Below are 62,538 nucleotides of genomic sequence, written 5' to 3'. Positions count from 1 at the left end.
TACAAGAATTCTGTGATAGAGGAGAGGCTAGGAGTGTGCCTGGTCCCTAAATCACCCAGTAAACTTTGTGACCAATTGAATGTTTTTGCCTGCTTTGTTGAATATCTTAAGCATAACATGGGCCTTTGAAAAGTCTTATCTGGAACATAGTCATAAAATGGCTTCCGTTGTTCCATTTGAGGACAAAGGTAATTGTTCATCTGTCACAACAGAAAATAATTGGGTTAAGTTTATCTTGCATAATATGGCCTTCTACTTTAAAATGTAATAGCAATAATAATTTTAGAATAAGAAAACAAGCAGAACAGTGAATGTTGCAGATGCCAAACAAGGAGCCTAAGTTATATCATGTTGGTGAGCAATGAAATAGGGAAACCATTGTCAAAGTGAGTGTCTTAATCTCAGAAAATAGTAGAAGTAAACAAACATTTATGGATATTTCTTGAAGACTTTTTAAATATCTCAATGCTTGGAGACATAATCCCAAGTCTCCTGAAATCTTATTTAATACTGATTTATTATACTTTTTTGCACATGAGAGTGGGTAACATACACAAGAAATCCTGCATAATTTTGAAAATGAACAGTTAGAGCAGTGATGGCAAATCTTTTTAGGCTGCCATGCCAAAAGCGGGGGAGCACAGGGGGGTTGTGTGCTGGCATACCACACCCATAATGCTATGGGCATGACCCCCTCCCAGTGCATGTGCATGCACGCGATCAACGACCTTCCCCACTTTTGCTGGTGTTTTTTCGCCTTCTCCAGGCTCCATAGACTTTCTAGGAGCCTGGGGAGGGCGAAAACAGCCTCCCTGCCCCCTCCCCCAATGCCCCCTAGAGGCCTCAGGAGTTTTCCTGAAGCCTCCAGAGGGTGAAAAACGGACCTACGGGGAACCCGGAAGTTCGAGAATGGTGACTTTCAGTTTGTCCAGAAGCCTGATTTTCAACCTATGGAGGCTTCAGGAGGCTTCCCTGAAGGCTCTGGAGGGCGAAAAACAGACCTATGGACAAACCGGAAGTCACCATTCCTGAACTTCTGGGTTCCCTGTAGGGTCAATTTTTTTTTTAACCTCCGGAGCCTACAGGGGCCTTCAGGAGGCTTCCCTGAAGACTCCAAAGGGTGAAAAATGGCCCTACAGCCAAACTGGAAATCTCTTCCAGTTTGTCCATATGGCCATTTTTCGCCCTCCGGAGCCTTCAGGGAAACCTCCTAAAGGCTCTGGAGGGCAAAAAACTGCCTCAAAAGAAAGCCAAAGTCAGCTGGCCAGCACGCGCATACGCACTGGCCAGCTGACAGGGAAACACCTCGGGTGCCCTGACAAATGGCTCCACATGCCATCTATGGCACACGTGCCATAGGTTCGTGATCACGGAGTTAGAGTAACTGCTGCATATGTGCCTTTTCCACGGTGGTGGGATTCAAATTTTTTTACTACCAGTTCTGTGGCCATGGCTTGGTGGGCGTGGCATGGGGAGCGTGGCTTGGTGGGCATGGCAGGGGAAGGATACTGCAAAATCCCCATTTCCTCCTGATCAGCTGGCACTCAGGAAACAGAGAATAGATGAGGGTGGGGCCAATCAGAGGTGGTATTTACCAGTTCTCCAAACTACTCAAAATTTCCACTACCGCAGTGGTGGGTTGCTCCCAGTTCGGCCTGGATCGGTCAAATCAGTAGTAGCAGTGGCAGGAGGCTCTGCCCACCTGCCCGGATACTTCTGAGCATGTGCAGAAGTTTCTGCACATGTGCAGAAGCATTGTGTGCCTGAAACATAGTAAAAAAATTAGCAACCTACCTCTGCAGTGCCGGTTCTCCAGAACTGGTCAGAACCTGCTAAATACCACCTCTGCTTTTCCAAATAATGAGATTGAAAAAAGGGTAGATAATAGCTCCGTAAAAATATTTGTTTTGCTTTCAATACATTATTTTGTTTCAACAATTAATCTTATTTCTAGTTGGATAGATCATATTGCATTAATATATAGTAATGCATGTGAAGATAGTTTTATTAAAGCCAATGGCCCATTCATTATTACAATACCCTTTTTATTTAGGTGCACTGCAACAAATTTAACAATCAACTTGCTTGTTAGACTGAGAAAAATACTGATATTAAAACATATTTGATGCCTCATTTAGCACAAGTAATAATACTTTGTGTCTAATGACCAACTTACAGTAGATTTTATTTCCATACTATCAATGAAAATGAAAGTACCATAATAATGACTATATTTGATCATTATTTAAATTATGGTTGTCAGGAAAAATATAATAAAAAGCCTAGTCTTTGTTCAAAACCTTTAGAGAGTTGACAGTTGTGATAACAAAGACACAATGATTTCAAAGGAACATAAAGAAATGAGAACACAGCATTGTGTTTAGACAAGTGTTTTTCAAACTTGACAACCACAAGTTGTGTAGATTTCAGCTTCCAGAATTCCCCAGCCATCAATTCTAAGAGTTGAAGTCTATACAACTTAAAATTACCACATGTAAAAAAAAAACCCACTGGTTTAGACAATACGTGCTAAAAACAATATGGAATCAAATATATTTACTGGAATAAAATCTACAAGAAATTGAACTTTACCAAACAAAAATTCTTTGTAAAAGGCAATGTCAGAAGAATTGCTGGCTTATCCACTGCGCAAGGAAAAAGACCAAAGAACAATTATTTTTATATAGAAATTCTTTATTGGACTCCCAAAGAATTTGTCTTGGTGCATATGCTCTCAGTGTACATAAAAGATACATTCATTAAGAATAATAAGGTACAACACTTAATGATAATCATAGGATGCAAATAAGCAATCAAATCATATTAGGAAACAATCAGTATAAATCGTAAGGATACAGGCAACAAAGTTACACTCATATAGTCATAAGTGGGAGGAGATGGGTGATAGGAATGATGAGAAGATTAGTAGTAGTGCAGACTTAGTAAGTAGTTTGATAGTATTGAGGGAATTATTTGTTTAGCACAGTGATGGCTTTTGGGGAGAAACTATTCTTGAGTCTAGTTCTTCTGGTGTGCAATGCTCTTTAGCATCATTTTGAGGGTAGGAGTTGAAACAGTTTATGAGATGGAACCAAACATCTTTCCACAATGAAATCAGTATAACCATTTGCCAGTTATTGTTCCAAATTACATAGTCAATAGAATACAGAAAAGACTGAAAAAGTTTGAGTAAAATCTTATTCACAAAATTTACAGGATGACAAAAGAAGTAGTTTATCAACACATAACTGAAGAGGAAATGGAAGATTCAAGATAAAAAGGATTCAATATAAAAAAACTGAAACTGATTGAAGCTGTAACTCTCACACATGTAATATACTACTCTATAAGACTTTCCAGGAAATTCTGGCTAAACTTTTATCTCAAGTAATGAATGAGATTCAGGAAGATGAAGAAGCTCCTATGTCAGGGAAAAGCAGTTTTGTTTCTTTGATTTGCTGTTTAAAGAAAGAAAAAAAATCAACTTTCTCTGATTCACATAGTCCTATTTCTTTCTTTGAACACAGGAAACTGTTTATAGTAGTACTTGCTAAAGGAATAAATGTTTTTTTTTTAAAAAACTAGAATGATGCATCCTGATTAGTCTTCATTTATCCTGAAGAGATGAGAAACAATATTATACATATTTGGCATGTTATTGACAAGATCAGTTTAAAACATTAAAAGGGACTGTAATTGTACTTGATGAAGAAAAACCATTGATAATATGAACTGCTTCTTTATCTATATTTCTAAGAATTCTGCTCATAGAAAAACCCATCCACACTCCCTGCGTAGCCTCCTCACTTATCTTGTTCATATGTTCTTCAGGTCCCAAAGTCATATAATGAGAATAGATGGATCTAGAAAAGTCCGAACATTTCAGTGTTCTAAAATGCATTAAAATTGTACTGCAGGATGTTCAAAATGTCAGGTTTCTTCCTTCTTCCTTCACCACAGTTGAGAACTTGCAGGGATGGTCAGAACAAACAACCACTCTGCTTGAATACTTGGATTGTTACTATATTTGGGGCTCATTGCAGTCTGAGAGTCATCTAAAATGTGCTGAAATGGTACAGTTAGTCCCTGTTGAATAACCACTCATTCAATGACTCTTTGGAGTTACAGTGGTGTTCTCTCTGGTAACGCTATGCTGCTAACTAGGGCATACAAAACCTTTGCTAGATCTATCCTTGAATACTGCTCACGTGCCTGGAACCCACACTGCATTTCAGACATTAAAACATTAGAGAGGGTCCAGAGGTATTTTACAAGAAGAGAACTCTGCTCATAATAAAATTCCATATACCACCAGGCTTGAAATTTTAGGCTTGGAGAACCTTGAAATACGCCGTCTACATTCCAACCTGAGCTTAGTGCACAAGATAATCTGCCATAATGTCCTACCAGTTAATGGCTACTTTTACTTCAACTGCAATAACACAAGGGCTATCAACAGATACAAACTAAATATAGTCTGTTTTAATCTTGATTGCAGGAAAAACGATTTCATCAATAGAGTAGTAAATGTGTGGAATACCCTACCTGATCCTGTTGTTAGTTCCTCTAACCCCCCATACCTTCTGCCTTAAGCTGTCTACCGTGGACCTTACATATTTCTTAAGAGGTCCCTAAGGGGGCATGCATAAGCACACTAGCATGTCTATACCATCCTTGTCCTACTCTCCCATTCATATGTACTCTTTTTATGTGTTTATGGCTATGCTTTACTTATTTATATCCATTTATTTGTGCCATTTTTTCATGTGTTTTCATAGTTGTTTCCTTGTACTTGTTGACAAATAAACAAACAATGGCATTGCACAAGGGGGTTTCATATCGAGTAGAACTCCTGTATTTTTACCAAGATAACCACCTGGATGAAAAATACAAAATAATTGCCAAGTGATGGGCCCCAGGCTGCTCAATATGCTGGTAAGGGAGAACAGATAATGTTTCAGAGCACTAAGGGTGTTTATGGCGTGGTTAGATTAAAGTCTTTGTGATGTCTAGTTGCTGATGTTGCCATAAGGAAAATCTGAAGCTGAATGTACAGAATTACCGTGGTAACACAGAACCTAATAAGTATGAACATAGGAAAGCTCAACACAGTGTAATATAAAAAAGAAATGATTAGGATATTTCATTCAGAAGATCACAGTGTTTATTACTCAGGATATAGGACCACAGTGGCTTATGAGGTTAGAACCCTGGGCTGAAAATTGGCAGGCTCATGTTTGAGAGCCATTGCTGCCATGGGGCAGGGTGCACACCCATCACACACTACAGCTTCTGCCAACACAGCGGTTCGAAAACAGGCAACTGTGAGTTGATAAATGAGTACCACTTCAGTGGGCAACTTCAATCCTGGAATTATTAGTATTACTCTGGATATGAAAAACAAAGAAGTAACGGTATTGCTTTCAGAATTAGAAGAGGTATAATAAGAACAATACTTGGCTACAATGCATTCAATACAGTGGTGAAATTCAATTTTTTTTACTACCGGTTCTGTGGGCATGGCTTGGTGGGCATGGCAGGGAAAGGATACTGTGAAATCTTCATTCCCACCCCACTCCAGGGGAAGGATACTGCAAAATCTTCATTCCCTCCCGACTCCTGGAGGAAGGATATTGCAAAATCTCCATTCCCACCCCACTATGGGGCCAGCCAGAGGTGGTATTTGCTGGTTCTCTGAACTACTCAAAATTTCCGCTACCGGTTCTCCAGAACCTGTCAGAACCTGCTGAATTTCACCCCTGATTCAATAACTGAATATTATCAATTAGAGTTAATAGACAACCCTTTAAAATAACCATCATTCAAGTTTATCCTCCAACTATAAACTCTAATGTTAGAAGAGATTTATGAGCATTATGACCAAATTCATAAAAATGCTCTCAAGATGGTCTGCTTGTGATTGGAGACTGGTATGCCAAAGCTGGAAATATGAAAGAGGAAAACGTAATTGGATTGTATGAAACAGAAGACCAGCAAAACAATTACTGCTATTCGCATTATTTTTGCAAGCTAACATTGGTTTCAGACAACCAAAACAATGCTTCTGTATGTGGACATTTCCAGATGGAGTATAAATCAAATTAACTATATTATTTCTAAAAGGAGGAGTTCAATTATAACATCAAAGGTACCAGCTGCTGGTATGGATCTTCTCATATGCAAACTCCAAGCTAGATTAAAGCAAAAGAAAACCATTCCCCCCAGTCTTGAGCAAATACACACCATTTTCAAGAAGAACATTGGGAATTGATTTGAAATCCTGACACTCATTGACACAGATTTAGAGGAATTATGGAGCAGACTTAAATATATTGTGAAGGATGAATGTAAAAAGAGACTGCCCAAAAAGAGAGAGAGAGAGAGAGAAAGCCCAGAAGAAAGGAAACTGAATGTCAGAACAAACCATTCAAATCGCCAAGGAGAAAAAAAGAATCCATGGCCAAGAAAAACAAAAATCTCAGGAAGGAACTGAACAAAGAGTTTTGGAGAGCTGTTAGAAAAGACAAGAAGCAGTATTACAACAACATCTGTAAAAACATTGAAGATAAAAATAGACATAGAAGAACAAGGGACGTGTTTCAAAAGTTCTCTGAACTGTGAAGCGGCTCCAACCTTGAATTGATATGCTAAAGGAGGCCAACAGACAAATAGTAACCAATTCAAAAGAGATCAAGCAAAGATAGAAGAATACTGAAACACTGTACAGTAAATATCCAAGATACCTTAGAGCAGGGATGGCGAACCTATGGCACGCGTGCCACAGGGGGCATGCGGAGCCATTTGTCAGGGCACGCAAGGCGTTGCCCTGTCATCTGGACAGCGTGCATTTGGAAGTTTGGGAATGGACTTCCAGTTTGCTCATAGGGCAGGTTTTAGCCTTCCAGAGCCTTCAGTGGCCTTCCAGGGGCTTCCCTGAAGGCTCTGGAGGGCAAAAACCGAGCCTACAAGCAAACAAACTTCCGGTTTGTTCATAGGGCTGTTTTTAGTCCTCCAGAGCCTTCAGGGACCTTCGGGAGGCTTATAAAGCCTCTGGAGCCTGGGGAGGGTGAAAAAAAGCATGCAAAAAAGAGGGGGACCGCTGGTCATGCACGCATGCACACTGGGGGTCGTGCATTGCATGATGGGTGTGCCATCACTGCCTTAGAGGATATTCCCTTCTTATAAAAATCTCTAGTACTAGAAGATAAAGTTCTAACAGTTTTCACTAGAGGCTCAAGTGATTAGATTCAAATTATCATACTTCATAGACATTATGCAAAAACATAGCTTTCTCTTAAGGCTCTATTGCTCAGTAAGGTGGAAGAAAAGAGAAGAAGAGGATGACCAGCAGTAAAATAAATTGACTTAGTTACAGTGGCAACAAGTGCACCATTGGAAAAACCTGAAAGAGCAAGGGTAGATGGTCACCGAGAAAATTTACATGGTTGCTAAAAGTTGACATTGCCATAGTGACACATAATCAATCAATCAATCAATCAATCAATCAATCAATCAATCATTTTCTTTGAAAGGTCCACAGATAGGATGCAGTACATTCATTTGCAGGAAGAAATTTCTGATGGACCGGAACTACTACTTTTAGGACAGGGCATGTAATTTATAAGGGATTCGGTGGCTCAGTGGCTAAGACGCTGAGCTTGTCGATCAGAAAGGTCGGCAGTTCGAATCCATAGAGCCATGTAACGGAGTGAGTTCCCGTTACTTGTCCCAGCTTCTGCCAACCTAGCAGTTCAAAAGCATGTAAAAATGCAAGTAGAAAAAATAGGGATCACCTTTGGTGGGAAGATAACAGTGTTCTGTGCTCCTTTGGCATTTAGTCATGCCGGTCACATGATCACAGAGGTCTTCTGACAGCGCTGGCTCTTCGGCTTTGAAATGGAGATGAGCACCAGCCCTAGAGTTGGGAACGACGAGCACATATGTGGGAGGAGAACCTTTACCTATGTAATTTATGACTGGTTGAGTCTGCTGAAAATTGTTCTTCATCAGGAGACTCACAGCTCCCCAATTCTGTGGCATGAGATGGCTGATTCTGGATTAATGGAGGCAGTTCTCAGGAATACAGACAAGGTTAGAAAAACATTAACTGTGAGCTTATGAACTTTAATTACATAAGTTTTCCAGTATGGGAAAAAAAAAACAGAAATTGCTATATTACCCATGAACTTTAAAAAGGGGAGGGGATCAATGCAGAGGTCATAAGTAAGTTGTCATATTTATTAAAGGATTGGAGTTGTCTGCTTTTGTATCTTCTTTGTACCGTGTTATCTGGTTTCCCTCTTAACATGTCCTAACAACTTCAGTAAAGAAACTTGTAGTTTCTTCTACAAGAGGGTACTGAGTTAAAAGTTCTAAATCCATACCAGTAAGTTTTGAATGAGATGATATTTACATCCCTCAATGTTTTATGCAGTTTTGTTGCCTTCTATAATTCATGTTTTTGCTGCCATGAAATTTCAACGGACAATTACATGTATCCCTAATAAAGAGAAATAGAACATTAAGCATGACAACCCTTGATAAATTGTCAAGTGCCTGTGCCTCACATTCTCAAACAAACATGGTATTTTTAAAATTAGCTTGAAACTGAATTTATAAGCTACCCAATGAAAATCAGATTGCAAGTCAGATGATCTGATTTTGTTTATTAAGCCATGCATTCAGCCATGAAGTCTCCCAAGTGTGAAGAAGGTTACATACCAAAGGAAGACTGGGCCCCAGAGTTTCAAAAAAGTGTTGATGAGTTGCTGTTGTTTTTCAAGCGGTGGTGTCATATTTTGATTTCATCATACAAAAAACACTGGTCATTCCATATTTCAGTAACGTGGTAAGCCTTAGCACTGATAAATAAACTTGCATAATAATGGATAAGGTAAAGGTAAAGATAAAGATTCCCCTTGCACATGTGTGCTAGTTGTTCCCAACTCTAGGGGGACGGTGTTCATCTCCGTTTCAAAGCCAAAGAGCCAGCGCTGTCTGAAGGCTTCTCCATGGTCATGTGGCCGGCATGATTAAATGCCGAAGATGCATGGAACACTGTTACCTTCCCACCAAAGGGTGTCCCTATTTTTCTACTTGCATTTTTACATGCTTTCAAACTGCTAGGTTGGCAGAAGCTGGGACAAGTAATGAGAGCTCACTCCATTATGCGGCACTAGGGATTTGAACCTCCGAACTGCTGACCTTTTTGTTTGACAAGCTCAGTGTCTTAGTCAGTGAGCCACCACATACCCATAATGGATAAGAGGATGGTATAAATATGCTAGAAAGCACTTTTCTATACTTGATTGCGTTTTGCTAAAACAGCTACAGCTACTTGACAAAAAGAGAAAACACTTAGATGGTCAATAGTGTCCTAACACAGTGATGAAACAATGGAGATTGGTTAATTTAGCTTGTGAGCGTTTGATTCCCAAAAGTGGTAGGTCCAAGTACAACTCAAAATCTCGTCACGGCAATTCATATTAGAGAAAGTTTTCAATCCCACCTCTTTGCAGTTGATTCTTCTGTAATTTCCTAATTATGTGACTATTGTGCTCTAGGATGTCTCCAACATATTGTCATAGATCAAATGTCATAGGATCCGTGTCAGCATAGCATATTCAGTACTGTGAGGGCTTTCCACCCCCTCACTACTAATGCAGGGCTGTTACTCTTTGTATATGGATAATGTTCTTGTTTACTCATTTCTTACAAACTCTCTAATAGAATCCATAGTCCACAGAATAGTATCCTGGTGAAACCATATACTTGTCACAGGGGCTTTTCCAGTGATGATCAAGTGTGTGTTTCTGTGGCTTTCTCAAAGTTTGCTGAGAACACCCACAAAGTTTATTGCTCTTGACCTGCAGTGCAGTGATTATAGGACTAATGGTAATATCTGTAGATGTCAAATCCTTTTATTCCTAAGGTCAGTAACAAGAATGGTATAATACCATCAATTTATTTCAAAGGCAATGCAAATAAAAACTACTAAAATTGTATCAATAAAATAATGAGTTATTAGAAGAAATTTAAAAAGGCAACTAAGTTTTAAAAAACTATTAGGGAAATAGCTAGGAAATTGCTAAGATACAGATGCTATTTACATTGTTATGTTATTGTAATGTTAATCGTTTTAAAATCGTTTAAGAGTCAGTTGTAAGTAAATGTGCAAGTTTAAATCAAGACCATGCGCACAATTTTTCGGCTGCCCAACCGGTAGTAATGCAGGCAGGAACCCACCCCTGCCCTATGAGTGATATGTGTCTTCCTCAATTTCAGGTCGTCTATTAGAGACCTGGGAGTTTGAAGGTTCTGTGCAATATCTTAACTGTTTCTAGCACTGCACTCATGTGAACAGAGAGGTCTGATATTGTTCCTGGGTTCTGTCCGAGCAATTCCTCTACTTAAAAATCACTGCTCCAAGTGCTCTTACTATCACTGGGACCACTTTGATCTTCACATTCCACATTCTCTCCAGTTCCTCCTTCAGACTGATCACAGATAGCTAGTTGTGTGTGTGTGTATGTGTATTTAAAAGTGGATAAAATATTAATAATATAATAATGCAGTCTCCTGGTGAATACCAATGGTAATCAAGCAAAATTTAGTTATATTCCTGAAAGTTTTGAGGACTTTGGACATTGTATTTACAAAATTGGGAAAAATAGGATCAGCATCAATTTTGCGGGGCTTGGCAATTAAGAGAGATATGATTATATCTTTGCACCAATTAGAATAAGAAGAGTAATGAGGGAAACTGTATGCTACTGATTGGATTTCTCCCTGTGGACATAGATATAGACTGTCTTGTACGGGCATGCCACTTGCTGTTTAATTTTCTTCTAGAATTGCTAAAAGCAAGATATCAATTCTGACTAATCTAAAAGCTGATGTGTGTTTTGGACACGGGATGTTAAAGAGCTACCTGGCTGCTTAGAATGGTCTCTCTGCATACCTACATGATAGTAGAGGTTAGGTTCTTCTGTAGGTCAAAATTGTAAATCCGCTGTTTGTCTCTGGCTGAGTTTAGTCAATTGAGATCAAATACTGTGTCGAGTATCTATAAAATCCTAGATTGGAAAATATTTCAACTAGCATTAAAGGAATAGAATTATCCTGCTGGGTCAAGTCAAAGGGTTTTAAATAAAAAAAACAGAACAAAGAACAAATCCTGTATTTCATCTAGCAGAATTGCTTTTAGGCCAATAGCAAAATTAATTTTGCTTCCAGTGTTAATAAGAAATTGGAAACGCATCTGAGCATGCACTGCAAGTACCTTTGGAATTTGATTGCACAGTTACTACAATGAAATGCATTGGAGAAGGAAGCTTTCCTGGATGGGCAGAGAACCAAAAGAGCATGAAGATAAAGAAAAACCTTAGTTGGCAAACATATAGAAGACTGTGATCCAAGGAATCAGGACAATGAAGAAACTTCAGTGCCAATGGAAACAGAACTCCACGACAGTCTGTTCCCATAGACCAGTGTTTCTTAACCTGAGCAACTTTGATAGGTGAGGACTTCAGCTCCCCAGAATTCCCAATATTGACGTTCACACCTCTTAAAGGGGCTGAGATTGAGAAACACTGTTCTAGAGAATGACTGCCAGTCACCTGAGAAAACCATGTCACAGAACATTGGAATGTTTGGAATGTTTATTTAATTTGTATGCCACCCCACTCCCGAGGGACTCGGGGTGGCTAACAACCAAAAGGGGGGAGGGGATACAAATAAGACAAAAGACAGACAAAGTAAAAACAACAGCAGTCACAACATTTCAAGTGGGGCTGGAAATTCTTCAGCCCCAGGCCTGCTGGAACAACCAGATCTTTGTGGCTTTGCGGAAAGCCTGGAGGGTCGTGAGGGTCCGGATCTCCACGGGAGATCGTTCCAGAGGGCCGGAGCAGCCACAGAGAAGGCCCTCCCCCGAGGATTTGCCAGTCGGCACTGGCTGGCGGATGGAATTCGGAGGAGGCCTAATCTGTGGGATCTGATCAGTTGTAGGGAGGTAATTGGCGGGAGGTGGTCTCTCAACTACCCAGGTCCGATACCATGTAGGGCTAGCACCTTGAAGCGTGTCTGGAGTCCAATAGGCAGCCAGTGCAGCTCGCGGAGGATAGGTGTAACGTGGGTGTACCGAGGTAGTCCAGTCTTGAGGTCACAAGGGCGTGAGAGACTATTCGAAGGGCCTCCCTGTCCAGGTAGGGTCACAATTGGTGCACCAGGCGAACCTGGGCAAATGTCCCCCTGGTCACAGCTGACAGATGATGTTCTAAAGTCAGCTGTGGGTCCAGGAGGACTCCCAAATTGCGAACCCTTTCTTTTTTTTCTTTTTGTTTTGAGAATATTTTATTTCCATTTTCATTTTCATACACTCACATGTATACTATACATAGCCAATACCATACAGCATTAAGCAATAATTACATCAGTTCCTCTTGTCAACAATGCCCCAGAAAATAGAAACCCAATATAGCTCTTCCGCTCTCCATACACCTCTTTCTTCCACCACCGTCCAACTTTCTATCTTCCCTCCATCATCCCCCTCTACCCTACTTCCCCTCCCCCTCTACCACTCCTCTCTCCACATCCACTTCCCCCCATCCTTCTCACCTTCCCCCCTGCCCTCTCTCCCATCCCTCTCTGCCCATCTTTCTTCTTTCCCACTCCTCCTCTCCTTGGTGTATTTCCGTTACATGTCAATATACTTGGTCTATCCTATTTTTAAAGAAAAATAAAAAAAAAACAGTATACATGTGGAGTCACATTACATTGAAATCTAACACATCTTATCTAACCTGATATATCCCTCCCCCCCACCCGACCCCCCCGACCCCCCACAACCGTCCCCCCCTGACTTCCCAGAACCCGTACACGGTATAGATTTTTAACAAACACAGTCTAAAATATATTGAGAAAGAAAAAAATAAGAAATTAATAACATCTCTACATTGATCTTAGCTCCTCCTTGCTAAGCTAACTTTAAACAATTTAAATAATTCCTGATCTTAAGCATAGCTGGAATTTCTTAGTCCCGTATTTATTTTGTATATAATCAATCCATTTTTTCCAGTCTCATTTATATCTCTCATTTGAGTGGTCTTTAAGATATGCAGATATTTTAGCCATCTCGGCTAAATTTGTGACTTTCAATGTCCATTCTTGAATTGTAGGCAGGTCTTCCTTCTTCCAGTATTGCGCCACCAACAGTCTTGCTGCCGTTATTAAGTGCAAAATCAAGTTAATCTCTACCGCTGTAGAGTCAGTAATTATACCTAACAAGAATAATTGAGGAGTAAACTTTATCCTTCTTTTAAAAATATTTTGCAAATCCACCATATTTTTATCCAAAATGCCTTAACCTTTTGGCAAGCCCACCATATATGGAAATATGTAGCATCGAGAGAACCACATCTCCAACATTTGGGTTGTAAATTGTGAATCCTTTCTGAGGGGCGTAGAATTTCACCCCCCCCCCCCAGTCTGAGAGATGGAGTACATGGCCAATTTTTGGGAGGAAGCATCAATAGCCACTCAGTCTTGTCAGGATTGAGTGCAAGCTTGTTCATTCCCATCCAGACCCTGATAGCCTCCAGGCACTGACACATCACTTCAACCGCTTCACTGAGTTGGCACGGGGCGGACAGATACAGCTGAGTATCGTCCGCATATTGATGGTATTTTATCCCGTGCCGACGTATGATCTCGCCCAGCGGCTTCATGTAGATATTAAATAGGAGGGGGGACAGGACTGAACCCTGCGGCACCCCATAATTGAGGGGCCTGGGGGGTCGATCTCTGCCCTCCGACCAACACCGACTGCGACCTATCCGAGAGGTAGGAGGAGAACCACCGAAGAACGGTGCCTGGGTGAACCAAATCGAAGAATCAGAGAAAAAAGGGATATGTGATGGTGTTAAATGTTCCTCTGTGAAGAGGAACTGAACAGCTCTATGTACTCAATAAGGTGTTGTGCCTTTATAATGTATAGAATGACAGAAAGGGCACCAAGGCTATTCAAACCCACTGACAAGAATCTTTTCATTTGTCCATGTGAGAATGAATGACAAAAAATCCTGAAAGGAATTTCTGGAGACTATGAGACTTTGGACGTGAAAGTGAAGGAAATAGCAGCAAATAGATTTTTCATCAAAGTTTCAACTTCAGGGTCATGGTGAAAGAAAACACAATCCTGGAAGTCAAAATCTGGCTACATAAAAGGTGTCACCCGGGATCTTGACAATGGTTTGTGCCAATTTCTCAACCTCTGCAATGTTAATACACATCTTAATATTGGAAAAGTTGAGAAACAAGTGGTCTATGCCATTAAAGATTTTTAGAAGAAGCATCTTAGGGGGAAAAAAGCAAGGAAGGAAATATTTGGCAGCTGGTTCACAAACTTCATTAGAATAGTATAAAATTAGAACAGGAAGATTGCAAAAGCTCAGAATCAAATATGTGGCTACTGTATGGACGAATGCCAAGAAAGTAGAAGACAAAAGCAATGGGATGGGCAGAATGAAAACTTGGGAGTTTTGCAGAAAACAAGAGTGATAGGTGGTATTCAAAGTTTTAAATTATTGTGGGAAATAAACAGAGAACTAGAGATCTTAATTAAGATGATAAACATGTTAGAAGCAATCTTGAAACTTGATGGAATGATACTTATGAGTTGCAAAGTACTGAAAAACTACAATTCAAAAGGATAATTTAATTGATCTATAGGGGTGGCCATCTCACAGTCCCAACAGACAGGTGCATATTCTTCTCAGAATCTAAAAATATGCTTAAAATTGAGAAATCAGAGCATGGCAACCATGCTGAAAGTATAACAATAGCAATAGCAATAGGATTTATATACCACTTCATAGTGCTTTACAGACCTCTCTACGTGATTTGCAAAGTCAGAATATTGCCCCCAACAATCTGGCTCCTCATTTTACCCACCTTGGAAGGATGGAAGGATGAGTCAACTTTGAGCCAGTGAGATTTGAACTGCTGAACTGCAGCTAGCAGTCAGCTGAAGTAGCCTGCAGTACTGCACTCTAACCACTGCGCCACTTCAAGAAACAAAAGTCTCGTTCATTATAGAATCTTTCTGTATCAGATTATTAGTCTTTCAAAGAAATATACAATAATGAGGATTTCAGTTATGCTGACATCTGGTGGGGATGTAACTCTGGAAAGAGTCAGAAGTTTACGGTAATTCTTTTCTTACTGACAACTTTGTCAGAAGGCAGATGAAAGAACAAAGGGGTCTACTATCCTGAATCTAAACCCCATCAACAGGGAAGAACTGGTTGAAGAAATAAAGGTGATTTCCTGGAGGAAAGTAATTGTGTCATCCTTGAATTTATATCTAGATAATGGATGCAGATTATGTTTTTATAGTCTACAAAAAGCCTCATGTCTGTTTGCAACCTTCAATTGGGTGAACTTGGAAGCCATAAGGCAATAATTATTGAAACAAGATAACTCAAATAGGCAATCTTTTACAATGCTGAGACCCATGACATATCACATATGAGAAAGTTGTGGTCACTTTAGAGCCATGTGGTTGCACCCAGATTCTCAGGTTTCCATGCTCCCAGACAGCTTTCCGGAAATCAATGGGAAACCCATCAAGTACTGTGATTACAGACACTTCCCCATAGAAAGTCTTTGCTTGTAAGAAGCAAAGGGAGAAAGGGAGAAAGTCAATGGGGAAACTGGCAGGGAAGAGTCCCAAGTTGCCCACGTCTCCCCCACCCCTTCCCCAATCCTGTGCTCATGCCAGCCACTTGCACAACCCCTCATTCCCTCCCCCATTCAGCAGTAGCCAGTTATTACCTGCTGACTTCAGGCTTGTAACTTCTGGTTGACTTTGTGATCCTCATGGGAAAGTTGGTAGGAAGTCTAAACTCCGGATGTCACAGGAAGGGGGAGAGGGGGAAGGGAGGAAAAGAAACAAGACTTCCAATGCTTCCTGCCAGTTTCACAAAAGGAAACTCAATGGGGAATCTGATGGGAAGTCAGAAGTCACTCCTACTGGTTGTTTTTTTCCCTGCCCATGGTTTCTTTATTTAGGTAAGGAAATATCTCTGAAGTGACGACCCAATGGGTCATGGGTTGTCTATATGTATATGTGTCTAGGCAGAAAAAGCCTGATAGAAGAGGGTGGATGTGTATTCACTCTCAGAAATTAGTGCTGGATTATTTAATAAAATATGCACTCTTCTTTATAGGACTATATTGATCATTTATAAAACATTTACTTTTTTCTAAATGTGCAGAGATTAAAATATATGTTCAGAATCCAGTGCATTCAAGACTAAAGGAAAAACAAAAGGAATAGTAACACAGATGTAAACTGGATTATTCAATTTGTTTAATTTATTCCGTAATATCACAACTGTACAACTTTCATACATACATAAGGAAATGCATATCGACTACATCATGGCATGTAGATGCATTTCCAATTATAATACAATTAAGTGCAACTCCACTTGAAAATGTACATTTGTACAACTTATACAAAGTAAAGACTGCTACACTATTATTCTGTGACAGTATAAAGCCTTGATTTATGTTAAGTTTCACTACTAAACCATTTTCTGGTTAAATACAAAATATACTAAATCATTTTTAAAAGGCCTTTCTGGTAGTTGGCCAGTATATAAAATATGTTGTGTAAAATTTAACCGTCTGCATTTTAAAAAATAAGCTTGTAACATGTTGTCATTGAGAGCTATTAAGAGTGACACATTTAACAGGAGCCATGCTGTAACTTCTTTTCCTTTGCTATTGCATCAATCACCATCAGAAAAATTCACCCTGATATAAACATCTGTCTTAGAAACCAAAACCCACTGAAAGCAATGGTCTGTAAGATGTATTAATAGGGTGTATGGTGATCTCTCATAGTTTTAGAATTATTTTAACTGAAACAAAGAACACATACTTCCAAGTAAATAGCCATAAAACCAATTCAGAGTGAAGTGTGTTTAAACCAACTAAAATAAGGTGGTTTAAGCACTCTAGGCTCTTCATTTGATTGTACTTTTCATTGAACTTGCAAAGTAATGCTGCTTTATTCAAACTACAGAATAATTTTCTGGAAAAACAAGACCACATTCTTCTACAAGGAAGAATGGAAATGTTATTCAAGTTTCCATCTACATTTTCACTGGTGAAGTCTTACCAGCTTGTGAAATATATGTTTTTTATAAGATGAACCTGAACATTATTACATGTTAACATTATTATTTTGCTCTATGCCTTGACCAACAGTTCATTTTTTGCTAACAACTGTATCAAAGGAAAAAAAACCAAACGTTTTTCCTACTGCCATTCCTATGACAAGAATGGTTTGATGTATAAATCCTTTAAAAATATACATTTTACAATCCTGCAACCTCAACAAAAAGGTGAGGCAGGAAATAAATATCAGTTCTCAGGGCTTTATTTGCTTCTGATCTAGAAACTACCTGTTGTAAGCTCTTTCTTTTTTAGATTTCTCCAGGGCTTTGTCCATTGTTTTCTCATTTTCTCCTCTACATTTGGGACAGTACCACTTGCCTTTGGGTTTATGATTGAGTCCCACACAAGAGAAGTGAAACCATTCAATTGGGCATTCGTCATTGTCACAGCCTATCATTTCTCCATAGGAGACCTGGTTGCACAAACAATAGGTTGGTTCATTGGGATCAATGGGCAGGTCTGCAGGGGAAGCCTCCCTCTCTGCTTTGGTCTTAGACCTCTTCTTTTTCTTGGAAGTTTTTGCTTTCTTCTCCTTTGGTGTTCCTGAAGTGATGTCATCATGATCATGATTATTAGAAGCATTCTCACGGTTTTCATTATTTCTTTGCCTCCTAGATCGCTTATTGTTGGGCTTTTCTGCCTGAGTCAGTGTTTCATTCTTTGATTTATCTTGATTAGCCTTACCACTATTTCCAGTAATGTCATTAGTCTCTTGACAGGTTTCAAATAATTCTACATGACTATCAACTTGTCTAGTTCTGTTCTCGACGAGTTCTACCATTTGGCTGACAATCTGGATCTTTTCATCTCCCAGTTCTTGACTTCGTATCAGTGCCCTTTGAATACAATGCAATAATCTTCTCTTTTGTACTGCATCTGTTTCCCGTTTGAATTTTTCATAATAGTCATCGAGTTCTTTTAAGATCTCTGTAAAGAAAGAAAAAGGTTATTATTTGTCAGCTTTGTACACAACACAGAATTGATTAAGCTTCATCAAACAGGTTTGCTCAAATAAAAAACTCCCAAAACCTTTCATCATGTAACTTGCTCTACTTCTAAGCACCACTATTTGGAAAAAGAGATGTGTAATTTCTTCTAAATCGAGCTTGACTGCTGCTGATTTCATGGACATGTCTTTTTGGTTTTCCTGGCAACAGTACAGAAGTGGTTTCTTACTGCTTTCATCCAGAATGATTTTTTATGAATTTCATTATCTAGCCTATAGCTCTTTTACTGTATTACTTGGAAGTCTCATATCAGATTATTTATTATTAGCATATGGCATTGTTACATTAACCAGGACACCACAATATTATTGCAGAGTAATAGTTTGGGTGGCAAGGTATCAGATCTGTTGTAGGAAACAAGGTGCGCCACAGGAGGGCAAGCTGGCTTCACACAAGAAAGACAGACAAGCAACTCTTCCTGCAGCATCACCTCTCCCTCCCCATAGCTGCCATGCAAACAGATGCTACGGCCGTGAAGATTCAGAGCCGGCAGGAATCTGGTGCACAGAGATTCAACTCGTCTCCCTACCAAAGTGGTACCTATTTATCTATATGCATAGAACATGCTTTTGAACTGTTAAGTGGACAGAAGCTGAGGCAAGTGACGGGAGCTTACCCCGACACGCAGTGCTAGGATTCGAACTGCTGGAGCAGAGACCATCTCCAGTGTCATTAAGCCAATGAGCCATGGCACCTCTTCACATTCAGATGCTAACCAAGCACAAACCTGTTTACTTTTCCATCCCAGACAAAATCATCCAGGGACTGTGGCATACTGAGATATAAACTGGAGCCTGGAGATAAAAATATTGGTGGTATAAATTGCTGGTAAGCAAACAAAACAAGCATTCCCTTGTTTCTACTAAACTTGTTGCTTCAAGATTTTACTCAGTGGTTCTGCTTCAAGTCACCATAGTTTATTTTGCTCATTATTTAGATATATGCTTCTATTTGTATAAAGCAGTGTTTCCCAAAGTGTGGTACGCGTACCCCCAGGGGTACGGGAAGAGTTTGGTGGGGGTACGCATTAAGTCTAAAAAAAGGAACAGACTATTGGACGTGGAACCGCATCTCAGATTAAAATTAACAACCAGGGAACCAAATTATGATGATCTGTCATCTCAACATAAACAATTTCATCCTTCTCATTGAATCAAATAAATGTTCTTTATAATATAACTTTCGTTTATTTTGCGTATGTACCAAAAAAATAAAAAAAATGATTTTTATTAAAGCATATGTTTTTTATGAGGGGTACTCAGCGTTACGAAAATTATAGAAGGGGTACACATATGTCAAAAGTTTGGGAAACACTGGTATAAAGGAAAAAAGGTAAAACTGACTTGAGCTTCTTGGTCACTCCATGGACATGTAGTTCTTTTAAAGCATCACAGTAATAGTTTATAACTGTCTTCTTTCATTTCTTTTTGGGGGGAGCAGGGGTTTTCCCAGTACTGGGAATTTCCTGGTGGCCTCCCATCTAATTTCTACTTATTAAGTAATTTAGCTTTTAAAATCAGCAAGGTTGTGAGGTACTGCCACCTAGCTGAGCCGTTAATGCATTATTCGCCTCTAAAATATAATATGTGATGTAATAATTCATGCGATGTAAACACTGCATTTTATTATCTTTGCTTCTGTTGATTATATGCTGCGCAGATTTAGCCACCGTTTTTACTCTAAAATCCGAGCAGTCTTTTGAACTATTTGTAAGCCATCTTGAGGAAATACATGGGGGTTTCCAAGGCCAGAATATGTCCGTCTCTTTTAAATCAAGAGGGGGCAAAACATAGGAAAAAAATATAATATCCATTTCGTGTAATTTACATGCAAAAATCTATCCTGCTGACTTTCGTTCTCAAACATAAAGCAGCGCCATTCTTGAAACTGAGGCGACCCCTCTTTCTCTCCCTCGTGAAGGCCGTTCGTTCCATCTGTCCCCGTCTTTATTTTAGACCAGGGCTTCAAGGGGTCCTCTACGTATCAACCCAGCGAGCGAAACGAGACATACCATTGGGCAAAAGGGAAGAGAGCAAAAATAGATTTGCCCCTCTCTTGCTTCGGGAAAAAGAAAAAGCCGCCGCTGGCCAGCTTAGCGCGTCCCTTCCTTAACCGCCAAGTCCCGGCCGGAGCCTGAAGTAAATTAATGCGCGCGCGGGGGGGGGGGGACGGGACGAAAGAGAGCAGACACCGCCCCCACCCCGCTTCCAGGGCAACAGCCAATTTCGCGGATAAAGGGGCGGGGCCATCCCAGAGCACAAGAGGCCTCCCCGCAGCCGCGGCGTCGCTGAGAGGGTGGAGCTGAACCAGCAGAACGCGCGCAGGGAGCGGGAAAACAAGGACCCTCAGGCCCCGCCCCGTCGCCGGGAGTGTGCGCTCGCGTCCGCTCCCACATTCGAAAAAGACCTTCTTCGTCCCAGCTGCTTCTCTTATCCTCAGCCAATCAGAAGCGCCTCCCTTGCCTCTCCCTCCCCCCCGTCTCCTTTTCAGGCAACGAAGCCACTCCCCTCCCCGTCCCTCCCACAGGATGCGATTTCGAGGACCATTGTTCTTAGAAGGGAAGTGGCGGTAGGCGTGAGTGCGTGTATGTCTGTTTTTCTCTTTACGTCTGTCTTTAATAGAACGTACGTGAAGAGCAGGAACCGTCCAACCATCCAATCAAAGTTTAGCAACTCCCACCACAGCCCGCCTGTGTCGAAACCGTCCAATTAGAATAAGGAATTATACCAATAGCCCACCTTCCAGCTAAAAACTATTCCCACCAATCAGGAGGGAAAGCCCCAAACCAACCTCCACCTCCTTGAATGCCAATGTTCCAATCAGGTCCCGAGGGCGGGCAGACGACAGCCTTCATCTACCACATCAACCCATTAGTCACCGCACGCCTTCAACTCTTCCTTCAACTAAGCAAGCCAATCAATCGCAGAGAAGCAGCCGGGGCAGTTCGAACTATTAGAAGAAACCTCCGCCCTGCCGCTCCCCCCCCCCCCTCATCCTCCACCCTTCGGTCTGTCAGCGTCACTACGAAGCGAAGATCGGTAGAGGGGATACTAATCATTGAGCAACAGGGCGGGGCCAAAGCGGCTTCCTGAGGGAAGCTCCACCAATAATAGCAAAGGAGGCGTGGCGAGTACAATCAGGGAATGACGAGGAGCTATAAAAGCCCTGTGACGGCGCTTTTCACTCTCTTCTTTTAGAGCCCAAGCGCAGAGGCGTCTCCCTTTAGCGCAGTCGAGTGTGCACCGCGGGTTGAAATGCCCGCCCTTGTCCTTCAACCCTCCTCTCTTCCGTATTACCCCTCCTCAAACAGCCGTTCATACCCGCAAGTTGACGCTTGTCTCTTTCCCTTCTCTCTCGCCTTTCTTACACACACTCGCTTGCCTTTTTGGCGCGTCTTACGGAGGGACGGCACATTATTAAGTCCTCACTACAAAACAAATACTTGCTGCTCCTATCGGAGTCCTCCCTAAGCGCCGCAAACCCGACCCGGTTCCCCTCTCCTCCTCCAGTTCACCGGTGGAAAATGAGTTTGAACGTGCCAGGGGCACTCCGGTGTCACCTCCGCTAGCTGCCGTCGCACTCTTTTCGCCGCTCTCCACCCCTTTTACCTCTCACAGCACCCGGTGACAAAGGACTTCTCCAGCTCTTTAACTCCAACCACCATTTCCCGGGTTGCAGAGTGAGAGAGGGAGGGAAGGATCTAGCCTCCCCTCCGCAAGAGCTGCAAAACGCGGCAGGAGTTTGGGAAGGGGGAGGCCCTCCGCACATCCCCAGCCCACACGGGATTTATATAATCGGTTCCCATCACTTTCCACTCCTTCTCCCTGCAGAATTTGGGCGAGAGCAGCCCGTTTTTGAAAGCAAATCATTGAAAAAAAGAAGAGGGAACGAAGGCTACAATACAAGCCCGGCCCACCCCTCGCACACTCCAGCTAATCCGCCCGCCCGCCCTCTCTCTCTCTCTTACTAGCACCCTCTCCTACTACAGCCATTGCGAATACTAGAAATTCCTCAATGTGGTGCCCCGGTCAGTCTCTCTCGCCTTCTTCCTCGCCGCTGTCCCACCGTCCCCCAAAGCAGCCCCTCTTCGCCGGGGGAAGAGGAAGAAACAGCTGCCTCCGTGCCCCACGCGTCCGGATTTTCCTGCCCCTCCTCTGCCCCGCTTCGGTGCCGCCGCCTTTTTGTCCAGCATTTTTTACACCTAAAAAGCCAAGTCCTCGCTTCAGAGCGGAGGACCGAAAGGAAGACCTTTTGTTCCGCCCCGAGAGGGGGGAAAAGAACTGGGTATCCCTGCAGAGCAAACCCCCCTTCTCTACTCTCCTTGCTTTCCGCTCCTCTTCTCACTAATAAATAATCCTGATAATAAAAGCCACCCTCTGCTTCAAGCTAGGGGGGACGCAGGGAAAAGGGACCCAAGAGACCATCTCTACAAACAAGGCAAGCCGAGGTGGCTTCTACAGACTCTCGTCCACCAACACATAAAAGAGAAAGCTCTTTACCTTGGTATTTGGCATCAATTTCCCTCATCAGGGAGACATTTCTCTGCAGATCGAAAGGCAGCGATTCGATCGAGTCCAGGTAATCCTCCACATAGTTCGCTAAATGGAGCTGCTCTCCGTTGGCAGGATTCAACATTTTCATCCGGCCGAAAATTGTGGGTATATGTATGTGTGTGTGTGTGTATCTCGTCCTCTCACCCCAATGGGCGAGAGTTTTCCTTTCCAGCACAGCAGCCCCAATGGCAGAGACTCAGTCCTCCGCCGCCTCGGTGCCTCTCTCCGGTTCCTCGATCCAACCGAGAAAAAAAAGAACCACCAGAAAAGCTACATCTGAATCTTTTCTTCCCCGAACAGGCAGTCCACACAGTCCGCGAGTCTCTCCAGCGGCAGTAGCAGCTGATTGAATGGCTGTCGTTGTCGGTAACTCACCAAGGAGGTGGTAGGAACAATCGGAGGGATGTGTGTGCGTCTCCGTGTGAGTGTGTGGACAAGAGAGGGGAGGGTGGAAAGGGAGAAGACGGGTCTAAAAAAAAAATACACAGATCTCCCCCGGCAGACAAGTAAGATCCGCGCGGTAAAATTGCCTGGCAGAAGGAAGAAGCCGCGTCTCCCAGTGCGTGCCGCTGCTCCTGTGCACTGCCGGTGATCTTAATGCAGCTTGCTCTGTACGCCGCACTTGATCCAACGTGGAAAACCCAAATACCAGTTTCAAACACTTGGGAAACATTCAACCCCGCCAGCTAGTGCGCGTGCGCAGCACTCCCATTGCAACCCCCCCTCCCGCTCCGCAAGAGCGGCGGCGGCAGCAACACCCGGGACTCCTGCTCAATGCGCCGCTTTCTCTACAGTTGTGCTGGGCTCTCCCTCCTCCCCAGAAGGAAGTGAGACCGCGGGGGCGGGGGAGCTGCACGGGGATGGGGTTTTGTGCATGCCCAGCCAAATACAGCTTTCTGACGTAGTCATGTCTCGGAGCGGAGTGGGGGGGGGTGTCGCAAACGCAATAGTCTTTCCTTTTCCCTTAAAAAAAAAAGATGGGGGGGGGCTGCGCTGCGCCGCCTCCGCCGGAGCGGGAACTCGGGCCGCGTTGGCCATAAGGCAAAACAAGAGAGAGAGAGACGTCTGAAGTTGGTTGCCAGCTTTTGAACGCCTCCGCCGGAGCCTTTGGATCGCTCAGCACCGCCGACCAGACAACGAGCAATGCTGGTAAGAGTTGGGGTGGTTGGTTTTGGGTTTGTCGGTTCCCATGGCATAAACTTGGCAGAACTTGCGGCAAAAAAGGGCTATGGTCCTTGTCAGCCTGGGCATCAAGCTGTATTGATGGCCAGAGAGGAAGGGATGTATGTAGCCCTTGGCTCCCTTCCGCCTCTCCTCTGCATTGTTTCGTTTCTCCCAGTTTGCAGGAGTTTCCCGAGTTAAAAGGAGACCGTCTCCTTCCCTGCTTGAAGTTAGCCACGGCCTCTATTATTATAATCCCAACACTGACAACAGGATGGCCCAATCCGCCGCCAGGCTGTTTCCCACCCCTTTGCTTTCTAATCCAGTCACAGGCTGCGGGTTGCAGAGCCGGAAAAGAGGAGGCAAGTAAAAAATCGGTGCATGCGCAAATTGATGACTTGTGAATAAAATGGAGGGCGAAAAGATGTAAAAAAAAAAGTAGACTACATTTCGCTGTACCTGTTTCCTTTTTTTAAAAAAATGCCTTTCATTTTTTTGTGATGCCGCATGCGCTCGGATAATGGCTATTGGACTCCGTGGAGGGGTAGCCCCCGTGCTTTTTAAGATTGCCTAATCTGAAAATAAAAGCACTCAGCCGCAGAAAACAAGACTATCTAAGTGGAACAAGCTGGTTGCTTTCCTCAGCCCTGATGATACTTATTATTTGAATTTATCCAACTGCAGTACCCTCCTAAGCTCAAATCCATGTTCAGATCCCCAGGTAGTTCTGCTGTCTGGAAACTAGATTTAGGTTGATGTAAAGATAAAAATTGAACAAAGAGAGAAAACATCTGGAAACAGCTTTAAAGCCAATAGTTAACTCCAAAAATATATTTAGTTAGCAGTAAATGTAATTGTCAGATGCCTGCATAAAAACAACTGCCTTGAAAATGGTTGAGGATGTAAAACTGACAGGTGGAAGAAAAGGGATGCCTTGCTGAAATAGGCAGTATAGTGAAGAGTCATTCTTAAATTTTCAGATATTTGTTCACTGAATGTTGAAGGGATATTGAGTTGTTTTTACAATCATCATATTCACATATTACACCTTAAAAGTTAACTGTGTTTGTAGGCAAACAGGTGTGTGGTGGCAAATTTTTATTTTTTGACATAGACTTAAAAATGTAAGATTTTGAATAACTATACTGATAATAGATTGCACAATGAAGATTTGAATAGATTCATTTTTAGACTGCCTTGATCACTTTATACATATCTCAAGGAGGCAAATTGACATTATACTCCTTCCTCTTCCACAACAACCATGTTAGGTGGATTGGATCTGAGGGAGAGTGACTGGCTCAAAGTCACCCAATTCATGCCTAAGGCGAGACTACAACCCAGTCTCTTGGTTTCCAGATCAGTACATTAATCACTACACTGTAGTGTAGATAGTGACAAAGTGTTTGTTTTACATTCTCACCACAGGTGAGAAATAGTATCCTCTCTGGTGCAGGTGATCGTCACTGAAATAGCTACCCTTCAGTCCATAGAGAAAATAGCAGTCTATGTAAAAGAAAGAGGTGCATCACCTGCTTCTCTTGAATAGAGATTGTAAAAGCAACTCCCAGGAAATAAAAATACTATTTTTTTAAAAAAATCAAGGGAACCACTGATTAATGACCTTGGAAGTCACTTCCCCTCAGCCCAGCTCACTTCACAGGGTTGTTGTTATGGGAAAAATAGGTGGAAGGTATGCTGGATATGTTCACTGTCTTGAATTATTTGTGAAAATAATAAAAGCAGGGTATAAACAAATGCTGAATCTCATGTCTGAATTTTTTTTGCCTGCTGCAGACAATCTGCACACCAGATTCATGTGATATCTTTGCAGTGATTATGCTGTGGGTACCTAGCAGTTCAAAAGCATGCAAATGCGAGTAGATATATAGCTATCACTTTCGTGGGAAGACAACAGCATTGCGTGTGCCTTTGGCATATAGTCATGCATGCCACATGACCATGGAAGCATCTTCTGACAACACTGGCTCCATCTGCTAAGAAACTGAGATGGGCACAATCCACTAGAGTAGGACATGACTTGACAGGAGAAATCTTTACAAAAATTCACAGAAGCAATTGTCAACCATTTGACTGAAAACCTAGACCCATTTGGTGCTTTAAAAAAATTGAGATGCCAAAACAAGCAGCTGTAATCAATCAGCATGCAAAACCTGCAGACAAAAGGAATAAGCACAAGCAATTTTACTCTTTCTAAACTAGTTAATAGGGGAAAATAGCACATTTTTTTCCCTAACATATAAGAACCAGAAAAAAAGGGAGTGGGGATAGAACTAGCCCTTTTTGTTTCATACCAAGTCTGAGAAGAGAAGGAATGGATTTGCCCTTGCCTAAGAAAGTATGTTTCTCAGTAGACACAATTTCACTCTGCTGCTTAAGCCACAACCATACATATGGTAACAGGAAGGGAGGAGTTTTTATAAATGATAAACCGCATGTGTTCAGTGTTTTCTATTGTAAGATTTGCTGCTTCTGAGTTTCCTATAAATAGTTTGTATAAAATCTTCTGAAAAATCATAAACCTTGAAAGCTTTAAATAGTGCTTATGGGTTTATAGGAACTTATTTTTGTGTGGGGCAATTAACTACAATATTTGTGTGACTTCAAGATAAAGATCGATAATTATTATATTGAATGAGACTTTTCTCAATTTGGGAAACTTTTTCTGACTAATCTGTAGACTTAGATATAATTTCCATTTCAAAGAAGAAAAGCAGACCTGCAAACTGGTATCTTAATTCAACTTGATTTGTTTACTCAGAAATAGATGTATAAGATGCTTTGTATTAATAGTTTTAATATACTTTATTAGCTACACTCAAGTCAATTTTAGTAAGACTTGTGTCTGTTCAGTACTTTACACTATAGATGCATAGATGCACACATTCATACATATGATCTAGGATTAAAGATGCAGGATGGACTACAAACCACAGCTATTGTCTACAGGCTCAATAATTATTTGCTTCAAAGTTTTGGGATAATTCTGGGATATAAATGATTGCAATAAATATTTTCTTTTTGGTAATATTTTTTTATTTCTACAGATGCATAAATTGTTTTAGTTGTAAACCATTCTGGCATGTCTAAATAAAATTAGAGAATATGAATAAAATTAAAGCACACTTCCAGTGTATTAGTAACTCAGTAACTTCAATGGTACTTATGATCATATATATATATTGGGATTCATTCTGAATTACATCAAGCAAGACATCACAAATGTGTGTGTGTGTACAGGTAGTCCTCAACTTACAACAGTCATTTAGTGACTGCTTAAATTTACAACTGCACTGAGAAAAGTGACTTATGACCGTCTTTCAGTTACGGCTTTTGCCTAGGGAGGGGGGTTGGACTAGAAGACCTCCAAGGTCCCTTCCAGCTCTGCTATTGTACTGTATTGTATTTGCATGATGTGATCAAAATTCAGATGCTTGGCAACTGGTTCATATTTATGACCAGTGCTGTGTCCCAAGGTCATGTGATCACCTTTAGCAGCCTTCTAACAAAAGTCAATGAGGGAAGCAGATTCACTTAACAACCGGGTTATTAACTTCTTAACTGCAACAGTCCCATAGGCATGACACGGCATTCTGGGTTCCTGCTGTTTAAACCCAGAGTCTTAAGCTGCTGTTCAGAGCCTTTATTTCTCATATTCCTCGAAGAAGCTCACGGTGGCAGACGTGGGATTCAACCATCACTTCCATCTCGCTAAAAGTCTGAGTAGCACTTAAAAGCCACGCTGTCCGAAATCATGCAGTAACCCCGAAACTGAATAGGGGCTGAAGCAGGATTTTCTCCTGCCAAGATTCCACCCAAGGAATTTTATCAGCGAGTATTATTTCCGAATAAAGCTGTGGAGATTTGCATTATATTTCAGATTTTAAAAGGGCGAATACCTACATCTGTGGTAGGTAACTACAACCACTTACCGCTTGCCCATACCCATACACACACACACGTACGGTGTTTTCCCTCCCCTTGCAATTCAGGCTTACTCAGAAGCAATGCCCCGTGCGCTTAATCGGATGCCTTCCCTGGACAACGTTGCACCAGTTTTACTTTCAAGTCTCCGCGGGGGACTATTTCGCGAGTTAACACGGGAAGCCACGCAACTTTCAAGGTCACCGGCAAGTCTGGAAAGGGAGTTTAGGGGGAGAATCGTGTAATGTGTGAAAGCCATCATCCCGCTGTTGTCGACCGCTTCCTCGCTTTCTCCGCCTCTCCCTTACTAACGTAGGCAAAGAACCACGAAAGCTCCTCCTTTTCCTGCCGGACTCCGCCTGTAGCTACCGCTCTCCTCAGCGGCAAACAACCGGCGCCGGCTGTTCCTACCGCCGGAGTAGGCTGTGCGGCGCTTCCTTCTGCCGGAGAGCTGCGGCGCCGAGAGAGCCCCTCCCTCTGGCTGGGAGGAGGGAGGGAGAGAGGGAGGAGGAGGAGGAACAACGCGCCGGGGTCTCGCAGTCGTCTGGGCTGCGCGTGTCTGGATTGGCTTCGGTGCGAGCAATAGAAGAGGAGCCGGTGCTGCGGCGGCCTCCCCGCCGCAACGAGAGCATGTTTTGCGCTCCTTTGCTAGCCCGGCCTGGCGGGAGCTGCCTGAACGCCACCGCTTCTCCTTTGCAGCGGCTGGACGTGCGTCGGTGGTTGACTTCGGCGGCCATCGGGGCTCCGCCTGCCGCTCCAAGGAAGCGCCAGCCGCTGGGGGAAGGCTCCCGCAGGAGAAGGTGCACTGCGAGTACCCCGGAGGTCGGGACGAAGTGGATCAAGCCCAACGGCCAAGACACCGGGATCCAGATCTACAACAGCTTGAGCAAAAGCAAAGAGCCCCTTATCCTGGGAAATGCCAACGTGGTGACTTGGTAGAATAATTAGAAAATTGTCAAATCTGCCCTGGGCTACTGCTAAATTTTCAGATCATCCCTCCCCCTCTTGCAGCTTATAGAAGCAATGAAATAAACCCATTTTGTTGCTGATGGAGATGTAGTAAATGTTGGGGATAGGCGGTGCGGGTCAGCCTCCCCTATTGAAGGTTTTTTTGACCCAGGGCTTGTAAAACTACAGGCCTTCTCAATGGGAAGCAAAAGCAGTACAGTAGTACAAAACTGGATTGGTCAATTAAAAAAAACAGAACAATTTATTTCTCCCACTTTTATAAAAAAAAGTGAGTAGAATAGATTTGGGCTCTTATTGGGGATTGCAGTTTAGGCCCTAAAATGGCAGTGTTTTGGCTTGTGGAATTTGGAATTTCATCTGTCCCCAAGACCTTAGTGGCCTTCTGCTGAACATGACCTTGTAGTGAAATAGGCATACAGTATCTACCTTCCAAATAAAAAAGAACCCTGTCTGATAATGGTCAAGCAGGTGGGCTAAGACCTGGAATATTAGCAGAGGCCAAGGAGTAGTTACAGATGGAAAAAAAATCATGTGCCAGCTTCTGGTAGAAAAGTGTACCATATCTGACCTGGGACTGCAATTAGATGGCAGGAAATAATTTGAATGTCCATATCTACTGTCGTCTAATGATCTTCCGAAGCTTTGCTCAGATATTTTATATTTAAAGCAGAAACAGAAAAGCAGAAAATGTAAAGATATCATTAAATAACATGTGCTAACAGATTTGTTGGCCTAAAAGTAAGTGATCAATTCCTGACCACTTTACAGACATATTAATATCATTTACTTGGCCAAAACAGAAAAATTGGTTTGTCATTGTCTTTATCCAGGGACCCCTTACTCACCTTCTACTTTGTCATCTAAGATTGACTAGGTGGTACTATCTAATTTGTGGTGTAGTGATGTGTAGTATGCATAATTAGTTTTTTTTTACCTACCATGATTGCGAATTATTTGGAAGACTTAATGTAAGGCTGGTTTAGACAAAGAAATGGGTAAAAATAAAAACCGAACTCTTGAGGCTTTCTGGAAGTACTTTATTGTTTGCATATCAAAGATGGTGATTCTTAAATCCCCCTGGGCTTGAAGCAAGCTCCTTATCTAGAAGTGATTTAGTTATTGCAGGTTGTCATTCTGCCTTTATAACCTCTTCTTTGGAAAATTGCCATTGTTCACTTAGGCCCTAATTAAGATGGTAAATTTTTAGCAGGTTTAGTGTGGCCAATAAGATATGACTCTTAAAATATATTTCTTAGTGAAGTTTCCCTAGCAAGATCACCATAACCAGATTATGTCATCATCCAGGGTCAGTCATTGTGGCTGATGTTGAACTTTTAAAAACTGTTCAGTGATGTAACTTTTCTACTTGTATCTCTGATTTTTGTCACTTTAATTTGATTTGCAGGTATAGCTGTGGACCTACTGTATATGATCATGCACATCTTGGGCATGCTTGGTGAGTTTTAATTTTATTTACATTTGCACCTCACAAACTTCTCTAAATATAGACTATAATTAGCAGCAGCATCCATAGCAAATTGTCTTGCATAGTAAAACGTTGACATTTGTGTGGTGCATGCAAATGCCATTGCAGCCTTCTTTTGTAACATCTGCTCAAATTGCAGATGTGCGACAGTGTTGCCATTTTTATTATTCATTTATTAGATATTTATCTTGTCCTTGATCTCCCCATAAATGACCATTTTATTGGATAAATTAGCATTGATTAGCTCTTTCAACAAAGAAAAAACAGGAGTTAGTTGAGTTAATCCTGATATTTTATTTCTTTATAATGAAAGTCTCATTAGGTTCACTAATCTCAGGAAACTACATAGAGAATTGCCAAAGACATGTAAATGGATGAAGATGAGATATAGCATGATAGATGACTGATCAGGGAGGTTTGCAGAGTAGTGTCTATGACACATGATCAAAGCCCTGCCCCTTTTTATGTTTGTTGTGACGACACCTTGTCTTTTCTAACACCCACTTACACCCCTTTCACATTCATTACCTTTGCTCTAAAGCAAAGGAAAGCTGAAATAAGATCATAACACAGTTGTGTTTTCACTTAGCAATCACCTTACTTAATGACCAACTTGCTGGTTTAAATTGTAGTCACTAAATGAGGACTATCTGTATTTTCTAAGTTAGAAGTGATTGCCTTGTTTCAACAGTAATAGAACTTCAAGGAAAATTATAAAATTACTAAACTACTTATTTATCAGCAACTTAGGCCTGTTTATTTAGGGCTTAATCAAGATAAGGGGCTTGTCTTACATTGCATGTTAAAGAAAGTTTACCATTCTGGTTATTGCATGTTAATAGTGGAGCTTATTTCAGAATTTATAGGTGTAAGATTGCTTTGTAAAGAAATTAAAAAAACATCATATTTAATAATAGCTATAGTTAAAAATAGATGAAGTTTGTATAGAAATGCCACTGTCTCTTAAATTTTGTAGCCTGTTTGCCTAGAATTCCTTTCTGTGCATTTAACAGTTCAAACGTCAGATAAAGTTATGGAGGGGTTAAAAAAAGTTGTTGTGGGATCTTATACAATCTGGAGGATTTGCTGTTGATTGACCTGGTTCCCAATTGTTATCTGTAGCAATGGTAAAGTATCTCCTCCTTTACCTAACAAATGAAATCTTAAGAACATAGGATAATAATTTTTGTATCAAATGGATAAAAATTTTGCTCAGTTCCTGGCTTTATAATTATTTAATTTCAATTGTAGATGATTTTAAGCATCTATCAGAGACAGATGTGTGTTTATTGAACATTTGATATCTAATTAAAAAGCAGTATAGAATCCTGAAGCTTTCTTATTGCAAAAAAACCCCTACATTTTATGTCACAGTAAATCTTCCAATGTACCATAAGATTCGGTTGTTCTAATATATATTGGATATATTCAGAGAGCTGAAAATGATGATCAGACTTTATAAAACCTGTCCTGCCCTAACACATTCATGATTTTTCCCTTTGTATTTTAGTTCCTATGTAAAATTTGACATAATTCGAAGAGTAATGACAAAGATATTTGGAAAGGAAGTAGTGATGGTGATGGGGATTACAGATATAGATGATAAAATAATTAAAAGAGCAAATGAGGTAAGCATATCAGTCTACTTTACACATATTTTAGAATGTATATCTACTTTGTATTGTGTATTACTTTATACATGTTTTATTACTTGGTATATAAAATCTGTCCTGAAATGTGTGTTCCTCTTGTATTGTGCTATTTGCAACATATCCAAGTTAAATAGTAAAATACAATTGATCTGTTTGAATTGATTTTTACATAAGCTGAAAATACTTGAAACCCTTTAAATTTATTTGTTTATTTAGTGAACATATTGGTAGGTCACTGCAATCAAAAACTACTCAAAAACACAACATAAAACAAACCCCAAATAGAAACAAAAAATACAAGTACACTAGAGTACAAAAGTAGAAAGAGAATCAAATATGGCAATAACAAATCAAATTTGGAGGAAGCTCTCTGACAAAAGTCATATTTTAGAAGCTGGTAGAAAACCAACAAGGGGACGCGATGGCTCAGTGGCTAAAACACTGAGTTTGTCAATCAGAAAGGTTGGCAGTTCGAATCCCTAGCGCCAAGTAACGGAGTGAGCTCCCGTTACTTGTCCCACTTTCTGCCAACCTAGCAGTTCAAAATCATGTAAAAATGGAAGTAGAAAAATAGGAACCACCTTTGGTGGGAAGGTAACAGTGTTCTATGCGCCTTTGGCATTTAATCCTGCCGGCCACATGACCACGAGATGTCTTCAAACAGCACTGACTCTTCAGTTTTGAAACGAAGATGAGCACCAACCCCTAGAGTCAGGAACGACTAACACATATGTGCAGGGGGAACCATTACCTTTACCTAGAAAAGCAACAGAAAAGGAGCCAGCTTGATTTCCACAAGGAGGCTTTTCCAGACAATATTCAATACTGTAGCACAGGGGTGTCAAACGGGCGGCCCGTGGGCTGGATGTGTCATATGCAGGCCACATCAACCTCAGCTCTGCAAAGGGAAGAAATACCATGTGACGGCAACGTGATGCAGCATATTTGATACCTGTGCTGTAGTAGAAAAGCGTCCTCAGCTGCTTTATTTAATATTAATATTTATTTATAATAAATAAATCCTGATTTATTTATTACATTTATATTTGTTGTTTTCCAATGAAACATTCTGCTTGGTTCAGAGAGACCATGATGGAGAAGTTTCTCTTAATTGCAGTTAAGAGATGGAATGGGATGCCATGAGGCAGAGTTTCGTGCCTGGCTTTATGCCTAAAGTGGGACTAGAACTTCCAGTCTCCCAGTTTCTAGCCTGATAGTCTCAAGAACTACCCCAAACTATTTCACTGCTTTTCCAGTATAAGGCACACATAACATTCATGCTACAGAACCATAACATTCAAGACAGGCTACCAGTTTCCTGTTAGGAAACAATTCAATTAGTGTTGCTTGGTAAACAATTGATGTATTTATTTATTTGTCTCTTACACAAGGGCATTTATCATAGTAGGTTTGGCATTAAGTGGCTGGGATATTTTATTTTCTGAAACAATGAATTCCAGAGATGAACTTGAAAAGTGGTGGTGTTTGTAGTTCCATTGTTTTAGGAATACTTCAGAAAGAAAGCCCAATCAACTAGAATTACATAAACAGTGGAAAGCCATCATAATGATCGTGGTGAGCAATCAGGCTTGAATTTGAAGTGAAAATCCTCACTTGAAATGACCTTCTCCTGGCTTGCAATGTCACAGTTGCTCTATCAAATGATTTGGAGAATCCTTCCAAGTAAGTGAGCAACCCCTACAACAATTGCAGGATGAGGAGGTCAAAGCTTAATGTCAGGGGAATATTTTTTGTCTGATTTATAGATCAGCACATTTTTAATTACTCCATATTATTACTTTAATTATGCTAGGTTACAACAATAATTGGGGCCAGGAACTCTGTTGCTTAGTGATGCAATCATAAAGCATGATATGGAATGACTGCATTACATAGCAAGGACAATTCTGGCAATCCCAGTTGCTATTGTGAAATGAGGACTGTGCAGGTCATTAAGCTAGGATCTCATGTCATCAGAAATTCCTGACTTTGCTCATAGGAAGCTAGTAGAGAATGCCAGAAATAATGATTATATGGCCAGGGGACCCTCTGATGACTAGAACTCCAAGGACCAGTCATATTATTTATGGCTTCATTCAGCAGCACTGAACACTTGCTGAATAAATGGTTATAGATCAAAGCCTACTTGTATATATTTCAAATATAAATACACTATATTGCCAAAAGTATTCGCTCACCCATCCACATAATCAGATTCAGTTGTGAGCGACTGAATCTGATTCAGATTCAATATAGTGTATATACACATATACATACATACATATTGATTGATTGATTGATTGATTGATGGACAACCCATGACTTGTTGGGTCATTGATTCAGAGATACTTCCTTATTGAGTGCCTTCAACAGTGGCAGAGTTTCTAATATAATGAAAAAGTTCTGCCTTGAAAGTAATCTGAGTTGAATTGTATAGCGCAGTCAGACAAGGAATTTCATGTTTATGACATTTTGGATTGCGTCATAAAATACCTAATGGTCATCTTTATGTCATAAAATGTTTTATAACATTTGTCAAATTTCAATTCCATGAGAGTCATGGGTTCCGGATTTTGGATGCTTTCTATAAGTTAGTTCATTTGAGCTACCCTGGTTGAAAAAGTTTTGCCCTATTATGCATCAATTAACCTGAAGGTTAAGGAATCAGAGTATTAATATTATATAGATAGATGTATAAAATTAGTAATTATTAAATTACTAATAGTAATTTAATAATTACTAATAGTGTGCAGCAGCTGCCAAAAAAGCCAACACAGTTCTAGGCTGCATAAACGGGGATAGAATCAAGATCACATGAAATGTTAATACCACTTTATAATGCCTTGGTAAGGCCACACTTGGATACTGCATTCAGCTTTGGTCACCATGATTTAGAAAAAATGTGGAGACTCTAGAAAGAGCGCAGAGAAGAGCAACAAAGATGATTAGGGGACTGGAGACTAAAACATATGAAGAACGGTTGCAGGAACTGGGTATGTCTAGTTTAATAGAAGGATTAGGGGAGACATGATAGCAGTGTTCCAATATCTCAGGGGTTGGGTTGCCACAAAGAAGAGGGAGTCAAACTATTTTCCAAGGCACCTGAGGGTAGAACAAGAAGCAATGGGTGGAAACTAATCAAGGTGAGAAGCAACTTAGAACAGAGGATAAATTTCCTGACAGTTAGAACAATTAATCAGTGGAACAACTTGCCTCCAGAAGTTGTGAATGCCCAAGACTGGAAGTCTTTAAGACGATGTTGGATAGCCATTTGTCTGAAACGGTAGAGTTTCCTGCCTAAGCAGGGGGTTGGACTAGAAGACCTCCAAGGTCCCTTCCAACTCTGCTATTGTATTGTAAATCATAAAAGTCCTGTTGGAATGGATCTTGAAGATTCTCTAGGCCAGTATTTTTTAAACCTTTTAGAAGAACAGTTGGGAGACCTCTTAGGCATACCTTGATTTCATAACTTCTGTGAGCTCTTGATACATGACTTAATCACTTGTTGTTTTTTTATAGATGGAGATCTCCCCAGAAACCCTTGCTCGTTTTTATGAGGAGGACTTTAAACAAGATATGGCTGCCTTAAAGGTATAAACATTTAATTGATATGCTTTAATGTTGAATATAAAAATTATTTTGTCGCAGAGCTGCTAGGACCAATAGGTGGAGAACTCCTTTTGGCTCATGGTCTGCCTTAGTTGTAATAGCAGTTGTTGAACCCTCTTTATTTAGCTTTGTAACTATACTTTAAAACCTTTAAGAAAAAAATTATAGGTACAACAGTGGATAGGTTGTGGCTGATATCTGTTTCTGAGAACCTTAACAACAAAAGAAAAAAACAAAATAAGTGGAAGCAGCATCTGTATGGAATGCAGATGAAGTGGAGGGCAAGCAGCGAAGTAGGTAGAGTTGAAAAGAAAGACAATGTCTGCTGATTCAGAGAAAGGGACATTTAAGTTAGGGAAATGAGGCAAAAGCTAAAAGAGAGGGAACAATGCCAGGAGACAGACAAAGGAAAAGGGGCTAAGCAGGTGAACAGATACTAAAGTTGGAAAGATAAGAAGAAGGTGAGATTGAAGAAGAGAGGAAATAGTGGAGGGAAAATGAGGTGGAAATAGTTGAATCATAGGCTTGGAAGAGAAGGCCTTGTAGTTCAAACTCTGCTCAGACCATCCCAGGCCTGGGAATCTGGAAGTGTTATCAAGTCTTTGCAACATTTAGATTGATTTGTTATTGTTGGGTTTGATTTTATCCCCAGTTACAGATGACATGTGCATTGTTGTATCTACACTTTCATGGTTTTTATGCTGTTTTAATTATTGTTAGCTGCCCAGAGTCATGAACTTGAGATTGTATCTTAAAAGATTAAATCATGGCAATGGGACCAAAGTTTATTAAAACTGAGTCTGTATGACAAGAGTTAATTCTTTCCAATGACTATCTGATTCTCTGCCTACCCAGATTTTCATTTTGACTGAAAAGGTTACATGAATGAGTAACAAAACATCTCAGTTTTAATAAACTTTGGTCCAGTTGTCATGATTTAACCTTTTAATATACTCAGTTCCTAATCGATAATCTCCTTTAGAGATGGTCCGTTGCTCTTGTATCACTTTAATCATCTCCTTAATATATAGTTATTAATCATCTCCTTAATATATAGTTCTCTTTTTTTTTTACATAGGTCCTTCCTCCCACAATTTATATGAGAGTAACTGAAAATGTTCCTCAGATAATTTCTTTTATACAACAACTTGTTACTAATGGATATGGTTATGCAACTCAACAAGGTAAGACTTCCCAATCTTAATGGTAGTCCTGTGATGTGTTTGCAGTTGTTAGTATGTTGCTTTGGAATTGCCTGGGGCATCCCTGGCCCACCTGTATAGATAAGGTGAGTGTTAGTAACACTGTTGCATTTGTGCATTAGTGCTAACTTTTTTATTGATGAGATTGTGATGCATGGCTTGTTGAAAGACAGTATCAAAGGAGGCAGTATAGGATAACAGGCTAAATTGCTAAGTGAGGGCTTATCCACCCCTGCAGCCTTTCCTCTGGCTTCTCTATCACTTTGTACATTCCTTACCACCCACCACCCTTTCCTTCTTTCTCTTTGCTTGCAGCGTACTATTTTACTGGCAAGGGACTTTGGAAATAATTGGGTGTAGAAACATGGATAAACCATTTTTAAGAAACAAATTGACCTAACACCAGATTTATCATTGAACAAAGAGTAACTGATTCTAATTTTTGCTTGTAGAATATGCTTCCCTTCACTGATTTCGGAGACTGAGAAATCTGCATCCTTGGCATGGTCTTTGCTTCAGTGTGTTTTGTCCCTTAATGCAGTGTTTTTCAACCTTTTTTGTGCAAAGGCACACTTTTTTCATGAAAAAAATCACGAGGCACACCACCATTAGAAAATGTTTAAAAAAATTAACTCTGTGCCTATATTGACTATATAGGCGGGTGTTTTTCCCACGGCACACCTTACACTATGTCACGGCACACTAGTGTGCCACGGCACAGTGGTTGAAAAACACTGCCTTAATGTATTCTTGTCTCTTGGGTCTGCTATGAAATTTCTCCTGCTTTGATACTGAAATGTGGGCAGCTTAGGCTACCTGCCATCATCTCCAGGGAACAGCATACCCAGGAACATTGTTTTGCATCTTGTGTATAATATGGGCGAGCCTGAATTGTTTCCTAAAAGTAGAGGCATTGATCAATGATTCCCTTGAGCAATATACCAATTTTCCCCATCTTTATAATAAGATCAAATTGTTTATTTCCGACAGGTAATGTTTATTTTGATGTCCGTTCTAGGGGAGCCAGATATGGAAAGCTAACGAATATTTATCCTGAGACCCAAGAGGAATTTGGTATGTTATTGACGGTTACTGACGTTCGTACAAGTTTATTTATTTTCTTACTATACATACTTCTTCACTAAGATTCTAGGAAGTTTGCAAATGCCATAAAATAATCTTAATATTAACCAACCCAGGGTAAAGCAGTAACGGCAATATAGCAAAAATAAGAGGACTGACTACCTTAAAAAAAACGTGTTTCCTGTAGCCTTTCCTAGAACTGTAGACTTGACCAGTTGTAGAACTATTTCCATAACGTAAGATTTCCCCACAAGTTAACTTTATAGTTATCTTGGCAGATGCATAACTGAGATAAGACTATGTTTCTTATAGTTTGTGTCATGAAAATAATTTACATTTCTGTGAACTCATTGGATTCCATAAGAATTTTGATAGTAAATAAATTGCATAAATAAAATGAGTAGAACCAAATTGGAAACAAGATGAAAATTACACACCAGCTTCAGTATGAGCCGAGGCGGCTCAGTGGTTAGAGCAGTGATGGCTAACCTTTTTGTTGTTGGGTGCCAAAAATGCGAGGGCATACGGGTGCAATAGCGCACGCGTGTGCCAGCACCCATAATGCAACACCACCACCCCCCCACATGCGCATGCATGCACAACAGCCCCCCCCCCCCCCCACACACACTACTAGCCTCCAAGCTGAGCTTGGTGTTTCCTCCGAGGGGCCAGGGAAAGCCTTCGGAGCCTGGGAAGGACAAAAATGGTTGTGGCCCAGTAGTTGGGAACCCCTGGAGTAATACTTTCTTTAATTATCCACTGCTGGATCAATAACTATTCTTTTACATTTACTATAACTTGATATTTTCAGCATTAGAGAACATATCCCAGCAATTTAAATGGGAAATTGGAAGACTCAAGAAAGATAAGGGTGTGTGTACCCCACTCAATCCTGATCTCTTATTCTTTCATTTTCATTCTTCATTTTCATTCAGTTTCAGATCTCTTCAGTTTCATTCCAATGCACAATGCTAGCTACTGCTAATAATTCTATCTAAATTGAATTGACATTGAAAGTTTAATGCCTGAGTTAGCAGTAAGATAAACTGCACGGACAATAGGTGGTGCTCACAGATCTAGACTTTTTAAATTGTGGACATGTAGTTCTTAACCTACAACCACAATTGGGGCCAAAGTTTCTGTTGTTAAGCGATTCACTGCAGTTGTTAAGGGGATCACGTCATTTATTGAATCTGACTTCCTTGATTGACTTGGCATGTCGGAAGCTGGCTTCACAAATGATGATCATATGACTGATGCTGCAGCTGTCATAAATACATGCCAGTCAAAATGCCTGAATTTTGATCACGTTACCACAAGGATGCTGTGAATCATAAGTGCTATGACTGGTCGTAATCCCCCCCCCCATGCCATTGTAACTTTGAACAGTCACTAAATGAATGGTTGTAAATCGAGAACTCCCTGTATTTGGGATTCCTTCTTGTCATTCAGCTAAATGAGGCCCATGATGTCTACACTACAAGTCCTGATGGATTTCTTTCAAACATTGAATTCCGAATTTTCTCTTTAATCATATCATCACTACTTGTTACTTGCAGGGTTTAGTGATAAGCGCTACAAGAAGGATTTTGCTCTCTGGAAGGCAGCCAGACCTCATGAGATATGCTGGGATTCCCCCTGGGGGAAAGGAAGACCTGGCTGGCACATTGAATGCTCTACAATATCAAGGTCAGCTCTTTTTCATTTCCTATTCTTGCTTCTGTTCAAGAACACGCTAACCAGTGCTGGCAGAAACCCTACAGGCTCAGTGTGGGATGTCAGTTGTTTATTTTATTTACTTATTTAAAACATACAGCTGTTCATTTTACATCAAACGCTGGGTGGTTCCTAATCAGGAATGAAAACAATATGAGTAATAAAGCAACATAAAACAATGCTAATAACTAGTAAAATCACAAACATGTTTTTATTTGTTAAAAACATAAATTAATAGGAATTGCAGATTGGGACAGTTCTAAATGCACACTTGGAAACAGACTCATCTGAATGGCATGATGGCTAACAAAAGCCAACAGCTTTTTGTCTCCTTTGCAGCTTGAAATCTAAACTAACTGCTGTGGTCCATAGCATTGTCATCCTGAATGTTGATTGATTGATTGTGACATACGTCTCTTGTGTTGAAGCCAAACTTGTGGATTATTGTGGGGACTGCAATAAAAGAATGGGAAGGTGTTGACAGACTTTTCTGTGGGTTATGAAAATGAATGTTGAGTGGTGTTTCAGTAAAGAATTGATTTCGTGTTTTATTTGCCTTATGTCTTTGTACTGAACCCATCAAATTTGTTGAAAGTGGTGGGGGAAGGCAGTTTAGATATTTGCTGGATCCTCTCCCAGTTCAATTTCCTTGTGCCTGGTGAAAGGAAATGCCTCAAATAAGACAGCTTATAAAGGTAGAATTGTATATTTTGCAAATAGCTCTGTGCCCCTTTGTTTAGAAAAATCCCTTGCAGCAATTATGTTTATAAGGACCAAAGTGTTATTTGTCCTTCATAATGTAAAGAAGACATCAGAAAGCGTAGCTTTTCCAGGAACTGCTCAATTAAATTAATGTGAGGTAATGGATGAAGAGAAAATAGTTCCAATCCAGTTTAATATATAAATAATATACAATCCAGGGACGCAGTGGCTAAGACACTGAACTTGTCGATCAGAAGGTTGGCAGTTCAGTGGTTTGAATCCCTAGCGCTCTGTAACGAGGTGAGCTCCCTTTACTTGTCCCAGCTTCTGCCATCCTAGCAGTTCAAAAGCACGTAATAAATGCAAGTAGAAAAATAGGGACCGCTTTGGTGGGAAGGTAACAGTGCTCCATGCGCATTTGGCGTTTAGTCATGCTGGCCACATGATCACAGAGATGTCTTTGGACAGCGCTGGCCCTTCGGCTTAGAAACGGAGATAAACACCACCCCTAGAGCCAGAAACAACTAGCATGTATGTGCGGAGGAACCTTTACCTTTACCTTTATCTTAATATACAATCCATTAATATTCAGTATAATTAAATCTATATTAAAGTCTGTAAGGTTGAAAATGCTAATGTAAAAGTAATATTGATGTGAGCCAGATATTTCTTTACTGTATCATACATTTTAGCACAATCTGGGCCTTTAGAGGCAATCTAGCATTTCCTTTTGACAATTTGGATGCTAACAGTGAGGCTACACTTTTGAATTAAACATAAGGTTGTAGAAAATCAGATCTACCACAGTCTGGACATATTGCAACATCCAAGTAAATGGCTTTAAAAAAAGATGTGAATAATAAATTCCCAGGCTGGCTCCCAATTTTCTATTGATTTGAAGCAGAAGTTTGAATATCAATTTTTATTAATTTATTAACATTTCCTTAAATCTAATCATTGTTCATTTGTTTGTTTTAATTATTATTTTAATAGTCTAGTGTTTGGGGGTCATTTGGATATCCATACTGGTGGTATAGATCTGGCATTTCCTCATCATGAAAATGAAATAGCTCAATGCGAGGCTTATCATCAGTGTGAACAATGGGGAAATTACTTTCTACATTCTGGTAAGTCCTAGTTTAAATACACTTTTAAATTTTTTACTCCTTTTATTTAAATATCAGGATTCAGGAAATTATATGGCTATGAAGGACAGTTAACTTTGTGAAGAACACATTAAATAAATCAAGATAATACAGTGACTATCATAAAGTGTGCTTATTTCATGGCCTACAAGATGTTTCCTTGTTGGAACTATTGAGGTTGCTTATATCTCGTGATGTTCTACCATATGGGATACAAGTTTAGGCAGGTTTTATAGAATGGGTCACTTTAATAGCCTGGAGCTCTAGTTGTCCTTTCCAAGGATAAACAGTGCAGGGCTCATCCATCCATTTGGATGGTTAGCATTAGAATTTAAGACAAAAGTTTACTTGCACCCTGATTTCCAGAACTGATGGAAATTCATAAAAGTTAATTTTGCTGTCCCCTTTCTCTCTCAACATCCTTCAAGGCTTGTGGCATTTGGAGATTCTCTTAAAAATACGTAAGGACAAAGAGCTACTTAAAACAGAGCAGTAGCACTTTGCTAGAATGGAATTTTGTTACACAAGACACTTCTGCCCAGTTTTATACCTTACTACTGCATCCTCTTGTACTGCTGGCCACTTTGCTCAAGAGGGACTGTAAAATTCCTTGGAATCACTGAGTCGATAGGAACATACATGACGATGGATATTAGAAAGTGAGATAGGCAGTACCTAAATTTGATAAATAAATAATATTGAGATTCAAGCCATTATATTCTTGGAAATATTTACATAGAAATACTACAAGACATATTCTGAGTTCTGAGCAAAGAGGAAGGAAGGAAGGAAGGAAGGAAGGAAGGAAGGAAGGAAGGACTTATTTCTGAAAAAAATGGTAATATTTCTGCAAATATTTTCATTGTGTTTTTGTCCTCCATAAATGCCGTTAAATGATAAACTCTATCTTCAGACTGCCTGAGTCCCAGAAAATAAAAACGGTACTTGCCCTTTGCATTTGAGAGGGGGGAAATACAAAGGTAAAATTGAATAATAGGAAACACCTTGGGGAGGTAGGGGTAAACAATCTCATTCCTTTGTCCTTGCGGGAGATGGGTTTTTGCAATAGGCTATAGCCTCTTTGATAACCAATTTATGAATAGGAGCACCAACCTATGGCAGCCATTTTGTGAGAGCTTCCATTATATTTTCCAAAATACTGAATGCATATGTCGGCCCCAAATCATGGCATATCCAGATTTGTAGAGGAAAATTGGTTATCTTTAAAAAAAGAAGATACCTACATTTGAGAATACACATACTCAGGGTAATTCTTTTAAATATTTGTTTAATTTAGATTTTGAATGTAATACTTCTGCAACAGTCCAAATGTCTAGGGCAGTTGCTGTATATTTGATCACTTAATGACATCACACAAGTGACATATGTTTAACAGACATTAAATTTTGAATGGCTAATTTCCCCCAAGTCTTTTAAAAGTGTTCTGAGTTTTTCAGCATGTAGTTCTTACACATTGTTTTACTGTTCTTGTAGTAGTTTAGGAAATAGCAGACCTTTTAGTGTTACAATTGGTGAAAGATTCAGAATTTTACAAGAGAAAAGATTGGATGTTGGTTTAAATTGATATAGTAATTTTTAAATATTTAATGTCTTTAACTAATATGCATATCTTAATGTATGTTTGCCACCTTGAATTATTTATAAAAATAATAAAGACTAGGATGAAAATAACATTAAGATAATGCATATCTTAATGTATGTTTGTCACCCTGAGTTATTTATAAAAATAATAAAGACTGGGATGAAAATAAATAAACCAGGACAGAAGCTGCTATATTCATTAAATTGTATGGTTTTTAAAATTTCTACAAAGTTTCTATAACGGTGTGAATTAATAATTGGCTATAATTATTAGTTTGAGAAAATAAATGATCAGTGTTCTGTAACAGAATATAGAATTAAAGTAAACTTATTAATAATATCTTATAGCTGTTTTTACAATATTTATGAAATGTATTGATGGATAAAACATACCCTACTACATATTATCAAATATTGGAATCAAACAATACTGAGACAACTGTAAGTTCTTGAACGATAGCCTATAAAATAAATTTGAATTGGTTTCTATTTCAGGAAGTGTGTTATTTTTCCTGACTAAACAATATACAAAATGTTTCATGGAATGTTATCTAAAGGAGTAACTTTTTTGCCATTAAATATATCCTATGATTAATGAATTGATAGAAAATGAGAAGTTTTATTATCTCTCTATTTGGCAGTATTTAATTACTTAAATTTTATCATAAAACACATCCTTAAGTCAATTACTAAAAATCTATTTTTATCTGTGGGAGATTTAGAATTCTTCTTACTATTTATTGGTACATAAAAACAATGGCTACATATTTAAATATGAGTGTTGAAGCAGTCACATTTTTTGTTTTCCTGTCTCCTATTAAGAAAAATAACTTTTTTTTGTTTTTCCTAATTCTGGAGCACTTTTTGTTTTTAAAACAAAGCAGCAATTTTCTTTTTCATTCCAGGGCATCTGCATATTAAAGGGAGTACAAAAATGTCAAAATCGTTAAAAAACTACATTACAATTAAGGTACAAGTAAACCTACGTTCTCTTTCTGGGCAAAACTGTACCTGCAAGGATTTGAACTGTGCAAAAGGTGGGTGGGAATTGGCTTGTGCAGGCTACTGTGAAGAGAGTTTGAACACAGGAGAATTGGGATCCTTTCTTGAACAAATTTGATGGGCATCTAAGACAAATATATATAAAGGCAGATAGAGTAATAAAGAGCTTCCAGTTTCTGTTCTTTAAAGTTGGGCAGAATCCTTAAAAATGAACAGTACAGTCCTATGCATTATTATGCAGCATTTACTCTCTTGAGGCCACTGAGGCAAAGGGTCAAATTGTATGTTTAAAAAAGAGAGCATTGCTCTGTTTGCTGTGACTGCATGTCCCCTTTCTTGCAAATTCAAGATACAAAATATACCACAGTATCTGCAATTATTTGTCAGCAGTTTTCTGCCTTCAGCAGTTTTGCTAATTGCCTTCTACGTCTCTTACTTTCCTTACTATCCATCTCTTGTTCCTCTTATCCAAGAATAAGCTTTGTTCCCTGTTTGATTCTCTGAGCGATCCTATTAGACACAATATATAAAATAGCGCTGGTCAGCTGACTTGCCACTAAACGGTGCTGGCCTTTTTCACTGAGGAAATTGTATCCCTTTCACTTTGGACTATAATAGAGTGAAATTAGTTACCATGCGCCAATATGATATATATTTTCAGTGTGCTTTATCCTGGGGTTGCTGAATAACTGTATGATGTTTTATGTATTTTACATTTCTAAAATGTTAATGTTTCTGAAAAGACGAGCAGACCCTCTTGTGGGAATGGAAAAGGGCATTCATAGTGACTGTATCATGATGGGCTTTTGCTGTCTTGCAATTCCACATCTCTGTACCCATAAGAAGTAGAGCTATGCTTTGTTTTCAGCAACAGCCCCAAATGCTTTGTCAGATTTTATGATTTGAGGTTTAAGGATGATTGTAGAAATGGAAGAGCAACTTTAAAAAGAGGAGAAAGAGTTGGGGAGGCAAAAGTCTTCCAGCTGAATCCCAGAAGCCTTTCCTGGGGTTAGAAACATAGTATGTATATGCATTATTTACAATGTGGGATGACACACACTCTTTTTGGCAGTGTGCCTAGCTCTCATTGTGCTTATATTTGTCTTTCTTTGCTTTTGTCTATATCACAGGTGTCAAACTCAAGGCGTGTGGGTCAGATCCAGCCCGCAATGTGGTTGGATCTGGCCCACGGAGCCATCCTGGAAAATGTAAGGGGCCTGCTTGGGTCACCTTGGCTCGGTCTACTCACGTCGCTTTGGCCCAGTCTAGTAGCGTCATGCTGGCCACGCCCAACCGGCAAACCACACTCTGATGTGGCCCTCAATGAAATTGAGTTTGACACCCCTGAGATAGATAGATGATAGATAGATAGGCAGGCAGGCAGGCTGGCTGGCAGACACACACACACACACACACACACACGAAAAAAAATCAGTTTTGCTAATTGGTGTGGACAGATTTGTTCCAGTTCAAAACCTGAATAATCATTAGATCTAAGAACAAATATTGGCATGCCTGCATGAACATGAAGTTGATAATGTGCTACTTTTTAATTTAGAGGTTGGGATGTGATGGAAAGCATTTGAATTCTGAAATGGGGTCCGTAATCCATGCCTCACCAAATTCTTCATAATCTAACTCTCTTAACAGAATGAAGAATGAGTCTCTTTCCTCTCTCTTTTTGTTTGTTTCCTTAGGATTTTCTAAAAGAATTTTCATCCGATCAGTTCAGAATGTTTTGTTTGCGGACCAAATATGGCTCAGGTAAGAACACTTCTTGGATTAAAGATGATTTTACAAGATATATATTGTTGATGAAGTTGCAATTAGATGCTTATTTTATGTGCATGCCTCTGAAATAAATACTTTTGTTTTAAAATGTTTTCAGGGGAGAGTTTTAAATTTTCAGGTCATTTTATTTCATTCTTAATTTCAGCTAAACTTTAAAATGTATAATTTTTCCAGCTGGCAACTGAAGAGAAAGGCCCTGTTCTATTTTCATAGTGAAATTGATAAGAGTTCAGGTTTTAACTGATGCACGAGTATTTGATGACTTCTTCGATGAAGTTATGGTTTAAATCTGTGTTCTGTTTACAATTCAAAATATGGCCCATTTAATTTCATTGGCAGATTTCAGTAATGAAACACATTTTCAGTACCTTGGAAAAAATCTGCATATCGTAGGGTTGTTGTAGGAAGAAATTCAGCAAATGTCACTTAGAGCAGGGGTTCCCAATCTCCATTCTGGCCATGAAAAAGGTGGGCATGCGCGAAACTGCATTTGTGGAAGTGGTGTGCGTGTGCAAAACCATCTCCCACTGCCTGTGCCAGTCCGCCCAGCTGGAAAGGTTGGGGATAGCTGTCTTAGAGGCAAAGCAGGACATAGAATAAATCTAAGGATTTTTATTTTTTAACAGCAAGACTACAGTGTCACATTGATTGGCTATTTACTAAAATCTGAAATGGAACATCAGTGACATTGTTGCTTTTATTTGCAATAGATGCACATGGAAAGGCACATAAAAATATCTGATTGTGTATTTGAAACGCACATCAAACATATCTCCTCATCTGTGTTCTTTGATCTAAAGCAGATATAACAAGCAAATCATGCCAAATCAGGAATGAGAACAAAGTGAAGTTTTTCAAGAATTTCTGTATGAGAGCTTTGTAAAATCTGTCAAAATAGGGCCTATCAATGGTGGCCCCTGAAGCATTATTCCTTCTTCTTTGATCCAGAGTCAGCACAAAAATCCATTTGTATCTGAAAAAGGTGCCCCCCCAACCCCCCCATTATTATATGTGTTCTGTCTCTGACGCCTAATCACTATGTCTGCTTACCCTATCTGTCTAATCACCCTGCATGCATTCACACAGCCTTTTTCTCTTGCTTGTTCAATCTCTGCTTTATTGTTGACTAACTGATAACTTGGAGTTGTCCGGGTATTTATTTATAGAGAGAAAATGTCTGGACCAAACGTAATTTTTAATGTAAGATTTTCCCCCTTACCATAAGGAGCCCTCTTATGGAGTACTGTGAAGCCGTTACCATGGCAACTCCAATGCGCTGTGCAGTAGAAGTCATTTTACAGCAGTATAGTAGAAGCCATTTGAAGGCACAACAGGCTGTATCGTAACAGAACACACACCCTGAGGGGTGTTAGGGGTGTCTTACTCCCACAATATTTGTTTCCAGAGAGTAAGTCATCTGTGTACCAAGTTTGCTTGAAATTGCTTGAGGAGTTCCAGAGTTATGCTGGAACATACACACACACACACACACACACACACACACACACACACACACAGAGCCATTTTTATATGTATATAGATTGTGTACTTAGTCTCACCCTCCCGCCTTGTGTCACCTATTCATTCACCATACAAAACCAGCCTCTCCCATTCAGACAAGCCATCTTTTTGGGTATGACAATAATGCTGCCTAATGCTTCTGGTCAGTCAAGCTCACGTCATATACCTTAGTTCCCCCCAAAGCCTGTATCATATAATTCACTTATTATAATATTATAATGGTAAGTTAATCAGTATCTAGAGAATAAGCAAGATGAGGTTGAGGGAAACACTTAGGATATGTTATCTAGGCAAAAAATGCTAAAATATTTTCAAGTCAAGATAACATTTATTTATATTTTTTTATTTTTAAATGAACACAAACATACAAAAACAAAAAACACAAAACCATCTTCCATTACAAATTGTAGAAAGTGTGATGGTTGGTTACAAAAACTTCCGTGCGTCCCTTCCATAGTCATCACCTATAATTCATATTGAATCACATATTTTTAAATCAAGTATGCAATATTTATATATATTGCTTTCATCATACCTCAACCTTCATTTGTCTGTAATTGTTTTTACATCCTTTTATATGAAATATTCCAATTTAAAGCAAAACTACATAATGATATTCCATTAACTCCTCCCAACATCCTACAATAAAATTGCATCTTTATAACATGTTCTAAATAAAAAAATGATTGTTTAATTTCTAAACTTCCTTTCAGAGTCTCCATTTGCAATTTATATAGAATTTCCTCTTAACAAACCAATACATATATATGCATTATCATCATCAATCATTTATTTAACTATAACCATTATCACTTCATTTTATACATAATACTCTAAATTTAACTAAATTTTACTAAATTTTTATTTCATTACATCAACCTGTGTCTTTCCAGTAATAGTGCAGGCTTATGTCTTTTGCCATTTGTAGCATTAGCATTCTGATTAATTTCTTGGTAAGTCTTATATAGACTTCTCTTCACAAGTTATTGTTCATTTTATTTCTTATGTAAACTCAAAACCCTCCATTTGCTTCTTCAATCAGCTTATCTTTAGTTATCACTCGTGCGTCTGATAAAGTTTCTCTCCTTACTTCCATCAATTTTTCTCTCTTATCTTCTTCTGTACTTTGAAGTCTGGGATAGAGTTCCAGTCCATCTATCTCCCCTTTCCACTCTTTTCATTTCCAGCCAAGCTCAGTTTACTATAAATATCAACAGTTTTCTTGTTTCTTTGATTATTTTTCCCTTCAATTTTTAGAATTCTGTCCTCCACTTTTTCCATTTGATAAACATCCTCAATTTTTTCATCAAATTTTACTGTGCTGCGTTCTATATTCTCCAATCTCTTCTCAATTTTTTCTGTTACTGCTAAGATCTTTTGAATTCCAAACATAATCATTTGCAATGTTAAGGTTTCTTTTTCTTGTTGCACAATTTTCCAATTTGTAAACACTGCCCCTATAACATTCGAAGCTTTTAGATTTGAAGCGAGTTATAATCTTTCAAAGTCAAGGTCTCTCCTCTCTCCACTCCAGCTATTGAAAGAGCTCCCAAAGAGCACCTGTATAAACAACCCGTGCTCTTCCCACTAACACTCACAGTAAACAAGCTGAGAGACCTTGAAGTGTAAAACAAATGATCAAAGGGGGAAAAAAAACAATATTTCCTGCCTCCAGTCTCCAAGTGGCAGCGTTACTTCCTTTCCTTCTAGTGTTACAGACCTCTTTGTATTCCTTTTAATATCTTCTTTATAATGCAAACTTACAGAGAAAAGAATAAAAAAACTTCTTAAATGGAGAAAAAAACCATCCAGTCCAGCATTGTAAAAGTAAAGGAAAAAATTCTTAATCCATTGGTATATAAAAAGAAATAAAAAGTAGTAGAAAAAAACCTAATCCATTCAGTTTAAAAAATAGGAAATATTTGCAAAAGTTCCATCCATGAAAAAAGATTTTAAAAAATAAGGATAACACACTGTCTAACGTAGCTTAATTTCGCCACTTACTTTCTTCTGTTTTCAAATTTAATTTAACTTTGATTTTTTTGGGGGGTAATCTCTTGTCTAATAATAAAATTTCCTCACCAAATGGCACACTTTCTCTTTCCGCTTTCCTCCTGTCTGGAGCTGTCCCAACTTCAGCAGCTTCAGTGGCTGCCTTCTATCGCCGGCAAGAAGAATTGCAGAATTCTGTTGTTATAGCCAGTCTCAATAAAGTATGGTTTTAACCTTCCTATGGAGTTAATTTCCTGGTCAGGTCTATTTGGGGAGCTGATAATCTCTATTTCTCAGTCACATAGTTATTAGGAATGTGGAGACTTTCTCTGATTCGATCCAAGGCATTAATACATTTTGTTTAGTGATCAGTGATTAATTGCTGCTTTGTGACACCTCCCCTCCTCCCCAGCTTCAGCAAATCAGTTTTTGGAGGAAAGCATTTCAAACACTAAAACAAAATAAGAAAATGTGGGATGCTCTTCCTATTTTTCAAAAGTAGTCTTGTCTACACCAGTGAATAGCTTTAAAAACTGTTTTAGAACAAGATGATTATTAGTTCCAGATTTCCCCAGTGACTTCCTCCTGAAAGCTAATGTTTTCCATTCTCTTTAAATAGGTCTGGTAGAGTTACAAGAAAGGTAATAGAAAGACTGAAGAAATTCCTTCAAAAACCATTGATTTGTTGGCTAATCCAGTTAATCCAGTCCAATTTATTAGTGGATAGTAATAAAGATTCCTCCATGCATTCACTCTATCTTTTGCGCCTAAGCAATAAACCTACTGTATATTTTAGTCAAAGCTATTAAATGCTGTGAAACATTTACATCTTTGACACTGGACTCAGTAGCATTACAGTACTTTTTCTTTGAGCCTACTGTGGAATCAGAGGTAGATTTCTGACGGTTCACCCCGGATCAGGTGGACCGGTAGTGACAGCAATGGGAAGCTCCGCCTGGACGCTTCTGCGCATGCACATGAGCAAACCGGTAGTAAAATAAATTGAAACCCACCACTGCCTGGAATGTGAGGAGGACCAAAAAATCTGTTTTATTGCACATCTTGTTTCCATTTATTCATGGAAATTGGGTGACGCTAAAATAGATGAAGTAACAAGGAAGGGACGTTTACAAATATTTTCTTTTAGTGCTACTTAGAGCAATCAATTTGCTAATAAGTGACCAGAAGAATAATTTGCAACATCTGGACTGTTAATTCTTTTATTACTATTTCGCCTATGTACCTTGAAGAATTTCCAAAGAAGGAAATCTGATGACACAGAATATTACTTGTTTTGATCTTATTTATGTATTGTATCTCTTTCAGGCATTTATATTTGTTTATTGTCCCAAATATTGTTAAAGATGCTGCTATTTTTTTTAGTTTAGTTCTAGTATTCTATAGAACAAATTCTACCAAAAATGGAATTAACGGGGAGATATATGTAATAACAAAAGATCTACTTTCTTTGACGGAATAAGATAGTGTTCTCATCTGTTTTGATAATTTTCGATATATGCCAAGAAATCCTCTAGTGAGAAATTTTGGATAGAGAAAGAGGCAGGAAAAGCACAGTATTGTTTTGTTCAATTTTGTTCTATTTTCTGATATTGCCACACTCTCTATATTAATCCATATAATTAAATTTATTTTCTTAGGCGTGGAATATAGTAATGATACCATGAATGATGCAAAGAACATCCTTCACATAATACATTCTTTTATAAGCAGTGCCAATGCCTACATGAAAGGACAGTTTGACTGTGATGCCATTAGGGAAGATGAACTTTGGGAGAAGTAAGTGCTATATTCTCCTTTATAATTTGCATTTGTGATTGATTTGGTGCCTTATGGAGAAGAACAACACCGTAGAGATCTGAAGAGAAGCTGCTTCAAGCAGCAGGCATAATTTTAAGATATTTCCTTGTAATTAACTTTGGCATGTAAAACTAATATATAAGGGTGACAATTTATTTAGTATAGCCTTTATTGTCATTGTACATCATGTATACATTGAAACTGGTTGAATTTGAGAATTTAGTATGAGTTGGTTGTCTGCTTGTTGGGCACCATAGACTGCAAGTGGGAAAGCAATGGACTCTATTTTTAGTTCATTTTCCTCTATGTATGTGGGCAGCATACATCTTCTGAAGGCTCACCTTTGTGCATTTTTTGTGCAATGCCATGGATGCCCAAATATTAAAAGTAAATTAATAACAAATTTTAGTAAATCTCATGTGAAAGCACCAACAACTTGCATGATTCAGCCACTTCATTTTTTTTAAACAAAGAGCCATCTAGTGGTGGTTTGGGCATCTCAATGCTTACAAGTGCCAGGTTCTTAACGCTCTAGGTCTATGTTAACAATTCCAAAGTTATCTTGTCTAGATCAAAAATATGAGTGATGAAATAGCTTTTGTTTTGTGTCCGAATAAACAAAAGTAATTCTTCACTTTTGTTTATTTTTTAAGTAGGACACTATCATGAGTGAATTGGTGTATTGCTGAACGGCAACTTCTAGCATTCTTAGGCAGCGTGCATTTCATTCATCATAACACAGATATACACATTACACACGCATGCCTAGAAGAGGGATAATTGTAGAAAATGCCTGTGGTTTCCATTTAAAGCAGTTTTTCAGTTTGACATCTGAATCAAAGTATTTTTATGTGCTGACTGGCTTATAGCAATGAGACAAAGTTTTGTTTCCAGTATCTTACCTTCTCCATTTTTCTTCAAGACTAGCTCTTACTAAGACAACAGTAGAGGCCGCATGTGCCGATGACTTCGACACTCCCAGGGCTATTCGTGCAATTTTGGACCTCATTCACTATGGCAACAGACAGCTTAAAACTGTCACTAAGGTAACCCATTATGATACAAAGATCAGAAAGCGACAGTTGTCTAATTCTATACTGACTGAAATCAGTGTATTATTTTTCTAGAATAAGTGATCAGGAGAAAAAAACAGCAACACATTTCATTCCTATAACAGGCTTTATACAGACTGCATTTGCAGAAAGTCAAAATTAAATTTGCTATGCTTCAAATTGCTCAAATTTTATTTTGGTCATTACTGTGCTGGATTTGTAGCAGCTTACAAAGGATTCTGTTTTCTTTGTTAATCATTGGATTTTCTTATTTCTCACCTTTCCTATCCCCCCCTCCTCAAACGGTGGTTGATTGTGAAGGGTTTTTAAAAGCTTCCCCTGCATTTGTTGCACAGCTTTGTAAACCAGAGATCACAAAATTCTTCTGCTCGTTGACCTCTTCATGAAATTTCAGAGTGTTCATCGACACCCAAAAATGTATTATATGAAAATAATTTAAGAAATATTTTAAGTTAATCAGATTGTGAATAATATTAATAAAGTTGAGAGCTATACTGGTGGTAGTATGTTCTACTGGGAGCATCACTCATGCTAGGCAGGGCTTCATGGGAGAGCTAGACCGATGTATCTTTCAGTCTATTTAATATGGTGATAAAACAGGAAAGTATCCTGTGCTGAATTGATCTTTACCCAAGTCAAAAAGGACTGCATCAGAATTTAAAAGAATAAATTTAACAGAATAACAATTGGAAGGGGCCTTGGAGGTCTAGTCCAACCCCCTGCTCAAGCAGGAGACCCTATACCATTTCAGACAAATGACTAATCTAGTCAGCTTTTAAAGTCTCCAGTGATTAAGCACCCACAAGTTCTGAAGCCATTCCACTAATTTATTGTTCACACTGTCAGGAAATTTCTCCTTAGTTCTAGATTGCTTCTCTCCTTGATTAGTTTCCATCTATTGCTTCTTGCCTTGCCTTCTGGTGTATTGGAAAATAGGTTGAACTCCCCTCTTCTTTATGGCAACCCTTTAGATATTGGAGCACTACTATCATGTCATCTCTAGTCCTTCTTTTCACTAGACTAGACATATCCAATTCCTGCCACTGTTCTTCATATGTTTAGTCTCCAACCCTCTAATCATCTTTTTTCTTCTCTGCAATATTTCCAGAGTCTCAACATCTTTTTAATATTCCAGTGACCAAACTGGGTGCAGTATTTCAAGTGTGGTCCTACCAACGCATTATAAAGTGGTACTATCACTGCATGTGATCTTCATTCTATCCCTGGGTTAATGCAGCCTAGGATTGCATTGGCTTTTTTGACAGCTACAGCACACTGCTGGCTCATATTTAAGTGATGGCCACTAGGACTCCAAGAGCCTTCTCGCAGTTAGTGCTATGGAACCAATTTTCACCTAATCTGTACCTCTGCATTTGGTTTTTCTGGTAGTGTAAAAGCTTACTTTTCTCTCTATTGAATTTCATTTTGTTGGATAGGGCCCAATGTTCAGGTTTGTCAAGATCCATCTGGATCTTGAGCCTATCTTATGGGATGTTGGCTATTTCTTCTGAAAATTTGGACTTTGTCCATAGCATTTTGGTGGTCCACTGGTAGTCCACTTTGCTAAAGAATGAAATAAGATTTGTTTGGCATGCTGTTTGGCTTCTGGTTATAAATTTGCTTGCTTCTAGGCGTTCCAGATCCATTGCTTGATTATCTTTTCCAGGATCTTCCCAGATATTGATGGCAGGCAGATTGGTCTGTAGTTTCCTGGATCTATTATTTTCCCTGCTGAAGATTGAAACCACATCAGCTCCTTTTCAATCCTCTGGTAGTTCCCCAATGTTCCAAGATTTCGAAAGATATGGTTCAATGGTTCCAAGATCACGTCTGCCAACTCCTTCAGAACTCTGGGATATAATCCATTATGTCCTGATGATTTGAACATGTCTAGAGTGGAGAGATGTTCTCTTACAATTTTCTTGCCTATATTAATTTGAATTCCTAGTGTGTCTTTTAAGGTTCCGTCTTTGGTAGATTAGACTATTTTGTGTGTTTGTGTGTGTGTGTGAAGACAGATGCAAAGAAAGAATTAAGTAGCTCTGCTTTCTCCCTGCTGCCTGTCATTTCCTTGCCATCTTCTCCCATAAGTGGACTGATTGTTTCTTTGACTTTTTTCTTGGTTTTTATATGTTGAAAGATTTTTTAAAATTATTTTTGACATTTGTTGCAAGTCTTACTTCATTCTGAGCTTAGCTTTCCTGACTTCATTTTTGCAGATTCGGGCTATATGCTAGTATTGTGCCTTAGTTATGTGAGCCAAAGTCGAGGATTACCCGTAGTTAGATATTTTTAAATATGGTTTTAAGAGAATTGCTTTTATGCATCTCGTGTTGTCCTATCTCCCTTATTATCGTAGCTCCCCTTGTTACCATTCAGAATTTTCCATTTTTGGATGAAGAGAGTTTAGATAACACAATTAAGATAACACAATTTCTGCAGAATTGCTTTCCAAACTGGTTGCAAAATGCTTCGTTTGCATCTTGAGTTCCTTTGCTGAAACCTTGGTCACCAAAGTAACTGGTTGCAGTTATTCCAGCTTTTTCTTTGTATCTATTTTGAAATCAGGAAACAAGTTCCCCTAGAAGTGCTATTGTGTTTGGGGCCATAGTCTCCTACCTGATGGAATTTTTTAACACGGTTGGAGTCACCTTTGCTGAAAGCCAGGTAAGACAACAGTCCACTTACAACACCTTTCGAACTTACAATGGCACTGAAAAAGGAGACTTGTGACCATTTTTCACCAGACCTTTGCAGCATCTCCATGATCACACAATCAAAATTCAGATGCTTATCAACTGAGTCGTATTTATGACAGTTGCAGTGTCCTAGAGCAGTGGTCTCCAATCTTGGCAACTTTAAGACCTGTGGACTTCAACTCTCAGAGTTCCTCAGCCAGCTTTGCTGGCTGAGGAACTCTGGAAGTTGAAGTCCACAAGTCTTAAAGTTGCCAAGGTTGGTGACCACTGTCCTAGAGTCATTGGCTCACTTTTTGCAAACTTCTGACAAGTAAAGTCAGTGGAGATGCGATTCACTTAACAACCATGTTACCAGTTTAACACTCCAGTGAAACAACTGTGGCAAGATATACGGCAAAATTCACTTAACTGACTTGCTTAACAACAGAAATTTTAGGCTCAATTGTTGTAAGTCCAGGACTTCTATTGTGGTTTCTATTGTTAAGAATTTTATGTATTTAAACCTACGATGCTGCAGCCACTCTGGGCATTCTCCCGAGGAGCAGCAACTCTGGCAGACTTTTAAAAAATGGAACATGTTTTTCCTGCTCTCAATGGAACCAGATGTTCCGCACAGGACTTTGACATGTTTCCCACCACTCTGTATTCCACAAAGAAGAATGCAGTTCTGAAACCACCTCTTCACTCGAGCTTATGTGTTGAGTGCTGTACTGTTTGCCACCTCTGAACTGTTTTCTTTGATGGGATTTTAGTAAGTTTAAACTTGGTATTAATTTAAAATTGGGATGATGCTTTGAGATTCAACACTCTTTCCTGTGGGAATGGGACAACTTGCCACAGCCAACTTGCTGTGGGCAACTCACCATGGACAACTCGCCGCAGAGTAACTTGCTGGAGGACAACAATTCTACTTAATTATTTAAAATATATATTTTTTAATTTTTACCCTTCACATTTCATCCTGTTGCTCTTTCTGCATCCTTTTTTAATGATTCTGTCCCACCAGCTCTTTGATATTAGTGTAACTCTTCCCGCAGCAAATTGTCCTGCGAGCAGAGGTGGGTTGCTGCAGGTTTGGTCGAACCGGTCGTGGAATTCAGGCCTGGGTCGCAGAACCAGCAGCTGCTACACCACTACACAGGTTCCCTCACTGCTGCTTGGGTGCCGCCATATTGGATTTTAGTGACTGCGCATGCAGAGTTCAGTGTAAATTGTTCTGTGCGTGCACGCACAACAATTTACGTTGAACAGCGCATGTTGTGCCCGAGTTGCAAACCGGCAGTAATGCCACAGCAACCTACCCCTGCCTGCAATTAATTGGCTGTAGCAAGTTGGCCGCAGCGAATTGTCATAGACTTCTTTCCTGTTGCATCATTGTAGTTATAACTGACTTTTATTGCCATATATACTGTATATTAGTGGTCTTGATTTTAACTTTACCATTATTATTATTTTCATTTTATATTGTGTTCCTCCAAAAGCACCCAGAATGCTGTACAATAACAGTGAAAATCAGTCTTTAATAAAAGCAAACTTGTGATTTATAGGTTCTCCCTGAACACAAGCATTCAGCTTTGCTTTCCAGTGTGATAGATGAACTAGTGAGCTTCCGGATCAAAGTGCGCAATTTTGCCCTTGCTACCCCTGATGCTGAAGAAAGTCCATCTGCACCAAATGCTGATCTCTCAGAAGAAGTAAAACGGCAACAGAAAGAGAGAAGGCGGCAACAGTTGCAGGAGAGAATGCCTCTTCTGCTAGCATGTGATCGCCTGCGCCAAGACTTGGCTATATATGGCATCAACATAAAGGTTTGTCTCCGCATTGTCCAAACTCTGATCATTTTTATTTTCCTGACTGTATAGGCAAGCCTAGAAATACAGCTCCAGCTGTACTTTTCCTTCACACTGAAAACAGGCAGTGCCCTTTTTTCTGCTCCATAAAGGTAGATTCCCTTCCCACATACATGCTAGTCATTCCCGACTCTAGGGGGAGGTGCTCATCTGTTTCAAAGCCGAAGAGCCAGCGCAATCCGAAGACATCTCCGTGGTCATGTGGCCGGCATGACTAAACGCTGAAGGCGCACGTAACACTGTTACCTTCCCACCAAAGGTGGTCCCTCTTTTTCTACTTGCATTTTTACATGCTTTTAAACTGCTAGGTTGGCAGAAGCTGGGACAAGTTAATGGGAGCTTGCTCAGTTACATGGCACTAGGGATTTGAACCACTGAACTGCCAACCTTTCTGATTGACAAGCTCAGCGTCTTAGCCACTGAGCCACCGCATCCCTGCTCCATACTGTAACATAAAAAATCTTAAGTGTAGGTCTGACCTGAATCCCTATGTTTGATTGAAGAATGTTGTCTCTCAGTAATGCTGAGCTAGCTGCTTTTGCAGCTGTTCTATCTGGGAACAGCATGGTTAAGATTAGAGGGGCTCCATTGTTTTGAAGGGTCATTGGGAAATTTTAAATATTTGCATAGCCCTGTAGTTGCACAGAAAGAAAGGGCATAGGGTTCCACAAAACTACTTGTTCAAGCAGCTTTTTCTTTTCTTTATCTGCCTAGATACCAGAATGGGTGGCCAGGGGTCACTCAACATTTTTAGAGAGAAGCTCCTCCCGGCCACCAGATTTTTTTAAATTGAGGAATAAGCGCTTCTGAAAAATAAGGAGTGTTTATTCAGTCACATCACATATATATTTATTCAATTCCTGCTAAGGGAGAAAGCCAGAAAAAAGATGAACGTTGAGCAGTACATACTGTACAAGGAGGTCATCTGGTAGAAATAAAGATAACTGATTTCAGAGTTATTCCAAGTGAAACGTATTATCTATATTGATATTGCACTCTAGAAACTATTTAGCATATCAATTATTGGGAATTGTTTTGCTAAAGCCTGTAATGTTAAATTAAAAGCATCTAGTTAATGTTAATGTTAACCTGAAAGCACAGGGAAAGCAGAAGATTTGTAGATCTGGGGAAAGATAGGGTGTTTCTGGGGAAAAGTATAGCCCATCACTTAAGTTTGTTAAGCTATGGAAAACTTGAATGATGAAGTAAGGTTTATGTGAAGTCTAAAATGTTATCAGTAAAACATTACCCCCAAGACAGAAAATACCAGTCATACAAAATAACACAAGGGATCCAACATACTGCAGTCTAACAGTTTTTTTTTTTTTTCAAAATAGCATTGTCAATAAGAAATTAAGCATTCTGAGTTTGTACTTTAAAGGCTACTTTCTACTTTCTTCATAGTCAACTTTAGTAATTAATTATCTGAACTAATATTGAGTCTTGTGGATCAGTGATCCTTTCCTGAAATATATAATTACACAAGCGGAAAAATACAATTGTTTCCATTATACTGGAATGATACAATCACATTAAAAATGTGGGATTTAATCTAAGCCATTTGTTAAAAGATTAAATGAAACATTAAAAGTCTGAAGTTTGGCCAAACCTGAATATTTAAAACTAATTTGATTTATTCAGCTGATATTTTTATAATTGAATTACAGCTGTCATAACCACTGTTTGACTTCTACAGATTAGATCTGCAAAAGTAATAATATGGGAAGCTGGTTTTCTCCATATTTGAATCTACATATTTGAAATGAGGGCTAAAATAAGTTTTGATATTTCTGACTAAGCATCCTTATATATAGTCTTCCAAATTCAGATGTGGATTAATGCAATTCTCTGCCTTTTCTCTCTCATCCCCACCCCATCCGCCAAAATATTTATAGGATAGAAGTTCTACTTCTACATGGGAACATGAACAAAATCAATAATGAAGTGGAAAAGCACTGATAAAGGCAGATGTACATTTGGAGTGATTATAATCATTTTTAAAGAAAAGCCAGACCAAAAGATAAAGACTATTGCCCCTGGATTGCTGGACTTTTATTCTAAAGCAATTTAAATAAAATATTGTCAAAAAGCCTAGTTTGGTGATTTGAGAAATACAAGTGTTGATTTACTGATTGAGATCTGTTTTGTCTGCTTCACTGGCTGCGTGTTAATTTAGTTACTTCAAATGAGTCTTCTACAATAGTATAAATTATCTAGTTAAACCTTTGTCAGCTCTAATGATTCAAGCTTATTCCCATCTGTTATAACAATATGGTTGAAATGACATAAAGTATGGTTTAGTTTAACATAACCAAAAGTACCAAATGAAGTGAATTTTTGAGAAGAGGGATGAATTATAGTTTTTATATTTTAAAATCATGTCTACTTTGTCATCATTAACGGAATTTCACATTGGATTTAAGTTTTTCTTTGGCTGATACCAAACGAGCATTTCAAGAACTGAAGCACAGAGTATGGTCTGTGGAAGTTGAAGCTGTCCTCAGCAGGTGCCTTGTTCCCTACAGTGTTAAGAAACATCCAGGTGAAGAGAGGCAATGGCAAAGCAGATACATTTGGGCTTTTTGAAGACGGCATATTTTTAAAAAAATTTAAGAGTAGGTGGAAAAAGTCAAGTAACAAGCACGGCAGAGATGGGTTGTTCCCGGTTCAGCCCGGATCAGGCGAACGAGTAGTAGCAGTGGCGGCAGGCTCCACCCACCTTCCCCAACGCTTTTGTGCATGCACATGAGCTAACCAGTAGCGCTGGGATTTGCAATCCATCTATTAAGTACGGGTTGGAAAGTGTAGAAGCAAGGGGCATTAAGAAGTTTCCCAAAATAGGCAGGTCCCTTAAAGTATCTGGGGTTCACTGCTCTTTGTTGGTTCATTCCCTCAAAAAGAAGAAAGATTAATGTTTTCATAGAGTATGAAGGATACAATACTTGCCCAGAAAATGTTGGATGACACTTCTTTTCAGGAAGGCCCTTCTGCCTTCGCTGCTGTAGCCCCCCATGAATGACCATATGATACTGACTGACTGATTACATTGATCAGAAATAGGAAAGGTTTAGCGTTTCTGCAGAATTCCCTGACCTTGTGTGTATCCGTTTCAAATGTTGCTACTATTTATACACATTTCTGTTTAGGCTATTTTGATTCATGTTGCCTATAGAAAAGCAAGCAAAAGAAGGATGAAATCACAATAAACATTCTGTTTACAGAATCAGCAATTTTAGGGGTTTTCTCTGTGTTGTATATCCTTTTCCCAATTCCTCAAAAAAAAAAAAAAAACAACCTAACCCCACACATACAGTCATGAAAAAGTAAGTATATCCATGGAGGAGGGGTTTTTTTTGGGACATGTACGTGGACATAACATTTTCAGTATATAAAGTTGATGTCATCTTCATTTTAGCCATTCTTTATCCACTGCAGGATGAAGGCCTATTCTGCATGTTTCCATCCAATACGGTTCTGAGCTTTCTTTTGCCAATTGGGCCTGCAATACTTGCTGATGTTGTAGCTCCATCTTGTTTTAGCATCCACGAAAGAGCCCTAAAACAAGATGGAGCTATGACATAAGCAAGTATTGCCCAATTGGCAAAAGAAAGCTGAAGATGCCTCATCCTGCAGTGGATAGACAATGGATAGAATGATGATACCAAGTTTATATACTGAAAATATGTCCACGTATACGTGAAAAAAAGCTGATGTAACTGAAAAATATGAAAAATAGATATTGCAATAGTTTATTCAATTCAAAAATTAACAAATATGCCATTTCTTTCTATGAAACCTTTAGCAGAAAACACTTTATCATTGTCTACCAATCTCTGGTGTTTTTCCATTCCTCATCCAGAATTTTTTTCAGCTGTGCAATATTTGAAGGTTTCCTGTATGCATATCCCATGGCCAATCACTACAGCATCTTGTCATCTCTGTGTGTGTTTTGGCCATTCAAGGACTTTCATTTTTTCTCTCCAACTATTCTTTGGTAGATTCACAAGCAATAGCATTTAAGATTTTTATACTGCTTCACAGTGCTTTACAACTAAGCGGTTTACAGGCAGCCTATTGCCCCCAGCAATCTTGGTCTGCATTTCACCAACCTCGGAAGGATGGAAGGCCGAGTCAACTTTGAGCCAGTGAGGATCAACTGTTTAAGGTCATTGTCCAATTGCTTGGCCATTTTTTCAAATCCCTTCCCAGATTCATAGGCATCTATAACCTTATTTTCTGAATGCCTCAGAGTACTTGAAGAGCAAATAAAACGGAACGCAGAATGAAATGTCGGTTTTAATAAGACAAGTTTCTCCCTGATCCAGTCATTATAAGTAGTCTTCAACTTATGACCGCTTGTTTAATGATCACTTAAGTGACTTACCACTGGTCCTTGCTGTTGCAGCATCCCCAAAGGCACAATCAAAAACCAAGCCCTTGCCAATTGGCATGTATTTATGATAGTCACAGTATCCTAGTGTCAAATTATGAGTTTCCCAGCCAGCTTCCAACAAGCAAAATCAATCGGGGATGCAGATACACTTAACAATTGCATGATTCACTTAAAAACCAATTGATAACATAAAATGTGACTCGCTTAATGACCATCTCACTTAGCAGCAAATGTTCTAGTCCCAATTGTGGTTGCAAGTCAAGGCTTACCTTGTGTTCTAATCATTGTCCCCTACTCTCTTGTAATTAAAGTTTAATTTTGGAGTTTAATGTAGAAGTGTATTTACTTTTTCCACATGCAAAATTTGCATTCATGTTAATATCAATTACACATATCATTACTACAAGTGCAAATGAGGCATATTTGTTATATCCCCTTTAGCAATATCATTGGAATAAAACTCAAATATCCATGTTGAAAAGGTTAAAAAAAATCGATGGGATATATTTACTTGATTACTTATAAAGCCCTTCATGGTATTGGACCTGGGTACTTGAGAGACCGCCTGCTGCCAATTACCTCCCATAGACCCGTTAGATCGCACAGGGTCGGCCTCCTCCGGGTTCCGTCTACCAGCCAATGCCACCTGGCTACCACCTGGGGGAGGGCCTTCTCTGTAGCAGCTCCGGCCCTTTGGAATGAACTCCCCGCGGAGATTCGGACCCTCACCTCTCTCCAGGCCTTCCGGAAAGCCGTCAAAACCTGGCTGTGCCGGCAGGCCTGGGGTTGATGAGTTCCACTCCCCTCTCGACTTGTATGGTTGTATGACTCTTGTGTATTTTAATTATGTGTATTGTGTTTGTGTCCCCTTTTCCCCTTCTGAGTTGTTCGCCGCCCTGAGTCCCTCCTGGAGAAGGGCGGCATACAAATAAACTAAACCTGAAACCTGATTATGTGACCATAGGCATATTTATACAGGTAGTCCTCAACTTACCATAACGGAGCCCAAAATTTCTGTTGTTAAGTGAGACACTGTTTTGCCCCATTTTATGACTTTTCTTGCCACAGTTAAGTGAATCACTGCAGCTGACAAGTTAGTAATCTGGTTGTTAAATGAACCTGACTTCCTCATTGACTTTGCCTGTAAGAAGGTCACAAAAGGTGATCACATGACCTTGGGACACAGCAATGGTCATAAGTATGAACCAATTGCCAAGCATCTGAATTTTGATCACATGATCATGGGGACGCTGCAAAGGTCGTAACTCGGGGGAAAGTCGTAAGTCCCAGTTTTCAGTGCCTTTATAACTTTGAAAAGTC

The 62,538-nt window shown here is 39.5% G+C and overlaps 2 protein-coding genes and 1 long non-coding RNA gene across 6 annotated transcripts; 2 read left to right on the top strand and 1 right to left on the bottom strand.

The window, feature by feature from the left end:
- Nucleotides 1–16,350: 16,350 nt before the first annotated feature.
- ING1 (inhibitor of growth family member 1) lies at nucleotides 16,351–23,531 on the bottom strand. Of its 4 annotated transcripts, XM_087726481.1 has the most exons (3): nucleotides 23,134–23,531; nucleotides 22,754–22,798; nucleotides 16,351–18,174 (listed from the first exon to the last, which is right to left on the bottom strand). In XM_087726481.1, exons 2-3 carry the CDS (start codon nucleotides 22,779–22,781, stop codon nucleotides 17,471–17,473), a joined length of 732 nt encoding a protein of 243 aa, XP_087582607.1. In that variant the 5' UTR covers nucleotides 22,782–22,798; nucleotides 23,134–23,531; the 3' UTR covers nucleotides 16,351–17,470. The 4 variants fall into 4 exon arrangements, with proteins under 4 accessions (XP_087582607.1, XP_013915865.1, XP_013915863.1 ...); XM_014060390.2 differs by having other exon boundaries at nucleotides 22,754–23,531; XM_014060388.2 differs by lacking the exons at nucleotides 22,754–22,798; nucleotides 23,134–23,531 and adding an exon at nucleotides 21,863–22,083.
- A 224-nt stretch (nucleotides 23,532–23,755) lies between these two features.
- LOC148043275 (uncharacterized) lies at nucleotides 23,756–25,726 on the top strand. Its single transcript, XR_015698212.1, has 2 exons — nucleotides 23,756–23,956; nucleotides 24,147–25,726. It is a non-coding gene; the product is annotated as an uncharacterized LOC148043275 (long non-coding RNA).
- Nucleotides 25,727–28,428: 2,702 nt separating this feature from the next.
- Nucleotides 28,429–60,048, top strand: CARS2 (cysteinyl-tRNA synthetase 2, mitochondrial). The gene is given in 16 exon segments (XM_014073713.2): nucleotides 28,429–28,848; nucleotides 30,288–30,338; nucleotides 31,879–31,996; nucleotides 35,540–35,611; nucleotides 36,708–36,813; nucleotides 37,822–37,905; nucleotides 39,474–39,603; nucleotides 41,326–41,459; nucleotides 43,985–44,049; nucleotides 45,779–45,845; nucleotides 51,044–51,182; nucleotides 52,126–52,249; nucleotides 54,845–54,943; nucleotides 56,523–56,783; nucleotides 58,721–58,747; nucleotides 58,749–60,048. Coding segments are annotated over 16 exon segments (1,818 nt in total). The 5' UTR covers nucleotides 28,429–28,543; the 3' UTR covers nucleotides 58,785–60,048.
- The last annotated feature ends 2,490 nt before the right edge of the window (nucleotides 60,049–62,538 follow it).

This window comes from Thamnophis sirtalis, unplaced genomic scaffold, assembly GCF_051295495.1.
Source record: "Thamnophis sirtalis isolate CommonGarterSnake01/CBP01778 unplaced genomic scaffold, rThaSir2_p1.2 scaffold_12, whole genome shotgun sequence".
In the NCBI taxonomy this organism is placed as follows: domain Eukaryota; kingdom Metazoa; phylum Chordata; class Lepidosauria; order Squamata; family Natricidae; genus Thamnophis; species Thamnophis sirtalis.
The sequence above is the reverse complement of the archived record's forward strand: the minus strand, read 5'-3'. Positions and strand labels throughout refer to the sequence as shown.

Bases quoted from the DNA above. Each gene is read 5' to 3' on its own strand.
- ING1 (XM_014060388.2), bottom strand. From the start codon at position 22,022: ATGTGCGGAGGGCCTCCCCCTTCCCAAACTCCTGCCGCGTTTTGCAGC. The intron at 18,175-21,862 runs GTAAAAGGGGTG...CTTTCTTTACAG, and splicing joins GTCACCGGGTGCTGTGAGAG to AGATCTTAAAAGAACTCGAT.